Source organism: Hakea prostrata, chromosome 9 (assembly GCF_041222555.1).
Source record: "Hakea prostrata isolate BN-2017 chromosome 9, UWA_Hpros_2, whole genome shotgun sequence".
In the NCBI taxonomy this organism is placed as follows: Eukaryota; Viridiplantae; Streptophyta; class Magnoliopsida; order Proteales; family Proteaceae; genus Hakea; species Hakea prostrata.
Genome location: NC_142608.1, coordinates 38,916,772 through 38,988,860, shown reverse-complemented (window position 1 = coordinate 38,988,860; position 72,089 = coordinate 38,916,772). Strand labels below are relative to the sequence as shown.

Sequence of the window (72,089 nt, the reverse complement as noted above, 5' to 3'; positions counted from 1 at the left end):
TATGAATTCTTCAAGAACCATGATTGATCTAATTATGGTAAGTTTTTGTTTCCTAATTTGTAACTTGAAGACTTGATATGATTAGAGTTTTGAAGTCCTCTATATACTAGCATACTATCCTCGCATATTACCTCTTGTTTGGTACCCTTTTGAACCACCAAATTCGGTTTTGTATTAAAAAATCTCTGATTTTGTAGGCCACTGTCTCTGTTGGTCAACTGAGGCAGTAGACCAATCAATTGACCAATGAGGACAGCAACCTCATATTTGGTCTGTTTTGGATGATTTGATTTCTTTCCTTTTAGGTATCTTTCCTAATATGTTATATACACTTGTTTAGGACTTTCTTTCCAAGTTTAGACATGGTCTTACTTGATTCGCCAAGATCCTTTGCGAGTTAGATAAGGTAAGGATGGTTATTTCCTTAATTACATAGATTGCATGTTCTAGTTTCTTTATTTGAATCTCTTTGATTTATTTCCTTAATTAGATTCTTATACTGATATACTACTGATGCAACTACCTTGATTACAGTAGCATTACTTGTTTATGCTAATTAATTCATGTATGATTTACTTACCAATTATATACAAGTTGGATGTTGTTATTGATTTCTTTCCATATAAGAAGTTACCATATATGTGAAATGATGGATTTATGTTTGTGAATGATTAAGTATGGTTTGGAAAGGGGAGGTGTCCTTTTGACACTTTTGTCCTTGGACAACTACGGGAATATTATGGGATGTTTTTGGAGATGCCCTTTGGACACCTTCCTAAACTGTTGGATGACATATTTAGGGTTGTCTAGTAGTGTATGGCTAGGATGTCCCATTATGTTAGACCCTAATTGGAAGGGTATTGAGACCGAACGACCCGTGGTAGCAATGGGGACTCATGGGGGCTCAAGACCGGTAACTAATCCATGAGAGGACATGGATCACATTGTGGATACTCCAAAGAGGCCATTCATTGGTAGGGTAGCATATGGATAAACTTGGGCTCACGGGCACTCAAGACCGGTAACCAACCCGTGAGGGGACGTGAGAGGTTCCCGTTTACCATATGTGGATAACCAATAGGGTTGATGAGTCCGTAGTCAGGGACTATGAGGACTCTAGTGTGAAGGATACCGGAAAGGATCGCTAGGGGCGAGGAATGGATGTATCTGGATCCGACTTGATGTAACTAAGTAGGAGACTCGCATTTGGCTAGGCTTTAACCCCGACACGTGCCAAAGATACTTAGACCAATGGTGATGTGAGAGAGCGGTGACTTTACCCCCAGCCATGGAATGTCCCGAGGGATGCCGGACCCACTACCAAAAGGCATTGTGTGATGAGACCTTCCTAAAGAAGTATGGTGCTATGACTTAATGCATGTCTGCCAATAGAGACCAGCATACATAGAGTTAGAATCATAATGCATCATGTGTTTCATAGCATATAGCATCTTACGTTGCTTTGAATTCCTGCTATTTATGTTGTTATGGATTAACTACCTTACTGAGTGTCATTGAAACTCACTCCTTTTGTACAATATCTTTTGTTAGATTACTCTACAGGTATTGATGACTATGAAGGTCATATGAGGAAGCGCAAACTGAAGAGGCGTACTTCACGCAAGGTGTTGGCAACCATGAAGATTAATTGAGGATTCCTCGAGTGGTCTTACTTGTTACCAGGATTAGCCCTACTGTGGAGTGGGAGCGTCTGAGCGTCATTGATGATGTCACGCCCTCTCAGCCGGTACCCTATCCGCATACCCGAGAGTGTGATCCACAACCCAAGATCAGGTATCGAGTGATCAACCTCCCACATAAACAATAACATAATCATGAACAACCATAACAAGAGTGCGGAAGATAAATCATAGATCCAATAATGAAAGAATGAATCATAAACAAAACGGAATAATAGATATAATCAGAGTGTCAAACAGATAAGTAAAGTGAAGCAAAAATCCCACTTTACATCCAGCGGAAAAGTAGCTCTAAAGAATAAACTAGATAAAAGCTAATCCCAGTAGCAAGTACATTGGGTAACTAAATTATTCTCCACTTTGTAGACGACATCCTTGTAGGTGTAGATCTCATAGATAGCACAAGGACGCTTCCACTCAATGGTCGGACTAAGCATCGTACGGAGCATAACCACCCGTGGGATCTTCGGAGTAATTGTGGTAACCGCAATCACCTTCCCGGAGATATGTCTCTTCGCCTTGCGCTTCCTCATAGGGACCGTCATAGTATTCCGCACCTGCAGGATAGTCTAACAACATTGTACAATAAAGGAATGAGTTTCAAAGAAACTCGGTAAGAAGGCGCTTAAAATCCATAATAACATAAATGGCGGGATTCCGGAACAATCATAAATGCAATATGATATGAGACAAACAATGAATGAATGAATCTAACTCTAAGTATGCTGGTCTCTATTGGCGGACATGCTTTAAGTCATAGCACCGTACTTCTTTAGGAAAGTCCACTCACATCCTCAACCATTTAAGATATCTTGGATTCTCTCACGGATCATTTCACCGGTCTTGAGCAGCCGATTGGTAATGGGTCCTTCATCCCTCAGACAAACCTTGGCAGGGGGTTAAGTCAACACACTCTCTCACAACCATTTGGTATAAGTACTGGCGCATGTCGGGGTAATACCTAGCCAAATGCAAGTCTTCTACTTGGTTACATCAAGTCGATCCGAGATACTTCCATTCCTCGTCCCCGACGATCCTTTCCGGTATCCTTCACACTAGAGTCGGCGTATCCTATGGCACCGACCAACTCGGACTACGGACTCATCAACCCTATTGGTTATCCACATATGGTAAACGGGAAGCTCTCACGTCCTCTCACGGGTTGGTTACCGGTCTTAAGCGCCCGTGAGCCCAAGTCTAACCATATGCAACCCTACCAACAAATGGCCCCCACAATGTGATTCCTGTCCTCTCACGGGTTGGTTACCGGTCTTGAGCGCCCATGAATCCCCATTGCTACCACGGGTCGTTCGGTCTCAATACCCCTCCGATTAGGGTCCGCACATAACAGGACATCCTAGCCAAACACTACTAGACAATCCTATATATGTCATCCAACAGTTTAGGAAGGTGTCCAGAGGGCATCTCCGGAAATATCCCATAATATTCCCGTAGTAGTCCAAGGACAGAAGTGTCAAAAGGACACCTCTCCTTTCCAAACCATACTTAAGCATACACATGCATCAATTCATATCATCACATATATGGTAACTCCATATATGGAAAGAAATCAAAATACAATCACTTGTATAACATTGGTAAGTAAATCATACATGAATCAATTCAATATGAATAAGTAATGCTACCGTAATCAAAGTTATGCAACAAGAGAATATCATTGTAAGAATCTAATTTAGGAAACATATTAATGATATTCAAATATAGAAACTAGATTCATGCTATCTATGTAATTAAGGAAATAACCATCCTTACCTTTTATAACTCGCAAAGAATCCAAAGAAATCAAGTAAGATCTTGGCAAACTTGAGAAGAAGGTCCTAAACAAGTATATACAACATATTAGGAAAGATCCCTAACAGAAAAGATACCAAAACATCCGAAACGACCAATTCGGAGTTGTTGTACTCATTGGTCGAGTGGATTGGTCGAGTGGTCCAACGACCAATCGAGTCGACCAATGCAGACATAGAGCTTAGAAAATCAGAGTTTTGAGATATGAAACCCGAATTTGGTGGTTCAAAAGGGTACTAATCAAGGGGTAGACTACATCAGTAGTATTCTAACATATAGGGGACCTCAAAACACTAAACAAATCAAGGTATCAAGATCCAAATTAGGAAACAAAAAGTTACCATAAATAAATCAAACATGGATCTTGATGAATTTTGAAATAGAAAACAAAGACAAGAACTATAGGAGGATGGATCATTGCTTTTGGTAATGAAAACATGAAAACATGCATAGGTCTTCATGGAATAAGGCTTAGAAGCATAAATCTAAATAAGGAAATAAAACCTACCATATATGTACTATCATGCATCATGAAGAACACATAGTAAGGTAGAAGAGAACAACTAGAATTCTATGGATTATGGATCATAGAAAGAAAACACAACCATTAACCACTAACATGATCAATGAAAGAAGATCCAAAGAGATCGGAATTCAGATTAGGAAATTAACAGAGATTAAATCATGGTTTGATCATGAATCCTTCAAAAGCTTGCAATGATCATGGTTAAGATCATTGTTCTAGCCTTAAATCCTTAGGATGATCATGAGAACATGTTCAGAGATGTTTGCAACAGAGGATGCAGCATCTCTTCTACTGTCTCAACTCAAAAAGGAAAGAAAAACAAAGATGTAGGAGAAGAAGAGAGAGTAGACATACCTTTTGATGCAAAAAGAAGAGTTCCGACGAAGATCCGCCAAGAAAACTCCAAGGATGCAAGAGAGATGACTTGCAGAGGTCTTTGGTTCTGCTCCGGAGGGTTTGGAGGCAGCAAATACGAAGTGGACTCGAGGTTAGACTTAAATAGAGCAAGAATCAACCTAATTGCCAAAGACAGCACCCATTGGTCGAGTGGATTGGTCGACTGGCCCATCGACCAATCAGCGACCAATGCAGAGCAAAGAAGGCCAAAACAGGGAATTGAAGGCCCAGATCAAATCCAAACCTAAAGGGGTTTTGTACACAAGTCAAGTGACTTACCTAGTAGGTAGAAATGCCTTCAAACCAAGATAGAGAGCACTCCAAGTCCATCAACTAATTAGATCTTCATCAGGATTCTGTTTCCATAAATAGAACCTCATCATCAACCTTCATGGATTCAAAGCCGTACACCAAGTCCTCTATCGGGATGGCCCAAAGCTGACTTCTTACTTTACTTCGGGTCATCGGACCTACGAATAACAAGGTTTCCGGGTCAAGGTTAGGGCTGGGTTTCACATTCTCCCCCCTTAAAGAAATTTCGTCCCCGAAATTGAAAGCGTACTCGTGCTTCCAAAGAGGTAAGGAAACTTCTCCTTCATGTCTTCTTCCTTCTCCCAAGAAGCTTCTTCAGGGGTATGGTTCTTCCACCGAATCTTCACCAAAGGAATGGCGCGATTCCGCAGCTTGCTTGTCCTTCCTATCCAGGATTTCGGCCGGTTCTTCATCATAGGTCAAATCAGCACTAAGTCCTTCAGTGCTTGCTGCAAAATGTGTTCCGGATTCTCTATGTATTTTCGGAGCATCGAAATATGGAACACATTGTGCACACCAGCAAGAGACGGAGGTAATGCTAATCGATACGCAACAGTCCAACCTTTTCCAAAATCTCGAAAGGTCCAATGTAACGAGGGCTAAGCTTACCCTTAACATTGAATCTCATCACACCCTTCATTGGTGAGACCTTCGTAAAGACTTTCCCTCCAACTTGAAATTCCAAATCGGTCCTTCCCTTATCAAGATAAGATTTCTGTCTCGATCGGGGACTTAATCCTTTCTCTTATCATGTCTACCATAGCACTTGTAGCTTCAATCATCTCAGGACCTAAGACTTTTCTTTCACCTGTCTCAGCCAAAGACAAAGGTGTCCTACAAGTACTACCATACAAAGCCTTGAATGGAGCCATGCCTATTGTTGCTTGATAACCGTTGTTATAGGCAAACTCAACCAAAGCTAGGTGTTCATCCCAATTTCCACCCATATCCACCACACAAGATCTGAGCATGTCTTCCAATGTCCGAATTGTCCGCTCGCATTGTCCATCGATCGTGGATGATGAGCTGTACTCAAGTTCAATTGGGTTCCCAAGGCCTTCCGCAAACTATTCCAAAACCTTGAGGTGAACCTAGGATCACGATCCGAGACAATACTCAATGGCACACCATGCAGACGAACCACATTATCCACATAAAGCCTGGCTAGCTTATCCAAAGTATGAGTGATCTTCATAGGAATGAAATGGGCTGATTTGGTCAACCTATCAACAATCACCCACACAAGTGTCATTGCCTTTACTTGTCCGAGGCAAGCTAGTCACAAAATCCATGGAGATATCTTCCCACTTCCAACTAGGAATAGGAAGGGGTTGAAGTAATCCAGATGGAGGTTGTCGAACGGCTTTCACACGTTGGCAAGTCTCACACTTGGCAACAAAATCATCAACATCCGCCTTTAGACCAATCCACCAAAAATGTTCCTTCAAGTCCTTGTACATCTTGGTGCTTCCCGGTGTACAAAGAAAGACCGACTGGTGTGCTTCCTTCAATATTTCATTCTTAACTTCATCGTTTGCAGGCACACACAGTCTTCCTCTAAACAACAAAGCACCATCCATGGATATACCAAAGTCGGGGTCCGACTCAGGATTCGAAGAAATCTTCTCAACTTTGGTCAAAAACTCCTGATCAGAACTCTGCAGAGCAACAATCTTATCTCTAAGACCAGATCTTGCCGTCATGGCAGAAAGAATACAATCAGAATTCTCAGGGACGATTTCCAAACCAAAACTCTCAATAGAAGACCACAATGATAAGCTCAAAGCATTTAAATTCAAAGTCTTCTTCTGGTTCTTCCTACTAAGAGCATCAGCAACAACATTTGCTTTCCCAGGATGATACTGAATATCACAATCATCATCGGAGACTAGTTCCAACCATCTCCTTTGTCTCATGTTCAACTCCTTTTGGGTAAAGAAGTATTTCAAACTCTTATGATCCGTGAAAATGGCAATCTTCTCACCGTAAAGATAATGTCTCCAAATCTTCAAAGCAAAGACAACGGCGGCAAGTTCTAGATCGTGGGTGGGGTAATTCCGCTCATAATCCTTCAGTTGCCGAGAAGCATAGGCTACGACCTTGCCATGTTGCATCAGTACACAACCCAAACCAATCTTTGACGCATCGGTATAAACTGTCATACCACCGGAACTATCGGTATAGTCAAAACCGGGGCACTCGGTCAATCTATCTTTCAACTCTTGAAAATTCTTCTCACAAGCGTCAGACCAAACAAACTTCTCTTCTTTCCTGGTCAACTTAGTCATAGGAGCAGCCAACCGAGAAAAGTTCTCAATAAACCTTCGGTAGTACCCCGCCAATCCAAGAAAACTTCTTATTTCCGTTACTGACTTCGGTCTCTCCCAATCAGCCACAACCTTGGACTTTTTCAGGATCGACACGAATACCTTCGGCTGAAACTACATGACCAAGGAAAACCACTCTCTTAAGCCAGAAATCACACTTGCTAAACTTAGCAAACAACTTCTTTTCTCGCAACCTTTGCAAAGTGAAACTTAGATGACTCGCATGCTCTTCTTCGCTCTTCGAATAGATCAAGATGTCATCAATGAACACAATCACAAACTTATCAAGCACATCATGAAATACTCGGTTCATGAGGTCCATGAACACCGCAGGAGCATTGGTCAATCCGAAAGGCATGACTCTAAACTCGTAGTGACCATACCGCGTTCGGAAAGCTGTCTTGAAGATATCACTAGACTTCACTTTCAATTGGTGATATCCAGACCTTAAGTCAATCTTCGAGAACACAACTGCACCCTTCAACTGATCGAAGAGATCATCGATTCTGGGCAGCGGATATCTATTCTTGATAGTCAACTTATTCAACTCACGGTAGTCGATGCACAAGCGCATACTACCGTCTTTCTTCTTGACGAACAAGACCGGAGCTCCCCAAGGTGACACACTAGGCTGTACGAAACCTCTATCAATGAGCTCATTCAACTGATTTTGCAACTCTTTCAACTCAGTAGGAGCCATCCTATATGGAGCTTTAGATACCGGAGCGGCACCAGGGACGAGATCAATAGAGAATTCGACATCTCTCGTCCGGAGGCACTCCCGATAGGTCATCGTGGAAGACATCAACAAAGTCGCAGACAACTCGACTTCATCGACTCTTTTCTCCACTATACCCTTGCCTTCGGATGAAGCATCATCCACTAGGGCATAGACTTGCATCAAGCAGACAGCACCTTCTTACAAACCCTTCTCTTTTCACCTTGAAATTCAAAGACCGGACTTCCACAAATATGGAACTGAATCTTCTTTGAGGAACAAAGGAACACAGCTTTGTGGGCTGTCAACCAATCAATTCCCAAACTAACATCGAAGTCCTTCATGTCAAGAATCACAAAATTGGCTTCCAAGTTCTTCTCACCAACCAACACAGACATTTAGATAACCCCTTATCTAGTTTCACAACAGACCAGTAGGTGTACTAATCAATAAACAACTAGACAACTTCTCGGGATTAGGTTAGTCTTCTTGATGAATGCAGATGACATGAACGAATGAGATGCACCCGTATCAAATAAGACAAATGCAGAAATAGAAGCGACTAACAATGTACCCGTAATCACATCATGGCTTGGATCCTGCTCAGCATCGGAAATACTGAAAACTCTACCGAGGGAGGAGCAGGAGCACTCTTCACCATCGGGCAAAGGCTCAAGCGAGGCCGCTTCGGACAGCACGAGCAAAATGACCAGCTTGCTTGCAGTAGAAGCAAACAGGATTGCTGGATCCAACAGGGGTGGCTGCAACAGAGGGCTTCCGAACAAAAGGCCTTGCACTCACACTTGCACTTGCACTTGCATTTGCTGGTGATCGGTTTCCGCCGTCATCGTTTAAACCGGCCGGGCTGCTGAAAACCCGTGTTCCGACCTACACTCTTAGCCCGATAGGTAGGAGTGGGGTAGGGTGTAGGTCTCACATAACGACGGTCATTGCGATCCACCAAACCAGAATTCCTTGATCGCCAAGGCTTTTGCACACGAGCACTTTCCTTCTCTCGTTTCTTCCAACTTCTTCGAGTTCTCGCACCACTTGAGCATAGCTCACTATAGGCTGGACCGTGAGATAAGCTTTAATGGCAGGTGGCGCAGTCCTTTGAAGAACTTCTTTGCTTTCGCGAGGTCTTCCTTCAAAGAATCTGGAGCAAAGAAATGAAGCTCCTCGAACTTCTGTTGGTACTCCAACACAGACAAAGTTCCTTGAGTCGAATCATAAACTCAGCTTCTTTTGCATCCTTCACCGCCTCGGGAAAGTAGTTCATACAAAAAGCCTCTTTGAATAACTCCCAAGTTACAACTCCCGCATGCAAACCTTCCAAAACAGGACGAGTGGAAATCCACCATGCATCAGCTTCTTGTTGCAACTTCGCTCAAGAAACAAGATCTTCCGAGCTTCCGAGCATTGCAGATGCCGGAAAGCCTTCTCCAACTCACGAAGCCACTTGTTAGGAAACAAGGGGTCCTTGGTAACTCCAAGAAAAGTGGGTACTTGCATCTTCGTAAAACTCTCCATCAAAGTAGTATGAGGAGTTCCAACTAAACCTCCCGCATTCAGGATCGCGGCATGAGGATTCACATTAGCACCAGCCCGGGTCTCATTATGCAGAGTCATGAAACCCACCAACATCTAGTTGAACCGAGCTGCTTGTCGCTGCATCATATTGCCCATGATATTGGCAATATCTCTCAAACTTCCAACATTCGGGGCACCAGGGATCTCATGAGTACCCCGATCAGCATTTGGTATCTCACCACCTCCATGAGGTACTTCACCACCTCCCCGAGGTACTTCACCACCTCCATGACCACTGGATTCACCACGCCCACTTCTCGAGTAACCATTCCGCAAAACCGAGAACATCAAAATGCCGAATTTCGAAGATTCAACATAAACCACAAGTCCAAATGATTTGAAAACTTAAATCATGCTCAAATATATCCATATAGTCATCAAACAATATTCCATAAGGCAAAAATCACATTTTCCAAAAAATTCAACAGCAAATGAGGTCACCGTGACCATTGGTCGAGTGGTTGGTCGAGTGACCCAACGACCAATCAGTCGACCAATGAAGACAGAATGCGAAAATTCGCATTATAAGCCTCATTTCCACATTCCAACCTCATTCTAACTTCTTCCAAAGGTGAGAGAGCTCTAGGGAAAATATCCAAGAGTTCCCACAAGTGTTCTTGAGGTGATTTAGTGCTTCAACAACAACACCACAACACACCATCTTCACAAACAAGGTAAATCTCTCATTCTTTCTTCCATTTTCATCTTCTCATGCTTGCATTTCAATAAAACCATGCTTTACTTGTATCCAATGCTAGAAATCATGCTTAGGAATGCTTAGAAACAGATTCCCTAGGTTTTAAACACAATGACATGCATAGACAACAAGTTTTAACACATTTGGTGCTCATCTCGCAAAGTTTTATATCGAAATCGATATCTTTAGAAAAATTTCGTTTTCTCTCAAACCGCTTGAAATTTTCGCACGAGATCAAATGCTACATGCTCAAGATGACATTGTAGATAGGTCCATACAATTTGATTTAACCAATTTCAACTTTTCAAAAATCCAATTTTGACCTAAATTGCAAAATCCCCAAATTTCTTCTTGCTGAATTTTTCGCTTTAATCCAAGTTTTCGATCGATTTTCATCAAAACAACTTCATAGACATGAAATTCCAAGTATTGTGCACATGCTAGTATGTTCAAATCAAATTTCCCCCAAATTTGAAATTTTCCGAAAAATTACGAAAATACCCTTTTGGCTCAAATCTTGAAATAGCACTAATTGGAATTGTCTCTTGTCTCTTCCACAGATACATCATGCAGAGGGGAGGACGAGGAGGAGGTAGAGGTCGAGGTCGCATCGTAGGTGCTCTTAGGGGCAGAGGTCGGTTCCTTTCGAGCCCGGAGAGAGGAGGTTAGGAGACCGGACCTATTTGACACACCTCAGGCCGAGTTTCTATACGAGGCCTACTTCAGCTATTGTAACATCGAGATGGGGCGTCTACTTCACTTACGCCAGCTCGTAGCCTTTCAGGATCCGGCAGAGGTTCGACACTTTACAAGGGACTCACCTCTTCACCGAGGATTTGCCGGTATACCCGGAGCTAGTGAGGTTGTTCTTCAAAGCAACCTTACTTACACAGAGGAGGCTCGGGGCCGGGGACATCCACTCGGACTTGTCCTCGGGAGCAGTGGTCCTTCGGACTCGGATTCGCTTCTCCACCCGGACACCGGCCGAGATCTTGCAGGTCCCTTACTATCCACAAGCAGTGTGTGTGGATACCTGCAGGAGCAGACTGGGACAGCCATCTCGATGCCGTACGAGCTTCGCGAGAAATGCTCTACGCTATGGGATAGCCGCCGATGCTTCACACCGTGGACTAGCGGACGGATGACGGGTTCTGCACGTATTATCGGTCGCATAGTCGGCCGAAACATCATGCCGAAAGCCGGACATCACCATCGGGTCACGGTGATGGAGGCCTTGGTCATTTACCGCATCTACATGGGCTTCGAGATCGATCTTTCCTACATCATTCAGCAGATCATGCTGGACTTAGTTCTGCGGCCTAGCATGCGGAACCTTTGCTATGGGAGGCTTCGACTTTGATCTTCGGGCATTTCGGGGTGAGTTTCGAGGATACTCCGATGGACACTAGATCACGGGGATACCCCATTGGGACTCGGACCATTCGACGGATGAGACTACATCGGTTAGAGAGATCTCCGGTCCAGGAGGGTGAGGATGATGATGAATCGAGAGGATGAGGATCAGGGATCGAGGATGGAGGAGAGGATATCGGTCCCGATAGTGATGATCAGGCCGGAGATGATACTGAGATATGCGCGAGGCTGAGCTCGTGCATCACGAGTTTCCTTCATCACACTTCGAGGCAGGCGGCCCTTCACATGCGGTTCCGGAGACTTCAGATCTTGGTGCACAGATGAGATCGATGACTTCCATGCTAGAGAGGATGGAGGTCAGACAGGAGCAGATGTACGAGAGGATGGAGTCTCGACAGGACAGGATAGAGCGTCAGGTGACTCAGCTAGCAGAGGAGTTCAGAGCATATAGAGATCAGAGTAGATCACCTAGATAGACTGTACTTTAGGATTTTCCATTTATGCTTTTCAGATGTAATCATTGTAAAAACTTTTGAAATTAATGAAGTTCATTTTGTTTCTCTTTAATTATTGTATATTATGCACTTTTATTTTCCTTGCATTAGTGACATTTGTTCAAGTATAATTATGGTATGTTATTCAGAAATGTTCTGTTATGCCTCAAAGTTCAAGTTTCTAATTCAGTGTTCTATTATTCACTTCTAAGAGTAGAAGAGTCATTTCAGATCAATGACTCAGGAATGTTCAGTTGTTGTCTTTTGTGGTTAGGATCTCCTCGAACCTTGGGCTCTCGATACCAATCATCACGCCCTCCCAGCCGGTACCCTATCCGGCATACCCGAGAGTGTGATCCACAGCCCGAAGATCGTATCGAGTGATCAACCTCCCACATAAACAATAACATAATCATGAACAACCATAACAAGAGTGCGGAAGATAAATCATAGATCCAATAATGAAAGAATGAATCATAAACGAAACGGAATAATAGATATAATCAGAGTGTCAAACAGATAAGTAAAGTGAAGCAAAAATCCCACTTTACATCCAGCGGAAAAGTAGCTCTAAAGAATAAACTAGATAAAAGCTAATCCCAGTAGCAAGTACATTGGGTAACTAAATTATTCTCCACTTTGTAGACGACATCCTTGTAGGTGTAGATCTCATAGATAGCACAAGGACGCTTCCACTCAATGGTCGGACTAAGCATCGTACGGAGCATAACCACCCGTGGGATCTTCAGAGTAATTGTGGTAACCGCAATCACCTTCCTGGAGATATGTCTCTTCGCCTTGCGCTTCCTCATAGGGACCGTCATAGTATTCCGTACACTGCAGGATAGTCTAACAACATTGTACAATAAAGGAATGAGTTTCAAAGAAACTCAAGAAGGCGATTAAAATCCATAATAACATAAATGGCGGGATTCCGGAACAATCATAAATGCAATATGATATGAGACAAACAATGAATGAATGAATCTAACTCTAAGTATGCTTTGGTCTCTATTGGCGGACATGCTTTAAGTCATAGCACCGTACTTCTTTAGGAAAGTCCACTCACATCCTCAACCATTTAAGATATCTTGGATTCTCTCACGGATCATTTCACCGGTCTTGAGCAGCCGATTGGTAATGGGTCCTTCATCCCTCGGGACAAACCTTGGCAGGGGGTTAAGTCAACACACTCTCTCACAACCATTTGGTATAAGTACTTGGCGCATGTCGTGGTAATACCTAGCCAAATGCAAGTCTTCTACTTGGTTACATCAAGTCGATCCAGATACTTCCATTCCTCGTCCCCGACGATCCTTTCCGGTATCCTTCACACTAGAGTCGGCGTATCCTATGGCACCGACCAACTCGGACTACGGACTCATCAACCCTATTGGTTATCCACATATGGTAAACGGGAAGCTCTCACGTCCTCTCACGGGTTGGTTACCGGTCTTAAGCGCCCGTGAGCCCAAGTCTAACCATATGCAACCCTACCAACAAATGGCCCCCACAATGTGATTCCTGTCCTCTCACGGGTTGGTTACCGGTCTTGAGCGCCCATGAATCCCCATTGCTACCACGGGTCGTTCGGTCTCAATACCCCTCCGATTAGGGTCTGACATAACAGGACATCCTAGCCAAACACTACTAGACAATCCTATATATGTCATCCAACAGTTTAGGAAGGTGTCCAGAGGGCATCTCCGGAAATATCCCATAATATTCCCGTAGTAGTCCAAGGACAGAAGTGTCAAAAGGACACCTCTCCTTTCCAAACCATACTTAAGCATACACATGCATCAATTCATATCATCACATATATGGTAACTCCATATATGGAAAGAAATCAGTAAATACAATCACTTGTATAACATTGGTAAGTAAATCATACATGAATCAATTCAATATGAATAAGTAATGCTACTGTAATCAAAGTTATGCAACAGTAGAATATCATTGTAAGAATCTAATTTAGGAAACATATTAATGATATTCAAATATAGAAACTAGATTCATGCTATCTATGTAATTAAGGAAATAACCATCCTTACCTTTTATAACTCGCAAAGAATCCAAAGAAATCAAGTAAGATCTTGGCAAACTTGAGAAGAAGGTCCTAAACAAGTATATACAACATATTAGGAAAGATCCCTAACAGAAAAGATACCAAAACATCCGAAACAGACCAATTCTGGAGTTGCTGTACTCATTGGTCGAGTGGATTGGTCGAGTGGTCCAACGACCAATCAATCGACCAATGCGAGACGATAGCTTAGAAAATCAGAGTTTTGAGATATGAAACCCGAATTTGGTGGTTCAAAAGGGTACTAATCAAGGGGTAGACTACATCAGTAGTATTCTAACATATAGGGGACCTCAAAACACTAAACAAATCAAGGTATCAAGATCCAAATTAGGAAACAAAAAGTTACCATAAATAAATCAAACATGGATCTTGATGAATTTTGAAATAGAAAACAAAGACAAGAACTATAGGAGGATGGATCATTGCTTTTGGTAATGAAAACATGAAAACATGCATAGGTCTTCATGGAATAAGGCTTAGAAGCATAAATCTAAATAAGGAAATAAAACCTACCATATATGTACTATCATGCATCATGAAGAACACATAGTAAGGTAGAAGAGAACAACTAGAATTCTATGGATTATGGATCATAGAAAGAAAACACAACCATTAACCACTAACATGATCAATGAAAGAAGATCCAAAGAGATCAGAATTCAGATTAGGAAATTAACAGAGATTAAATCATGGTTTGATCATGAATCCTTCAAAAGCTTGCAATGATCATGGTTAAGATCATTGTTCTAGCCTTAAATCCTTAGGATGATCATGAGAACATGTTCGAGATGTTTGCAACAGAGGATGCAGCATCTCTTCTACTGTCTCAACTCAAAAAGGAAAGAAAAACAAAGATGTAGGAGAAGAAGAGAGAGTAGACATACCTTTTGATGCAAAAAGAAGAGTTCCGACGAAGATCCGCCAAGAAAACTCCAAGGATGCAAGAGAGATGACTTGCAGAGGTCTTTGGTTCGTTCCAGAGGGTTTGGAGGCAGCAAATACGAAGTGGACTCGAGGTTAGACTTAAATAGAGCAAGAATCAACCTAATTGCCAAAGACAGCACCCATTGGTCGAGTGGATTGGTCGACTGGCCCATCGACCAATCGGTCGACCAATGCAGACAAAGAAGGCCAAAACAGGGAATTGAAGGCCCAGATCAAATCCAAACCTAAAGGGGTTTTGTACACAAGTCAAGTGACTTACCTAGTAGGTAGAAATGCCTTCAAACCAAGATAGAGAGCACTCCAAGTCCATCAACTAATTAGATCTTCATCAGGATTCTGTTTCCATAAATAGAACCTCATCATCAACCTTCATGGATTCAAAGCCAGACACCAAGTCCTCTACTGGGATGGCCCAAAGCTGACTTCTTACTTTACTTCGGGTCATCGGACCTACGAATAACAAGGTTTCCGGGTCAAGGTTAGGGCTGGGTTTCACAGATGAAGTCTATGTTTATGAAGACATTCTTTATAAAGTAGAATAGACTCTAGCTTAGTTTGATTATATCTTTCTTTCTTGTCTTTAGAACCAGTTATAATCTTCTTTTGACTTTCGAACTACTTTTCCGCTGTTTGTAGAGTGAGATTCCACCTCACTTTACTTTATGATTTAGATTCATTGATTGTCTTTCGTACTCTGATGATATATGATTTATTCCTTCCTTATTTGGATCTCTCATTTATACTTTGCACATTGATTATTTATGTTCATGATTATGTTATTGTTTATGTGGGAGGTTGATTACCTCGATACTTGATCTTCGGGGCTGTGGATCACACACTCGGGTATGTCAGGTAGGGTACCGGCTGGGTGGATGTGACAATTTGTGGATGACCAATAGGGTTAAGAGTCTACATAGCCGGGAAGGAGATGGTGATTCTAGGGGGAAGGATACTGGAAAGGATTGCGGGAAGCAAGGAATGGACGTATCTAACCCTAAGTAGATGTGACTCAGTAGATGACTTGCATTGGGCTAAGATTTACCTTGAACATGAGCCAATACTCAAGACCAATGGTGATGTGAGAGAGTGGTGACCTAAACCCCAGCCATGGAATGTTTGGGAAGGATGCAAGACCCAATTACCAACGAAGAACCCAAAAGACCGGGAAGGTTGAGGGAAGAGTGATTTGAGACCTACCTAGAGGAGTATGGTGCTATGACTTAAAGCATGTCTGCCAGTAGAGACCAGCATATGTAGAGTTTGAAGCATACTTACATTCATTGTCTCATATCATTGCATTTATGTTTGCTATGGATTGTGTGACGACGTTTATTGTGGTTGAACTACTTGCTAAGTTCTTTTGAGCTTACCCTTTGGGAGACATGTTTTTAGATGCTTTTGTAGGAACGGAAGAGAACCCGTGCTTCGGTATGGAGACCCTTCCCTATATGGTTCAACTATGGAAATCAATAGGGAATGCCAATTGGGCATTTCTGTTATTGGACACCAGTGGAGATGGTATGAGACGCATTCCTATGGTGCCCCTTGGCGCTTTCCACAACTACTGGATGTCACACCTAGGACTTGTCTAGATGAGTTTGGCTAGAAAACCCTGTCATATCTAACCCCATTGGAAAGGGTATTGAAGCCGAGTGACCCGTGGCAGCAATGGGGATTGTGGGTGCTTAAGACCAGTAACCAACCCGTGAGGGGACGCAATCACATTGTGGGGGCCATTCATTGGTAGGGTCGCATATAATGAGTCTAGGCTCATGGGCGCTCAAGATTAGTAGCCAACCTGTGAGAGGACATGAGAGCTTCTTGTTTATTATATGTCGATGACCAATAGGGTTAAGAGTCTGTAGTCCAAGTTGATTGGAGCCATAAGATACTATGACTCTAGGGAGGAAGATACCGGAACAAACTGCCTAGGCACGGAAGGGAGGCTATCATACTGGATGGAACGGACTGTCTAGTGAGGGAGGTATTTGACTTCGTAGAGGACTATGCATTGGGCTAGGTATAACCCTAACACCCACCAATACTCATATCAATGGGGGAGTGAGAGAGTGGTGACCTAAACCCCAGCCATGGAATGTCTGAAATGGATGCCCTGACCAAATTACTGTGGAGAACCCGATATACTGAGATGGTGAGGAAAGAGTGACTCAGACTACCCAGAGGAGTATGATGTTCTATTTAATGTGTGTCTGCCACTAGAGACCAACATGTATAGAGTTAAAAGCATACTTGCATCATTGTCTCGTATCATTTGCATCATGCTTGTTCTAAACTGTTTGTAGTTGTTTATTGTGATTGAACTACTTGCTGAGTTATGTTGAACTCACCCTTTGGGGAATATGTTTTTCTTTAGATTGTGTTACAAGAACAGATGATTGAGAGAGCTAGGACTATGAGGCCACGACGAGTGACTTGTTTCATGCAAGATATTGGTTGTTATGAACATAACGGTGAAGATTTCCAATTTGACAATGGTGCGTACCAAGATTAGTCCTGTTTTGGAGCTAGAGCGCCCGTTTCAGATACAGAAGTCTTCGAGTTTAGAGATACTTTATTTGAGTTTACAAAGATGTATGATTAGACTTAGATTGATTCTTAGATATCTTTATCTCTTTTATTTTTAATCGGTTGTAATTCTCTAAAGTTTTGATCTACCTTCCACATTGATTTATAGAGTTATTTTCTGCTAGACTCTAGAGTTATTTCTTTGATTGGTATTATTTTATTTCGCACTCTGATATACCTTGAGATTTATGCTGAAATCTTTCTTTGATTGTTTCTTAATATAATTATATAGTGATTATCTTTACTTTTGATTATATTATTGTGCAATATGGGTATATGATCGCCTTGAACTTGTCTTTGGGACTGTGGATCACAACTCCAGGTATCGCAGTTAGGGTACTGGCTGGGGGAATGTGACAGCACCTAACTAAACTTCGCTGGACTTCCTAGTCATGGCATACAATAATCGTGAAAAGCGCCAAGGGGCATCATAGGATTATGTCCCATACCACCTCCACTGATGTCCCAGACTAAGGCAGCCAAATGGTATTCTCCAATTCATAATCACAACTTACATTCACATTACATGATGGATTCAATCACATTCTCAATTCACAAGTCATTTTAAGTCCGTATAGTCACAATGATCCATGTATCATAAGCATTATTAATCACACATGTACTGAAATTTCAGAGTCATAACAATCATTCCTAAACCCTAAAACAACAATATGTAATCATACAAGCAAGTTTCATAGCAATCAATAATGTAACAATGATTATGTGCAAGTGAACATCCTGACCTTGCTATCAATTTGTAACCTTGTAAAAATAGGTCAAAGAGTATGTTCATGCTTCCCAAAAAGTCCTATTAACATGTTGGTAAAGTTAGAAACAACCCTAGAGGTATGGTGTTGAAAAGAGGAAAAAAAAAAAACCAACTTGGCAGTGGGTGGGTTGTTGGGTGCAACAAGGGCAATCAACCCAGCCTTGAATCTGCCAAAGCTTGGGTGGGTCACCTGGGGCAACCAGGGCAATCAACCAGCCTTCTGTGTATGGACAGATTTGGCTCATATCGCCAGAAAACTTCCCATTTGGGTTCTAAACTACTTTGAAATTAATTAGAAAATTCATCATACTAGAACATGATTTAACATAGTTTAGAGATCAAACAAAGCAAAAAGAATGAAAACCTAATGAATTATATGTTAGGTCTTCTCTGAAATCTAACCGCAAGATTCACGGATGAGCTAAAGTGATTGGGTATTCACTCTAGAATAAAGAGGATAGAAGAATTATGTTATTACAACAAGTAGAGACCTTCATCTAGATCTTCGCAATAGGAGGAATCAATCAAAAGAATAGAACTAAAACGAAGAAGATGATGAATAATAACCTTTTAGAAAGTAAAACAACGTTCAAAAACCTAGATGGATGCTCTCCACACGTTTCTTCACCTTGAGGAGGGCTCTCTTGAGAAGCTCTGACGTTCTCTAACGGCTTTTGAACATAATGATATGTTTTAGAATGAAAAATCATTAAATAGGCTTCAAAGTCACTTTTCCAAAAATACCCTTATTTCCCCGAAGCTGGGTTGGTCGCTTGGGGCGACCAGGGCAGGCAACCCACCCTGGTACTTTTGTTCTAGGAGTGAAATTGAGGCTTTGAATGCCCTAGCTTAGTCTTAGGTCTTATTCTATGCTATAGAAGAGTCCTACTTGATTTTTTGGGACTTTTTACACGTGTCATCACCATATTCTTGATCAATCTACCAAGTCCGTTAACATCAGAGTTAGATCTTCTTACAAATTCTAACAAAACCCCTAACTCAACATCATCTCTATCTACTTCCATCGGTTAGAAAACCAAACCAATGGACTCAACTTGGATGGCCCACAGTTGCCTTCTACCCGCACTTCGGGTTTTCAAACCTACAATATGGATTTTTGGATTAGGGTTTTGGGAGATTTCACATTTGGTGCGAACCAAGTAAACCCTGTGCGTTCTTTCTTGTTTGTGACTGTCTAGGGTTTTACTGTGTAAATAGGTATAATTTTCTTAACACTTAGTGAAGATATTATGATTTGATTCTCCATATTGGTATATATAATAATCCCTCAACCCCAATTTATATAAAACCGTCAGTTCCTAAAAAATATAAGAGAAGAAAATTTGGTGTAAGGGGTAATCTGGGTATTTCATGTATTGAGCTGGTTTGCTATTGAACCGGTTGGTTCACTTGTTTGTATAACATGTTTTTGGGCTGGTACACTCTCATTCGTATGCAAACATGAATTTGGGGGTTTTCTGGTGATTTGGGGTTTTGAGCTCGGCGATTCTGGCTATGGCGATTGTAAAATCCAGCCCAAACCTAGCCCGGGATACCCTATTTTTTTTGGGATAAAGAAAGACTTGTTTAATGTTATACCTTGAAGTTGGACCTTGATTTCAATGTTGTTATCCTTGAAAGCCTTAGGAGGCCATGTCCGGCCTTATCCTTACACTGACCCGGCCCGGAATTTGTATTGTCTGTAGATCCAATGACCCAAAGTGGTGGGAAAAGTCCTTGTGGACTCTTTTGGTTGATGATTTGGTGTCGGAGCCCAAACCCATGGACACTGACGATGATGCCCCTCACTTGAGAGCATTGTCAGTGTTAGTTTTGAATCTGCGCACCAAAGAGGGGTGAATTAGTTGAAATACCTAATGAACTCCTATGCACAATCAGAAGGTATTCACCGAAACTAGACTTCTTGATTGAGTTGTAGGAGAAAGCCTCACTCAATTTGACACCATATAGCCCTCCAAATCCCTATCCGAAGTTGCTGAACTATGTCTGGCAAATACTGCTTGCGCATTGAAGAAGGTGAGCTTAGTTGATGGACCTAATGAACTCCCATGCTTGATCCAAAGGTATTTTTGGAAACTAGACTTCTTTATTGACTTATAGGAGAAAACCTAACTCAATTTGACCTTGTATAGCCTTCTGAATCCCTGTTCGAAGTTGCTGAAGTATTCCTGAAAATTCTGTTGAAACTCTGTAGGTCGATACCATCAACCAAGAGCATCGAGCAAAACAAACCCAGAATCGTGAAAAAGGTGCTTTTTGGATATTCCTTTATCCTTTTAAGTGAAACCTCGAACCTAAATCATTATTTCACTCTTTTCAACATCTGAGAACATGGGAAAGCTCCTCTAAGCCTCCTCCTTGGCTTGGGTGTTGATCTTCTTCAAGAATCATTATCTCTTTTCTCTAATCTATTCTCCAAGGTATGTAATCTCTCACTCTCTCTCTAATCTACTTCTACCTCATCTTGTTCTTGCTACTGAGTTCGTGAAGAAGGTGCTGCAACCTTGCAACCACCTCTTCTACAAGCTCTCTTGGGTTGATTAAACATCTCTTCATTCTTTCCATGCTATGTTTCTTATACTTGATGTTCTTGCTTTCTTATTTTGATTTCCTCTTCATGGAAACATGAGTTCATCTTCTTAATCTGATTTTCTTTAGCAAATAGGTCTGATTATATGTTAGTAATTGTCTATATTCTGTTGTTCATCATCCTATTGCTCAAATTCCTAAGTTCTCTTGCAATTGTAATTGATTTCATTGAAGAACATGATTCTTGCATGTTTGAACCTAGGACCTCAAATTGGGGGTTTTCAATTCGACGCTTGGATCATGATAATTCTTGCTACGTAGTCTCCTGCTACTGCATCCCTCCAAGTTTCGTATCGATCTGAGACCCGGAAGACCAATTTTGAGCCAAAACCCAAAAAGCCAGCTTGCTGTCCGAGATTCTTTTGGTCGATGCTTGTTGGTCGATACTATCGACCCAATGTATCGACCAACAAGGTTGCTGTCAGCAACTTTTGCCCAGTTTTGATCCATTCGGTCTTCGATTGTTTTGATTTCTTCTCTAATCCTTCATGTATGTTTGTTTAGGGCTTTAAGACTATAATTGGACCATTCTCTTGTGACTTCGGATCATCTTCGAACCATTCTCTTGAGGTAAGGACGGTTATTGCCATACAACATAGACTGTATGACTTTTACACTATTGTTGGTAACTTAGTAGACTTAACTTATTAATTGATTTTAGACATCATATGACTACTGTAGTTACCTTATGACAGTAGCACCATGCTTAATTACTTGGTTTATCATGTTTACTTATTCTTGTCATTTATTTATACACTGTATTATGAGATGTTATGACATGTTTTCAATATGATAATGTATTGTTGATATGAAATGGATGGAAATAAGCATGTGATTGCTTAGGTATGATTTGGGATTGGGGAGTGCCCTATTGGTACTTCTGTCCTTGGACATCGGAGGGAATAGTATGGGATGTTCTCCGAAGATGCCCGTTGACGCTTTCCTGGATCATTGGATGACATACATAGGACTTGTCTAGATGTATGGCTAGGATGTCCCTGTCATATCAGACCCGAATCGGAAGGGCATTGAGACCGAACGACCCGTGGTAGTAGTGTGGATTTGTGGGCGCTCAAGACCGGTAACCACTCCGTGAAAGGACATAAATTGCATTGCGGATACCCGAAAGGGGCCATTTATTGGTAGGGTTGCAAATGGCTAGACTTGGGCTCACGGGCGCTCAAGACCGGTGAAATGATCCATGAGGGGACGTGAGAGCTTCCCGTCTACTATTTGTGGATGACCAATAGGGTTGATGAGTCTGGTGAGTAATATCCGTGACTCTAGTGTGAAGGATACCAGAAAGGATCCCGAAAGGGGAGGAATGGACGTATCTGGAACTAACATGATATGACTAAGTAGATGACTTGCATTGGGCTAGGCTTTACCTTGACATGCACCAATACTTAGACCAAATGGTGATGTGAGAGAGTGGTGACCGAAACCCCCAACCATGGATTTGTCCGAGAGGGATGCAGGACCCAATTCCCCCGGTGATGAGTGACTGAGACTACCTAAAGAAGTATGGTGCTATGACTTAAAGCATGTCTACCATAGAGACCAGCATACTTAGAGTTAGATTCATGTTTACATCATATGTCTCATATCATAATGCATCATGCTATGCTGTGCATCATATGATTTATGTTATCATGGAATAACTTTCCTTGCTGAGTTCTTTTGAACTCACTCCTTTTTGCAACATATTTTGTTAGACTTTTCTGCAGGTACTATTACTGTTGACTGTGACGGTCAACACTTTGAGGACTAAGTTGGTGACTCATACCACTTTGGCTACGGTGACTACATCTGTGAAGGCTATCAGTTCAAGACTCATTTTTGTCAAGAGTAGATCTGGTCTGGCTTAGTTTCTTATGATTATGTTATTGAGGAGACATTGTATAAGTTAGAAGAAACTATAACTTAGTTGCTTACTTTTTTATTTCCCTTCTTTGGAGATCTGGTTGTAATCTTTACCTTATTTCGATCTACCTTCCGCACACGTTTGTAGAGTATATTTCCCCTATACTCTATAGTTGTCTTTTGATTTGGTACTTGTTATTCCACACTCTAATGTTCTTTGTGATCCTTTTGTGATCATTTCTTAACTTTTATTATTAGATTACTTGAATACCGTAATTCGTCCTTGCTTTTGATTATATTATTGTGATAAGTGAATATGATCGTTCCTAAACTGGATCTGTTGGGCTGTGGATCACTCCCGAGTAACCTAGATAGGGTACCCCCTGGGTGGATTTAGGGCGGGATGTGACAGCGATGTTCTTCCTTGTTCTTCATCTTTGATCCTCGTTCTTGGATGATCCTTGTAGCACTCTGAAGGTAAGGTGCTCAGCGAAGGAAGGGGAACACTCGATGGCTTTCTTGAGGGTGATTCAGTGAAGACTGATTCGTTACTGGTTGTATGAATCTCCTTCTGTAGTCTGTTCTTTGATGAGATTCTAGAGGGCTTTCATTCATCACGTGAAGAGGGAAACTCATTCGTGATTTGAGCTCATATGGTTGCCATATACGGTGACTTCTGTACTTTCCATTTTTCCCCTATTATCTGTAATTCTACAATTATAGTGGATCGGATTCTATCTAGAGTCCCGGAGACGTAGGTTCGAAAGAACTGAATCCGTAATCAAACTCTCGTGTCTTCTTCATGCTTAAATTAGGGTAAAATGCATAGTCTAACCACGTTTGGCGATCACAGATTGACATTAGAGCCTTGTGAGAGGTGTTAGATGAGATCAAATTAGGTTTATGTATGTTCTGTACATATAATTTGATTGTTTTATCTCATATGGTATATAGGTTATTGCAATTTAATTTTCAGACCATGTATATATACTTCTGCTGCCCTATACTATGTCCATATGCATTCGGCTCTTATGAAATGATCTGATTTTAATATTGCAAGTAGAATAACCTATGTATGAGAAGCAGTTTTGATATGGTTAATGTCTAATTAATCACTGTTTATATATATATATATATATATATATTGCTAGAAATTCATATATAAATTGCATTATTATATTCGATTGTTAATATTGGCACTTTATTTGGTTTGTATTGGCCTATTGTGTTAACAATTGCTTGAATAAATGCTATTGAATTTTGTATGTTATTAGCAAACAAAGTGTGATTGATTAATTCTTGATTAGTATAATCTCTCTTCTTCTTTTTTTTTTTTTTGAATTGGATATCAGTATTGTGAATTGATTTTCTGGTATATACTGATTGATGTATTTTACCAGCTCCAAAGTGGAGTTAAGCAAAGGATATAGTCTACCAGGGGAGGGTTCACCTCCCAGTGTGGTCACCAATGGCTCTAGTAGAGCTGTAGGTCTAGGGGAGAATCCTAGGTACCTAAGTTTGGACACTCCTATGGGGGGGGGGTTTCAGGGTAGACATAGAGAAGTTTGATGGGACTGGGGACTTTGGGATATGGAAAAGAAAAGTCAGGGCTCTCATGGCATAGCAGAAACTCCTTAGGTCTATAGATGATCCAGACACTTTCTTTGAAAGCATTAATCCTATGTTGAGAACTGAAGTGATGGAGAATGCAATAGGTTGCATGCTTTGGAACATCACTGATGGTGTAATCAAGTGTTTAGATGAAGAGGACAATACCCCTGTCAAGGTGTGGAATAAGTTTGAACAAATTTACCAGAAAAAGAATCTAGGTCATAGAATCTATTTAAAAGAAAGATTGTATTGGTTTAAAATGGACCCTACAATCAGTCTTGATAAGAACCTAGATGTGTTTAAGAAATTGGTTCAAGACATAGCCAGTACTGGGGAGAAGAGCAAATTGGATGACCAAGACCTATCTATTATCTTGTTAAATTCCCTTCATAATGATTATCTTGTTGTTAGGAATTCAATTAAGTATGCTTGTCAAAACATTACCCTGGAGCAATGTATTGATGCTCTAAAGAATAGGGAGTCAGAGTTGTTGGCTTCTGGAAAGACTAAAGGGAGTGAGAAAATTTTGTTTGTTAAGGGCAAGGGCACTTACAAACAAGGGAAGCCCAAGGGAAAGGGTAAAGTGTATGACAATCATGAAAATAACAACAAGAACAATAATGGGAATAACAAGTCTGATGCAAGCACCAAGAGATGCTTTTACTGTAAGAAAGTGGGTCTTCTCTGAAAAATTGTTTTGCATATAAAAGAAAAATGAAAGAAATTGAGACATCTCATTATGATATGCCTAGATCTAGAAATGGTCAAGCTAGTGTCTATGAAGACATCTGTGAAGTGCTAACCATATCTGATAGTGATAGGCAAGATGGATGGATTTAGATTTAGGATGTACTTACCATATGTGTCCTCACTTGCATTGGTTTACACACCTATTTGAGATAGAAAATGCCAAGGTAATGATGGGAAATAATGATTTATGTGATGTGATTGGTATTGGTACTGTTAAATTGCTTACTCACAATAAATCTATTTTCACTTTGCATGATGTTAGATATATACCTGACTTGAAGAGAAACTTAATTTCAATAAGTAGCCTTGATAGTGCTGGGTTTGAAACTAGTATTTCTGGTGGTATTCTTTCTGTTTCTAAAAGGTTCTCATGCATGTTTGAAAGGCAATTCTCAGTCTGGTTTGTATGTGTTTGATGGTAGTACATACTTAGATAGTGTCTCTAATATATGTTGTTTGTCCAGTGAGTCAACCAGTACAAGTGTGTGGCATGCTAGGTTGGGACACATTAGTAATAAAGGTATGCAAGCTCTAAAGAAACAAGGCTTGTTTGGCAAGGATATAATTGAAAATTTAGAGTTTTGTGAGTCTTGCATCCTAGGTAAGCAACACAGGTTGAGCTTTGGGGTTGGGTCCCACTTATCTGGAGCTATATTAGAATATGAACATGCTGATTTGTAGGGACCAACATCTGTCTTGTCTTATGGTAGAAACTCCTATTTTCTATCTCTTGTTGATGACTACTTTAGGAGAACTTGGGTCTTCTTGTTGAAGTCCAAGGATGAAATTTTTGATAAGTTTAAGGATTGGGTTGCTTTGGTAGAGAATTTGAGTGGAAAGAAAGTTAAGACTTTAAGAACTGACAATGGATTAGAATTTGAAAATGAAATGTTCAATGGATTTTGTAAAAACAAAAGTATTCAAAGGCATAGAACAGTTAAGTATACCCCTCAGCAAAATGGCATTGTTGAAAGGATGAATACAACCATATTGAATAAAACTAGATGTATACTCATCAGTTCAGGGGTACCAAAGGGTTTCTAGGGTGAGGCTGTGACTACAACTGTAAAACCCAGCCCTAACCTTGACCCGGAAACCTTGTTATTTGTAGGTCCAGTGACTCGAAGTAAAGTAAGAAGTCAGCTTTGGGCCATCCCAGTGGAGGACTTGGTGTCTGGCTTTGAATCCATGAGAGTTGATGATGAGGTTCTATTTATGGAAACTGAATCTTGATGAAGATCGGATTAGTTGATGGACTTGGAGTGCTCTCTATCATGGTTTGAAGGCATTTCTACCTATTAGGTAAGTCACTTGATATGTGTGCAAAACCCCTTTAGGATTGGATTTGATCTGGGTCTTCAATTCCCTGTTTAGGAGTTGCTGAACTGATTGGTCGACTGATTGGTCGACTGGACCAGTCAACCAATCCACTCGACCAATGGGTGCTGTCTTTGGCAATTAGGTCTTGCTTGCTCTATTTAAGTCCAATCTCGACTCTACTTCGTATTTTCTGCCTCCAAACTCTTTGGAACAAACCAAAGACCTCTGCAAGTCATCTCCCTTGCATCCTTGGTGTTTTTCTTGACGGATCTTCGTCAAAACTCTTCCTTTTGCATCAAAGGTATGTCTACACTCTCTTCTTCTCCTCCATCTCTGTTTTTCTTTCCTTTTTGAGTTGAGACAGTAGAGGAGATGCTGCATTCTCTGTTGCAAACATCTCTGGACTTGTCTCTCATGATCTTCCTAAGGATTAATGGCTAATGCAATGATCTTAACCATGATCATTGCAAGCTTTTGAAGGAATCATGATCAAATCATGATCTTGTCTTTGTTTATCTTTTGATTTGAATTCTGATCTCCTTAGATCTACTATATTGATCATGTTAGTAGTCAATTGCTGTGTTTTTTTTTCATGATCCATGATCTATCAATCTCTAGTTGATTCTCTTCTACCATACCATGTTTTCTTCATGAATCATGATAGTTACATATATGGTAGGTTTTGTTTCCTTGTTTAGATTTATGCTCTTAGGTCTATTTTCTTGAAGATCAAAGTATGCCTTTCATGATACCTTTATCTGAATCAATGATTCATTCTCCTATTGTTCTTGTCTTTGATTCCTATCTTGAATTCTTCAAGAACCATGATTGATCTAATTATGGTAACTTTTTGTTTCCTAATTTGTATCTTGATGACTTGATTTGATTAGTGTTTTGAGATCCCCTAAATGTTAGGATACTACTAATGTAGTTTACCCCTTGATTAGTACCCTTTTGAACCACCAAATTCGGATTTTATATCTTAAAACTCCGATTTTATAGGCTATCTTGTCCGCATTGGTCGACTGATTGGTCGACTGGGGCAGTAGACCAATCCAATCGACCAATGAGTACAGCAACTCCAGAATTGGTCTGTTTTGGATGTTTTGGTATCTTTTCTGTTAGGGATCTTTCCTAATATGTTGTATACACTTGTTTAGGACCTTCTTCTCAAGTTTGTCAAGATCTTACTTGATTTCTTAGGATTCCTTTGCAAGTTATAAAAGGTAAGGATGGTTACTTCTTTAACAACATAAATTGCATATCTTAGTTTCTATATATGAATCTTGTTAATTTATTTCTTTAAATAGATTCTTATAATGTTATACTACTGTGGTACTGTCTTGATATCAGTAGCATTACTTATTTATATTGAATTGACTCATGTATGATTTACTTACCAGTTATATACAAGTTAATTGTACTTATTGATTTCTTTCCATATATTAAGTTACCATATATGTGATGTTATGAATTGATGCTTGTGATTGATTAAGTATGGTTTAGGAAGGAGAGGTGTCCTTTTGACACTTCTGTCCTTGGACATTGAAGGGAATAGTATGGGATGTTCTCCGAAGATGCCCATTGACACCTTCCTGAATTATTGGTTTTCATACCTAGGGCTGTCTAGTAGTGTTTGGCTAGGATGTCCCGTTATGTCAGACCCTAATCGGAGGGGTATTGAGACCGAACGACCCGTGGTAGCAATGGGGATTCATGGGCACTCAAGACCGGTAACCAACCCGTGAGAGGACAGGAATCACATTGTGGGGGCCATTTATTGATAGGGTTGCATATGGATAGACTTGGGCTCACGGGCGCTCAAGACCGGTAACCAACCCGTGAGGGGACGTGAGAGCTTCCCGTTTTCCATATGTGGATGACCAATAGGGTTGATGAGTCCGTAGTCAGGGACTATGAGGACTCTAGTGTGAAGGATACCGGAAAGGATCGTCAGGGACGAGGAATAGACGTATCTGGATATGACTTGATATAACTAATTAGAAGACTTGCATTTGGCTAGGCTTTACCCTGACATGCGCCGGTACTTAGACCAATGGTGATGTGAGAGAGTGGTGACCTATACCCCCAGCCATGGAATGTCCCGAGGGATGCCGGACCCATTACCAACTGATGATGAGTGATTGAGACCTTCCTAAAGAAGTACGGTGCTATGACTTAAAGCATGTCTGCCAATAGAGACCAGCATATGTAGAGTTAGATTCATACATTCATTGTTTGTTTCATACCATATTGCATTTATGTTTGTTCTGAAATCCTGCCATTTATGTTATTATGGATTTAACTGCCTTACTGAGTTTCTTTGAAACTCATTCCTTTATTGTACAATGTTTGTTAGACTATTCTACGGAGTTCCGAATATCATGACGGCCCGTATGAAGAAGTGCAAGGAGAAGAGGCATATCTCCAGGAAGGTGATTGCGGTTACGACAATTACACTGAAGATCCAGTGAGTGGTTATGCTCCGTACGATGCTTAGTCCGACCATAGAGTGGAAGCGCCCTTGTGCCGTTTATGAGATTTATACTTATAGGGATATTGTCTATAAGATTGAGAACAATTTAGTTACCTATTGTACCTGCTATTGGGATTAGATTCTATCTTGCTTATTCTCTTTTAGAACTACTTTTCCGCTGGTTGTAGAGTGGGATTTCGCCTCACTTTACATATCTGATTTAGACACTCTGATTATATCTAGTACTCTGATTTATATATGATTCATCCTTTTCTTATTTGGATCTATGGTTTATCTTTCGCACTTTTATTATTATTGTTCATGATTATGTTATTGTTTATGTGGGAGGTTGATTACTCGATACCTGATCTTCGGGCTGTGGATCACACTCTCGGGTATGCCAGATAGGGTACCGGCTGGGAGGATGTGACAGATTGGTATCAGAGCCCAAGGTTCGAGGAAATCCTAACCACAAAAGACAATAACTGAACATTCATGAGTCATTGATCTGAAAGGACTCCTCTACTCTTAGAAGTGAATAATAGAACACTTGGATTAGAAACTTAACCTATGAAGCATAACAAAACATTTCCGAATAACATACCATAATTATACTTAAACAAATGTCACTAATGCAAATAAAAGAAAGGTGCATAATATACAATAATTAAGTGAAACAAAATGAACTTCATTAATTTCAAAAGCTTTTACAACGATTACATCTGAAATGCATAAATGAAAATCCTAGGGTACAGTCTATCTAGGTGATCTTCTCGATCTCTTTATGCTCCGAACTCCTCCGCTAGCCGAGTCACCCGATGCTCTATCCTATCCCGTCGTGACTCCATCCTCTCATACATCTGCTCTGTCCGACCTCCATCCTCTCTAGCATGGAAGTCATCGATCTCATCTCGTGCCCCAAGATCTGAAGTCTCTGGAACTGCATGAGAAGGGCCACCTGCCTCGAAGTGTGATGAAGGAAACTCGTGATGCACTGGCTCAGCCTCGTGCATCTCTATATCGTCTCCGGCCTGATCATCACTATCAGGACCGATATCCTCTCCTTCATCCTCTGACTCCTGATCCTCATCCTCTGACTCCTCATCATCCTCACCCTCCGGACCAGGAGATCTCTCGATCGCTGCAATCTCATCGACGAATGGTCCGAGTCCCGATGACATATCCCCGTGAACCGGTGTCCACCGGTGTATCCTCGAAACTCACCCCGAAATGCCCGAAGATCAAGGTCGGTAGCCTCCCATAGCAAAGGTTCCGCATGCTAGGCCGCAGAACCAAGTCCAGCATGACCTGCTGAATGATGTAGGAGAGATCGATCTCGAAGCCCATGTAGATGCGGTAGATGACTAAGGCCTCCATCACTGTGACCCGATGGTGATGTCCGGCCTTCGGCATAATGTTTCGGCCGACTATGCGACCGATAATCCGTGTAGAATCCGTCATCCGTCCGCTGGTCCACTGAGTGAAGCATCGACGACTATCCCATAGTGTAGAGCATATCTCGCGTAGCTCGTACGGCATCAGATAGCTGTCCAAATATGCTCCTGCAGGTATCCACACACACTGCTGTGGATAGTAAGGAACCCGCAAGATCTCAGCCGGTGCTCGGGTGGAAAAGCGAATCCGAGTCTGGAAGACCCTGCTCCTTAGGACAAGTCTAAGTGGATGTCCTCGACCTCGAGCCTCCTCTGTGTAGGTAAGGTTGCTGAAGAACAACCTCACTAGCTCCGGGTATACTGGCAGATCCTCAGTGAAGAGATGAGTCCACTGCAACGTGTCGAATCTCTGCCGAATCCTAAAGACCCTGAGCTGGCGTAGGTGAAGTAGACGTCCCAACTCAATGTTACAGTAACTGAAGTAGGCCTACAAAAACTTGGCCTGAGGTGTGTCGAACATGTCCGGTCTCCGAACCTCCTGTCTAGGCTCTGAAGGAACCTGACCTCTGCCCCTAAGTGCCCCTACAATGCGACCACGACCTCTACCTCGTCCTCGCCCTCCCCTCTGCATAGTGTGTATCTGTGAAAGAGACAAGAGACATTTCCAGTTAGTGCTACTTTAAGATTTGAGCCAAAAGGGTATTTTCGTAAGTTTTCGGAAATTTTCAAATTTGGGGAAAATTTGATTTGAACATACTAGCATGTGCGCAATACTTGGAATTTCATGTCTATGAAGTTTAATTGAAGAAAATCGATCGAAAACTTGAATTAAAGCGAAAAATTCAGCAAGAAGGAAAATTTGGGGATTTTGCAATTTAGGTCAAAATTGGATTTTTGAAAAGTTGAAATTGGTTAAATCAAATTTTATGGACCTATCTACAATATCATCTTGAGCATGTAGCATTTGATTTCGTGCGGAAATTTCAAGCGGTTTGTGAGAAAACGAAAATTTTCTAAAGATAACAATTTCGGTATGAAAACGTTGCGAGATGAACACCAATATGTTAGAACTTGTTGTCTATGCATGGCATTGTGTTCAAAACCTAAGGAATATGTTTCTAAGCATTCCTAAGCATGATTTCTAGCATTGGATACAAGCAAAGTAGGGTTTTGATGGAAATGCAAGCATGAGAAGATGAAAATGGAGGAAAGAATGAAAGATTTACCTTGTTTGTGTTGGTTGTGTGTTGAAGTGTTGTTGTTGAAGCACCAAAACACCTCAAGAACACTTGTAAGAACCTTTGGAGACTTTCCCTAGAGCTCTCTCACCTTTGAAAGAGGATAAAATGAAGTTGGAATGTGGAAATGAGGCTTATAATGCGAATTTTCGCATTCTGTCTTGATTGGTCGACTCATTGGTCGACTGGGTCAGTCGACCAATCACTCGACCAATGGTCACAAAGACCTCTTTTGCTGTTGAATTTTTGGAAAATGTGATTTTTGCCTTATGGATTATTGTTTGATGACTATATGGATATATTTAAGCATGATTTAAGTTTTCAAATCATTTGGACTTGTGGTTTATGTTGAAACTTCGAAATTCGGTATTTTGATGTTCTCAGTTTTGCAGAATGGTTACTCTGAGAAGTGGGCGTGGTGAATCCAGTGGTCAAGGAGGTGATGAAATACCTCAGGGAGGTGGTGAAATACCTCATGGAGGTGGTGAGATACCTAACGTTGATCAGGGTACCCATGAGATACCCGGTGCCCCGAATGTTGGAAGCTTCCGTGATATTGCCAATATTATGGGCAATATGATGCAGCAGCAAGCAGCTCAGTTCAACCAGATGTTGGTGGGTTTCATGACTCTGCACAATGAGACCCGAACTGGTGCTAATGTGAATCCTCATGCCGCAGTCCTGAATGCGGGAGGTTTAGCTGGAACTCCTCATACTCGCCTGATGGAGAGTTTTCTGAAGATGCAAGTACCCACTTTCACTGGAGTTACCAAGGACCCCTTGTTTCCTAACAAGTGGCTTCGTGAGTTGGAGAAGGCTTTCCGACATCTACAATGCTCGGAAGCTCAGAAGATTCTGTTTGCTGAACAGAAGTTGCAACAAGAAGCTGATGCATGGTGGACCTCCACTCGGCCTGTTTTGGAAGGTTTGCATGCAGGAGTTGTAACTTGGGAGTTGTTCAAGGAGGCTTTTTGCTTGAATTATTTCCCCGAGGCGGTGAAAGATGCAAAGGAAGCTGAGTTTATGGTTCTCACACAAGGATCTTTGTCTGTGTTGGAGTACCAACAGAAGTTTGAGGAGCTTCATTTCATTGCTCCAGATTCTCTGAAGGTCGATCTCACCAAAGCGAAGAAGTTCTTCAAAGGACTGCGACCTGCCATTAAAGCTTACCTCACAGTCCAGCCTATAGTGAGCTATGCTCAAGTGGTGCAGAACTCGAAGAAGTTGGAAGAAACAGAGAAGGAAAGTGCACGTGTGTAAAGGCCCTGGCAGCCAAGGAACCCTGGGTTGGTGGATCGTAATGATCGGCGTTTTGTGAGACCTACACCCTACCCCACTCCTACTTTTCAGCCTAGGAGTGTAGGTCAGAACTCGGGTTTTCAGCAGCCCGGCCAGTTTAGACAGTATGGCGGAAACCGACCACCAGTGAGTGCAAGTGCTAGGCCTGTGAATGCGAATCCTAGGCCTTTTGTTCAGAAGCCCTCTGTTGCAGCTACCCCAGTTGGACCCAGCAATCCTGTTTGCTTTTACTGCAAGCAAGCTGGTCATTTCGCTCGTGCCTGTCCGAAGCGGCCTGTCCAGCAGCTTGCTCCAGTGGTGAAGAGTGCTCCTACTCCTCCCTCTAGTAGAGTGTTCAGTATTTCCAGTGCTGAGTAGGATCCAAGCCATGAAGTGATTACAGGTACATTGTTAGTTGCTTCTATTTCTGCATTTGTCTTATTTGATACGGGTGCATCTCATTCGTTCATGTCATCTCGCATTCATCAAGAAGACCGACCTAATCCCTGAGAAGTTGTCTAGTTGTTTATTGATTAGTACACCTACTGGTCCTATTGTGAAACTAGATAAGGGGTTATCTAAATGTCCTGTGTTGATTGGTGAGAAGAACTTGGAAGCCAATTTTGTACTTCTTGATATGAAGGACTTCGATGTTATTTTGGGAATTGATTGGTTAACAGCCCACAAAGCTGTGTTTCTTTGTTCCTCAAAGAAGATTCAGTTCCATATTTGTGGAAGTCCGGTCTTAGAATTTCATGGTGAGAAGAGAAGGGTTTGTAAGAAGGTGCTGTCTGCACTAATGCAAGTCTATGCCCTAGTGGATGATGCTTCATCTGAAGGCAAGGGTAAAGTGGAGAAAAGAGTCGATGAAGTCAGGGTTGTCTGTGACTTTGTTGATGTCTTCCCTGATGATCTATCGGGAGTGCCTCCAGACAGGGATGTCGAGTTTTCTATTGATCTCGTCCCTGGTGCCGCTCCGGTATCTAAAGCTCCGTATAGGATGGCTCCTATTGAGTTGAAAGAGTTGCAAAACCAGTTGAATGAACTCATTGATAGAGGTTTCGTACAACCTAGTGTATCACCTTGGGGAGCTCCGGTCTTGTTTGTCAAGAAGAAAGACGGTAGTATGCGCCTGTGCATCGACTACCGTGAATTAAATAAGCTGACTATCAAGAATAGATACCCGCTGCCCAGAATAGATGATCTCTTTGATCAGTTAAAAGGTGCAGTTGTGTTCTCAAAGATTGACTTAAGATCCGGATATCACCAATTGAAAGTGAAGTCTAGTGATATCTTCAAGATAGCTTTCCGAACACGGTATGGCCACTACGAGTTTAGGGTCATGCCCTTCGGATTGACCAATGCTCCTGCGGTGTTCATGGACCTCATGAACCGAGTATTTCACGATGTGCTTGATAAGTTTGTGATTGTTTTCATCGACGACATCTTGATCTATTCGAAGAGCGAAGAAGAGCATGCAAGCCATCTAAGTTTCACTTTGCAAAGGTTGCGAGAAAAGAAGTTGTACGCCAAGTTTAGCAAGTGTGATTTCTGGCTTAAGAGAGTAGTATTCCTTGGCCATGTGGTTTCAGCCGAAGGTATTCGTGTCGATCCTGAAAAAGTTCAAGCTGTGGCTGATAGGGAAAGACCGAAGTCGGTAACGAAAATAAGAAGTTTTCTTGGATTGGCGGGTTACTACAGAAGGTTTATTGAGAACTTTTCTCGGTTGGCTGCTCCTATGACTAAGTTGACCAGGAAAGAAAGAAGAAAAGTTTGTTTGGTCCGACGCTTTGTGAGAAGAATTTCCAAGAGTTGAAAGATAGATTGACAAGTGCCCCGGTTTTGACTATACCTGATAGTTCCGGTGGTATAACAGTTTATACCGATGCGTCAAAGATTGGATTGGGTTGCGTACTGATGCAACATGTCAAGGTCGTAGCCTATGCTTCTCGGCAATTGAAAGATTATGAGCGGAATTACCCCACTCACGATCTAGAACTTGCCGCTGTTGTCTTTGCTTTGAAGATTTGGAGACATTACCTCTACGGTGAGAAGATTGCCATTTTCACGGATCATAAGAGTTTGAAATACTTCTTTACCCAAAAGGAGTTGAACATGAGACAAAGGAGATGGTTGGAACTAGTCTCTGATTATGATTGTGATATTCAGTATCACCCTGGGAAGGCAAACGTTGTTGCTGATGCTCTTAGTAGGAAGAACCAGAAGAAGACTTTGGATTTGAATGCTTTGAGTCTACCATTGTGGTCTTCTATTGAGAGTTTTGATTTGGAAATTGTCCCTTAGAATTCTGATTTTATTCTTTCTGCCATGATGGCAAGATCTGGCCTTAGAGATAAAATTGTTGCTCTGCAGAGTTCTGACCAAGAACTTTTGATCAAAGTTGAGAAGATTTCTTCGAATCCTGAGTCGGACCCCGACTTTGGTATATCCATAGATGGTGCTTTATTGTTTAGAGGAAGACTGTGCGTGCACAAAACGAAGAAATTAAGAAGGAAATATTGAAGGAAGCACACCAGTCAGTCTTTACTATACACCCGGGAAGCACCAAGATGTACAAGGACTTGAAGGAACATTTTTGGTGGATTGGTTTGAAGGCTGATGTTGATGATTTTGTTGCCAAGTGTGAGACTTGCCAACGTGTGAAAGCCGTTCGACAACCCCCATCTAGATTACTTCAACCTCTTCCTATTCCTAGTTGGAAGTGGGAGGATATCTCTATGGACTTTGTGACTAGCTTGCCTCGGACAAGTAAAGGCAATGACACTGTGTGGGTGATTGTTGATAGGTTGACCAAATCAGCCCACTTCATTCCTATGAAGATCACTCATACTCTGGATAAGCTAGCAAGGCTTTACGTGGATAATGTGGTTCGCCTGCATGGTGTGCCATTGAGTATAGTTTCTGATCGTGATCCTAGGTTCACCTCAAGGTTTTGGAATAGTTTGCGAAGGCCTTGGGAACCCAATTGAACTTGAGTACAACTCATCATCCACAGTCTGATGGACAATCTGAGCGGACAATTCAGACATTGGAAGACATGCTCAAATCTTGTGTGGTGGATATGGGTGGTAATTGGGATGAACACCTAGCTTTGGTTGAGTTTGCCTATAACAACGCTTATCAAGCAACAATAGGCATGGCTCCATTCAAGGCTTTGTATGGCAGTACTTGTAGGACACCTTTGTACTGGACTGAGACAGGTGAAAGAAAAGTCTTAGGTCCTGAGATGATTGAAGCTACGAGTGCTACGATAGATATGATAAGAGAAAGGATTAAGTCTGCCTAGTCAAGACAGAAATCTTATGCTGATAAGAGAAGGACCGATTTGGAATTTCAAGTTGGAGAGAAAGTTTTTCTGAAGGTTTCACCAATGAAGGGTGTGATGAGATTTAATGTTAAGGGAAAGCTTAGCCCTCGTTTCATTGGACCTTTCGAGATTTTGGAAAAGGTTGGACCTGTTGCATATCGATTAGCATTACCTCCGCCTCTTGCTGGTGTTCGCAATGTGTTTCATATTTCGATGCTCCGGAAATACATAGAGAATCCGGAACACATTTTGCAGCAAGCACCTGAAGGACTTAGTGCTGATTTGACCTACGATGAAGAGCCGGCCGAAATCTTGGATAAGAAGGACAAGCAGCTGCGGAATCGCACCATTCCTTTGGTGAAGATTCGGTGGAAGAACCATACCCCTGAAGAAGCTTCTTGGGAGAAGGAAGAAGATATGAAGGAGAAGTTTCCTTACCTCTTTGGAAGCACAGGTACGCTTTCAATTTCGAGAACGAAATTTCTTTAAGGGGGGAGAATGTAAAACCCAGCCCTAACCTTGACCCGGAAACCTTGTTATTTGTAGGTCCAGTGACCCGAAGTAAAGTAAGAAGTCAGCTTTGGGCCATCCCAGTGGAGGACTTGGTGTCTGGCTTTGAATCCATGAGAGTTGATGATGAGGTTCTATTTATGGAAACTGAATCTTGATGAAGATCGGATTAGTTGATGGACTTGGAGTGCTCTATATCATGGTTTGAAGGCATTTCTACCTATTAGGTAAGTCACTTGATATGTGTGCAAAACCCCTTTAGGATTGGATTTGATCTGGGTCTTCAATTCCCTGTTTAGGAGTTGCTGAACTGATTGGTCGAATGATTGGTCGACTGGACCAGTCGACCAATCCACTCGACCAATGGGTGCTGTCTTTGGCAATTAGGTTTGCTTGCTCTATTTAAGTCCAATCTCGAGTTTACTTCGTATTTTCTGCCTCCAAACTCTTTGGAATGAACCAAAGACCTCTGCAAGTCATCTCCCTTGCATCCTTGGTGTTTTTCTTGACAGATCTTCGTCAAAACTCTTCCTTTTGCATCAAAGGTATGTCAACACTCTCTTCTTCTCCTCCATCTCTGTTTTTCTTTCCTTTTTGAGTTGAGACAGTAGAGGAGATGCTGCATTCTCTGTTGCAAACATCTCTGGACTTGTCTCTCATGATCTTCCTAAGGATTAATGGCTAATGCAATGATCTTAACCATGATCATTGCAAGCTTTTGAAGGAATCATGATCAAATCATGATCTTGTCTTTGTTTATCTTTTGATTTGAATTCTGATCTCCTTAGATCTACTATATTGATCATGTTAGTAGTCAATTGCTGTGTTTTCTTTTCATGATCCATGATCTATCAATCTCTAGTTGATTCTCTTCTACCATACCATGTTTTCTTCATGAATCATGATAGTTACATATATGGTAGGTTTTGTTTCCTTGTTTAGATTTATGCTCTTAGGTCTATTTTCTTGAAGATCTAAGTATGCCTTTCATGATACCTTTATCTGAATCAATGATTCATTCTCCTATTGTTCTTGTCTTTGATTTCTATCTTGAATTCTTCAAGAACCATGATTGATCTAATTATGGTAACTTTTTGTTTGCTAATTTGTATCTTGATGACTTGATTTGATTAGTGTTTTGAGATCCCCTATATGTTAGGATACTACTAATGTAGTTTACCCATTGATTAGTACCCTTTTGAACCACCAAATTCGGATTTTATATCTTAAAACTCTGATTTTATAGGCTACTGTCTGCATTGGTCGATCGATTGGTCGATCAGGGCGATAGACCAATCCAATCGACCAATGAGTACAGCAACTCCAGAATTGGTCTGTTTTGGATGTTTTGGTATCTTTTCTATTAGGGATCTTTCCTAATATGTTGTATACACTTGTTTAGGACCTTCTTCTCAAGTTTGTCAAGATCTTACTTGATTTCTTAGGATTCCTTGCAAGTTATAAAAGGTAAGGATGGTTACTTCTTTAACAACATAAATTGCATATCTTAGTTTCTATATATGAATCTTGTTAATTTATTTCTTTAAATAGATTCTTATAATGTTATACTAATGTGGTACTGTCTTGATATCAGTAGCATTACTTATTTATATTGAATTGACTCATGTATGATTTACTTACCAGTTATATACAAGTTAATTGTAATTATTGATTTCTTTCCATATATGAAGTTACCATATATGTGATGTTATGAATTGATGCTTGTGATTGATTAAGTATGGTTTGGGAAGGAGAGGTGTCCTTTTGACACTTCTGTCCTTGGACATTGAAGGGTATAGTATGGGATGTTTTTCGAAGATGCCCATTGACACCTTCCTGAATTATTGGTTTTCATACCTAGGGCTGTCTAGTAGTGTTTGGCTAGGATGTCCCGTTATGTCAGACCCTAATCGGAGGGGTATTGAGACCGAACAACCCGTGGTAGCAATGGGGATTCATGGGCACTCAAGAACGGTAACCATCCCGTGAGAGGACATGAATCACATTGTGGGGGCCATTTATTGGTAGGGTTGCATATGGATAGACTTGGGCTCACGGGCGCTCAAGACCGGTAACCAACCCGTGAGGGGACGTGAGAGCTTCCCGTTTACCATATGTGGATGACCAATAGGGTTGATGAGTCCGTAGTCAGGGACTATGAGGACTCTAGTGTGAAGGATACCTGAAAGGGTCGTCAGGGACGAGGAATGGACGTATCTGGATCTGACTTGATATAACTAAGTAGAAGACTTGCATTTGGCTAGGCTTTACCCTGACATGCGCCGGTACTTAGACCAATGGTGATGTGAGAGAGTGGTGACCTATACCCCTAGCCATGGAATGTCCCAAGGGATGCCGGACCCATTACCAACTAATGATGAGTGGTTGAGACCTTCCTACAGAAGTACGGTGCTATGACTTAAATCATGTCTGCCAATAGAGACCAGCATATGTAGAGTTAGATTCATACATTCATTGTTTGTTTCATACCATTTTGCATTTATGTTTGTTCTGAAATCCTGCCATTTATGTTATTATGGATTTAACTGCCTTACTGAGTTTCTTTGAAACTCATTCCTTTATTGTACAATGTTTGTTAGACTATTCTACAGGTTCTGAATATCATGACGGCCCGTATGAAGTGTAAAACCCAGCCCTAACCTTGACCCGGAAACCTTGTTATTTGTAGGTCCGATGACCCGAAGTAAAGTAAGAAGTCAGCTTTGGGCCATCCTAATGGAGGACTTGGTGTCTGGCTTTGAATCCATGAAAGTTGATGATGAAGTTCTATTTATGGAAACTGAATCTTGATGAAGATCGGATTAGTTGATGGACTTGGAGTGCTCTCTATCTTGGTTTGAAGGCATTTCTACCTATTAGGTAAGTCACTTGACATGTGTGCAAAACCCCTTTAGGATTGGATTTGATCTGGGTCTTCAATTCCCTGTTTTGGAATTCTGTCAGCATTGGTCGACTGATTGGTCGACTGGACCAGTCGACCAATCCACTCGACCAATGAGTGTTGTCTTTGGCAATTAGGTTTTCTTGATCTATTTAAGTCCAATCTCGAGTCTACTTCGTATTTGCTGCCTCCAAACTCTTTGGAACGAACCAAAGACCTCTGCAAGTCATCTCCCTTGCATTCTTGGTGATTTTCTTGACGGATCTTCGTCAAAACTCTTCCTTTTCATCAAAAGGTATGTCTACACTCTCTTCTTCTCCTCTATCTCTTATTTTCTTTCCTTTTTGAGTTGAGACAGTAGAGGAGATACTGCATTCTCTGTTGCAAACATCTCTGGACTTGTCTCTCATGATCATCCTAAGAATTAAAGGCTAGAACAATGATCTTAACCATGATCATTGCAAGCTTTTGAAGGAATCATGATCAAACCATGATCTAATCTTTGTTAAACTTCTGATTTGAATTCTGATCTCCTTGGATCTTCTATATTGATCATGTTAGTAGTTAATTGCTGTGTTTTCTTTTCATGATCCATGATCTATCAATCTCTAGTTGTTCTCTTCTACCATACTATGTGTTCTTCATGAATCATGATAGTTACATATATGGTAGGTTTTGTTCCTTATTTAGATTTATGCTTTTAAGCCTATTTCCTTGAAGATCTAAGTATGCTTTTCATGATACCTTTACCTGAAGCAATGATCCCTTCTCCTATTGTTCTTGTCTTTGATTTCTATTTTGAATTCATCAAGATCCATGGTTGATCTAATTATGGTAACTTTTTGTTTCCTAATTTGGATCTTGATGGCTTGATTTGATTAGTGTTTTGAGGTCCCCTATATGTTAGAATACTACTGATGTAGTTTACCCCTTGATTAGTACCCTTTTGAACCACCAAATTCGGATTTCATATCTTAAAACTCTGTTTTTTTAGGCTCTTCGTCTCGCATTGGTCGATTGATTGGTCGATGGACCGAGTCGACCAATCCACTCGACCAATGAGTACAGCAACTCCAGAATTGGTCTGTGTTGGATGTTTTGGTATCTTTTCTGTTAGGGATCTTTCCTAATATGTTTTATACACTTGTTTAGGACCTTCTTCTCAAGTTTGCCAAGATCTTACTTGATTTCTTAGGATTTATTTGCGAGTTATAAAAGGTAAGGATGGTTATTTCCTTAATTACATAGATAGCATGAATCTAGTTTCTATATTTGAATATCATTGATATGTTTCCTTAATTAGATTCTTACAACGATATACTACTGTTGCATAACCTTGATTACAGTAGCATTGCTTAAATTGATTCATGTATGATTTACTTACCAATTATATACAAAGTGATTGTAATTATTGATTTCTTTCCATATATGAAGTTACCATATATGTGATGATCTGAATTGATGCATGTGTATGCTTAAGTATGGTTTGGAAAGGAGAGGTGTCCTTTTGACACTTCTGTCCTTGGACTACTACGGGAATATTATGGGATGTTTCCGAAGATGCCCTATGGACACCTTCCTAAACTGTTGGATGACATATCTAGGATTGTCTAGTAGTGTTTGGCTAGGATGTCCTGTTATGTCAGACCCTAAATGAAGGGGTATTGAGACCGAACGACCCGTGGTAGCAATGGGGATTCATGGGCGCTCAAGACCGGTAACCAACCCGTGAGAGGACAGGAATCACATTGTGGGGGCCATTTATTGGTAGGGTTGCATATGGTTAGACTTGGGCTCACGGGCGCTTAAGACCGGTAACCAACCCTTGAGAGGACGTGAGAGCTTCCCGTTTACCATATGTGGATAATCAATAGGGTTGATGAGTCCGTAGTCAGGGACTATGAGGACTCTAGTGTGAAGGATACCGGAAAGGATCGTCAGGGACGAGGAATGGACGTATCTGGATCTGACTTGATGTAACTAAGTAGAAGACTTGCATTTGGCTAGGTTTTACCCTGACATGCGCCGGTACTTAGACCAATGGTGATGTGAGTGAGTGGTGACTTAACCCCCAGCCATGGAATGTCCCGAGGGATGCCGGACCCATTACCAACTGATGATGAGTGATTGAGAACTTCCTAAAGAAGTACGGTGCTATGACTTAAAGCATGTCTGCCAATAGAGACCAGCATACATAGAGTTAGATTCATTCATTCATTGCTTGTCTCATATCATATTGCATTTATGTTTGTTACGAAATCCACGCCATTTATGTTATTATGGATTTAATCGCCTTCTTGAGTTTCTTTGAAACTCATTCCTTTATTGTACAATGTTTGTTAGACTATTCTGCATGTACTGAATATTATGACGGTCCCTATGAAGAAGCGCAAGGCGAAGAAGCATATCTCCAGGAAGGTGATTGCGGTTACCACAATTACACTGAAGATCCAGCGAGTGGTTATGCTCCGTACGATGCTTAGTCCGACCATTGAGTGGAAGCGTCCTTGTGCCATTTATGAGATTTACACTTATAAGGATGTTGTCTATAAAGTGGAGAACAATTTAGTTACCCATTGTACTTGCTACTGGGATTAGATTTTGTCTAGTTTATTCTCTTTTGGAGCTACTTTTCCGCTGGTTGTAGAGTGGGATTTTTGTCTCACTTTACTTATCTGTTTTGACACTCTGATTATATCTAGTATTCTGATTTATTTATGATTCATTCTTTCCTTATTGGATCTATGGTTTATCTTCCGCACTTTTATTATGATTGTTCATGATTACGTTATTGTTTATGTGGGAGGTTGATTACTCGATACCTGATCTTCGGGCTGTGGATCACACTCTCGGGTATGCCAGATAGGGTACCGGCTGGGAGGATGTGACATGAAGAAGCGCAAGGAGAAGAGGCATATCTCCAGGAAGGTGATTGTGGTTACGACAATTACACTGAAGATCCCGCGAGTGGTTATGCTCCGTACGATGCTTAGTCCGACCATAGAGTGGAAGCGCCCTTGTGCCGTTTATGAGATTTATACTTATAGGGATATTGTCTATAAGATTGAGAACAATTTAGTTACCTATTGTACCTGCTATTGGGATTAGATTCTATCTTGCTTATTCTCTTTTAGAACTACTTTTCCGCTGGTTGTAGAGTGGGATTTCGCCTCACTTTACTTATCTGATTTAGACACTCTGATTATATCTAGTACTCTGATTTATATATGATTCATCCTTTTCTTATTTGGATCTATGGTTTATCTTTCCACTTTTATTATTATTGTTCATGATTATGTTATTGTTTATGTGGGAGGTTGATTACTCGATACCTGATCTTCGGGCTGTGGATCACACTCTCGGGTTTGCCAGATAGGGTACCGGCTGGGAGGATGTGACAACAACTATTCATCTGATCAATAGGAGTCCTTCTGTAACCCTAGTGTCTAAAACCCCTAAGGAAATGTGGTGGGGGAAGCCCCCCAAGCTAGGTTGCCTTAGGGTATTTGGATGTGAAGCCTTTTCTCACCAAAGCATTGGTAAACTAGAGCCTAGGAGTAAGAAGAGCATCTTTCTGGGGTATCCTGAGGGAGTGAAAGGCTACAAACTGTGGGATAGATCTATACCTGGTGTTAAGACCTTTGTGAGTAGGGATGTTCTCTTTAGAGAGAGTGTGTTCCCTTGTCTTTCCATTGACAATACTAATCTTAATCCACTTGATCAAAGAATGATTGATTTCACTCAATTTGACTTAGAGCAGGTTGATGTTTCCTTTAATCCTGTTAAGACTATTGATTGTAGTATACCTAAAGAACCCTTGACTTCCCCTCAACCCTGCTCTAGTGATAATGAGCCTATGGATGTAGTTCTTGATATTGATAGTGGGCCAATGCCCTCTTTTATGGCTTCCACTGAAGAGGTGGGAGAGGCTCCTGATTTGGGTGGTTATCAACTGGCAAGAGATAAAGTGAGGAGAGAGGTTAGGCCACCTAAAAGGTATTTACCCAACTTTTCCCTTGAGACTGATGTTTCAGTTTCTGAGTTTGAGTCTGATGAACCTAGTTCCTATGAGGAAGCTTTGGATTCCAAAGATAAAGACTTATGGGTTCAAGCCATAAATGATGATTTGGAATCATTAAATAAGAACTAGGTTTGGGAACTAGTTGTAAGCCCAAGGACCAAAGGCTATTGCTGTGCAAGTGGATATTTAAAATCAAGGATGATGGTGTGGACAACTCCAAAAGATATAAGGCTAGACTAGTTGCAAAAGGTTTTGTCCAGAGAGAAGGGGTGGATTATGATGAAATTTTTTCTCCTGTTGCCAAGTATAAGACTATAAGGTTGTTGTTGTCCCTAGTTGCTCAGGCAAAAATGACAATAGAGCAAATGGATGTCAAAACTGCCTTTCTTCATGGTAATTTATAAGAAATGATATATATGCAACTTCCTTTAGGCATCTCGGCAGCTGGAGATGGATCTCAAGCTTGCTTGTTGAAGAAATCCCTCTATGGTCTCAAACAAGCCCCTAGGCAATGGAACAAACAGTTTGACTCATTTGTGTTGAGTGTAGGTTTTAGGAAAAATGTTTATGACAGTTGCCTATATTTTCTCATTTCAGACTCTATTGTTTTGTATCTAATACTTTATGTTGATGATATATTGATTGTTTGTGTTGATTCTAATCGTATTCAAGAATCAAGATGTTAAAGACAAGTTAAAGTCTGAATTTGAAATGAAAGAACTTGGGACAGCCAAGAAAATTATAGGGATTGAAATTTATAAGAGTAAGGAGAAGGATATCATGTTCATTTGTCAAAGTTTATATTTGTTAAAGGTTATTGAGAAATTTAATATGTTAAATTATAAACCTGTGAATGTTCCTTTAGCTACACATTTTAAACTTTCTAATGATCATTGTCCTAGAAATAACTTTGAAAAGAATGAAATGTCAAAGATCCCTTATTCTAGTCTTTTAGGCTCTCTTATGTATCTCATGATATGTACTAGACCTGATATTGCTTATGCTGTTAGTATATTGAGTAGATTTATGTCCAATCATGGTAAGGAGCACTGACTTGCTCTCAAGTGGCTCTTGAGATATTTGAGAGGTACTATTCATAAAGGTCTTGTGTTCAAGTTCACATCTGGCGATCTAATTCTTGAAGGATATACTGACTCTGATTATGCTAGTAATAAAGATAACAGAAAATCATTATCTTCTTATTTCTTTATGTTATCTGGTAATTGCATCAGTTGGAACCTACAATAACAGCCTGTAGTTGCTTTGTTTACTACAGAGGCTGAGCTTGTTGCTGCATCTGAGTGTGTGAAGGAGTGTATCTGGTTAAATGGCTTGTTATGTGAATTGGATATTTTAAAGATTAAGCCTATTGTATTTGTTGAGAATCAAAGTGCTATTTTTTTGTGTAAAAACCCTGTTTATCATGATATGACCAAACATATTGATATTAAGTACTTCTTCCTTAGAGAAAAAATAACTGATGGTGTACTTTTGATTGAGAAGGTGAGTATGCTGAGCATAATCCTGCAGATTATGGTACTAAGTCATTACCTCTTTCCAAATTCTTACATTGTCTTGATTTGTTGGGAATTGGTGATGTTGTTTCTTAGTTTATTTATTTTCTGTAGTCTTGAGTTGTATATTACTTGTTCTTTTAGGTTTGGTGTGTGTCTTGTGGTATTTGTATGTTTTATCAAATTTGCATGTTGCAGTTTTAGGGGAGATGCTGCCCAATTTTATGACTCTTGTTCTGTTCGTCTCTTTTGTGAGATATATGCCTGGTGTGTGCATGTGTACTCTCCATGTTTATGTGGTTGAGTTGTGAACCATGAGTTGTTGTTTATGGGTTTCTCTACCTGGTGCATTTGTTGCATGGTGTATCTGCAGTGAGTCCTTTAGTGTTGCATGGTTAATGCATGTCTAGGTATTTTGCATATTGTGTTTGCTTTATACATTGTTCTCTTTGCTTTTGTTTGTGCAGGTACACTTGGACGATAACGGTTGAAGCCTGATCTATTATGATGTTGTTTAGATTTACAGATTAAGGGGGAGATTTGTAAGGGGTAATCTGGGTATTTCATGTATTAAGCTAGTTTTCTATTGAACCGGTTGGTTCACTTGTTTGTGGCGTTTGGTTCCGCAATTCTGTTGAATCAGGTTCAAAATCATGTTTCTAGGGAATCATGAGTCTATGGAAGTAGGTTCTGTAGAGTCAAATTCCTAAAAAAATCGTGTTTGGTTACCCTGATTCTGAAAGTGAATCTGTCAAAATTAGCATTTGGTTACCCTGATTCTGAAAGTGAATTTGTCAGAATTAGCATTTGGTTACCTGATTCTGAAAGTGAATCTGTCTGAATTAGCATTTGGTTACCCTGATTCTGAAAGTGAATCTGTTTGTTATTTTATTTGATTAACCAAATACCATAACAATAATTTGTCAAAATTCAATACATCAACCATGAAATTATTGAGCCACATTTATAAAATCCCTCTCTCTTATCTCCATTTGTATCTGAGCATGGTTGACTCCATTGAATGCAATTAGTATTTAAAAAATTATCTCAGTCTGAACGAAAACTACAATAAACTGGAAAGCCTCAATTACCACCAGTCAAATAAAAAGTTGTGAATGGTGAGGTCATTTACATTGAATTGTTCATCAATACATTTAGTACTTATCATCCCTTCCCATTGAATTCTTGGTATATGAAAATTTAACGACCAAAAGGGTGAAACAGAGGGCACTGTTGGAGTTTCTTGCAAGTGTGGTAGATATTTATTGTCCTTGTGGGATATGAATCTCATATAATACCAGCATAGAAAAATTGTTCTTGTGTGAGTCCAAAATTGACTTTAAATTTTTTTCTTAAGCCTGGCACAACACAGAGGCCACTCAATTGCAAGATGGGTTTGGATCTGAAAGCATTTGTATATATTATTCATTAAAAAGATACAAATGAAGTAGAAAGATACCTAATTCCTACATTGGGAAAATATGAGTCCCTCTAATATGAAAGGCCACAAAGTGACAACATAAGATGAAAAAAATAACAATAATAATAAACTAAAAATTAACAATAAGAGAAAAGAATATATCTTAAGCTTATTTCATCCCAAAAGAGGAGAAATAATCTAAAGCTTAAGCTTCAATTTACAGTCACTAGTTTTAATGCTAATCAAATTATTCTGACTCAAGCTATCCACCACCAAATTGCACCTGACATTGGGCTTCACCTTTATAAGTTTAAGTCTTCCAAGCTTCAAACTCACTGGTACTTTAGCATTAAGAATCAATGGAATATTTCCTGTCTGTTGTTGTTGAGATAATGCTTGAAGAACAACATTTCCATTGGGAATCTGACCTGTTAATTGAACATCAAGAACAGTTGTGTTCTGGTGACCCTGATAGAATTGTGGTAAAGACCCTTCACATAACTTAGTGTTTGTGTACCAAGCACTAATGTTGCTTCCATCTTCATAGTAAATTCCTATTTTCTTGTTTGGGTTTGTTGCTGTAAGCCTGACTACAAATGCAGCAGAAAGGGTCATGTATGTGTTGATCATGAACTGATTGATTCTCAGACGATCTATGGAGTATGAAGGGACCTTTGGTTGAAAGACAAGATAAAGAACACCAACTATAGCTTCAATGATAAGCACTAGAAGTAAGAGAAGGCCAAATGTACAGCACAAGCATCTGCAACAACTGCAACTTCTCTTTCTTGGTGGGTTCGAGTGCACCACCAGAAATGTCCGCCGGAGCAATGGTGGAGTAGGAGGAGGACGAGGAGGGGGAGGAGGGTGTTGCTCTACTGGGTCACCTTTCTCTGATCTTGTTGAACCCTCTGGAACTAATGGCACAGTGGGTGGTGGCACTTCTGGATCCACTGGGTGTATTTTCTGATGTTCAGCCATTGCTAGGTTGAGATCTCTTCTGAAACAAACAGTGACGGCTTCTGAATCCACTGGGTTTTGTGTTCTCTTGAGAAGATTGTATGGTTTCTTGTTACTTCTATTAAGGGTTTTGTGTTTTCTTGTTTGACTTGGTGTCTCTTCAGGAAGTGATGCAGTGTTGGGAGTAGGTATAACCTTCCACACCTACTCTAAAGCTGAAGTGTATGGGTGGTTTACCATAATCAGGAAGAGGATCAGTTAAATCTGAGTCAAGATCATCGCCCCATATGAGCTCCCTCACAGTTGCAAAACCCCGCACATCACTTTCAATCACACTAGTTTCAACATTCTTCTTAAGCAATCTCAATCTATCTGGAAGATCGGTAAGAATAACTTCAGCACCAAGAAGAGCTGCAATACAGCTGAAAACAGAGAAGAACCATTAGTCTTTAAAACTAGACAAGAAGACATCGGTTAAGCAGATAGAAAGAGAAATTAGAAAACTAATATCCTTCTTGAACAGAGGAATACTCTGATACAGATTGCTCATTATTATTAGACATTAAAAGTTGAAGAAATTAGATTATAATACCCTACTAGTCCACAGCCGGCACCCAATTCAATAACCTTCTTGCCTTGAAGAACAAGCTTCACTGAGTCCACAGCTTGCTCCAAGAACTTCCCTACAACAATGCCACTGTCCCACATCACTGCTCCAGTTACCCCTGGTGTGCTCTACAAGTTCATAACCATTAAAAAGAAGAGAAACTTAAGAAATTTCAAATTTTGTAAATAGATTCAATGAAGACTTTATTACATCAATCACATACAGGTAAAATATCCCAAAAAATACCAACAACAGCAACACTAGAGACGCACAGAACTACCCATTAAAAGACTATTATCATCTTCATCAGAGTTAAGCTAATTATCTGAATTTGGCCCATTGAATCCATCTGGTATTATTGGGTTTTTACAATGGTTCACGGGTATATAACCTCCTTCAATAGTAATCATTTTCAGGTTCCTAAACTCAGAAAGCTGTCAGGGTTACATCACAAGAAAGTAGTAGAGCCGGAAAAAAAAAGGACTAAAGTGTTCGATTTCAAAGCATACCATGGACGAAGGCGACTGAGAAATAGTGAGACAATGCCCACAAGCCTCCAATTCAAGCTTAAGAGAAGATTGGATACAAAGGCATTTTGCTTAGATAGGGTTGGTTGTTGAATCGCCCACAACACAAAGATCTCCTCTGACGAGTCCTGAACGAGTCGAACTGGGTCTCCATAGGAACCTATCTTGACCAGAGTCTCAATTTCTTCTTCTCCATCGGAGACCACCATCACTGAATCCATATGCTGCGAACTTCTCAGTCCAGGGTCTCAACCAGGTGCCGTGACACCGATTTGGCTTCGGTAAGAACAAATTACGCAGAACCAAACGGATGAAAAACCTTCACGGAACTGCAAGGAAGAGAGGAACTAGAACCAGATGGAAGAGATGAGCGAGTTCAGTAGCTGTGATGGAAGAGATGAGCGACTTCAGTAGCTGCGATGGAAGAGAGGAACCCTAGCTGCGACGGAACAGACTTTGCGAACGAGAACGAGAAAATGATTCACGATGGTTTCAAACCCCTATTTATATGTGGGTTCCAAAAGGTGAGTCTATTTGGAAACCACCTCCTGAGGTGGTTTCCAAGTGATCCTAAATTTGTGTGTTAAAAGTGGATCCTAGCTAAAGCTAGGTTCCGACTCAACTTTCAACCAAACACAATTTTTTTCCAAATTTCATGATTCCATGGAATTAGATTCCAGGGAAATGCAGAACCAAACGTCACCTTAAGTGTTGCATGGTTAGTGCATGTCTAGGTATTTTGCATATTGTGTTTGCTTTATACATTGTTCTCTTTGCTTTTGTTTGTGCAGGTACACTTGGACGATGACGGTTGAAGCCTGATCTATTATGATGTTGTTTAGATTTACAGATTAAGAGGGAGATTTGTAAGGGGTAATCTGGGTATTTCATGTATTGAGCTAGTTTTCTATTGAACCGGTTGGTTCACTTGTTTGTATAACATGTTTTTGGGCTGGTTCACTCTCATTCGTATGCAAACACGAATTTGGGGGTTTTATGCGATTTGGGGTTTCTGAGCTCTGGCAATTCTAGCTATGGCGATGTTCTTCCTTGTTCTTCATCTTTGATCTTCGTTCTTGGATGATCCTTGTAGCACTCTGAAGGTAAGGTGCTCAGCGAAGGAAGGAGAACACTCGATGGTTTTCTTGAGGGTGATTCGGTGAAGACTGGTTCGTTACTGGTTGTATGAATCTCCTTCTGTAGTCTGTTCTTTGATGAGATTCTAGAGGGCTTTCATTCATCATGTGAAGAGGGAAACTCGGTGGTGATTTGAGTTCATATGGTTGCCATATACGGTGACTTCTGTACCTTTCATTTTTCCCTTGTTATCTGTAATTTCTACAATTATAGTTGATCGGATTCTATCTAGAGTCCTGGAGATATAAGTTCGAAAGAACCGAACTCCGTAATCAAACTCTCGTGTTTTCTTCATGCTTAAATTAGGGTAAAATGCATAGTCTAACCTTGTTTGGCAATCACATTTGGTCTATGGGTTTTTCAGTCATAATGACTGGCACCTCTTAGTGAAGAGGTCATGTTCAGTTCAATGCTCACTATATACCCGTCTCCTAATGTAGAGCTACCAATTCCTAACACTAAAAGAAGAAAAAAGGGTCTACGGGTGTTATTTTCGAACAATATAGGAGGCCGGTGTTATTATGGAAAACTTGAGGGGCTTGAAAGTTGAAACACAATTATCCTTTTCCAGTTCCCGCTAGAACTGGGTGGGTATAAGAAGGAAGTACGACTTTCAAATTCTAGCTTCAACACAATCTCCACCAACCGTAAACGGAGAGGCTGGTTATCACCAATGGCGCTGTTATCCGCTTTCCAGGAGAGGCTTCAGAAGATGGAGGAAACCAGAAACCAAAGGCTAGCTCTTCTTCAGGTTTGGAATTTTTTTTTGCCAAACCTCAACTTGTTCTCCTTTGAAGACATAAAGAACCCTAAAATTTATGACCAAATTCAGGAGGAGAAGGAGCTTCAAAGAAATAAATCACTGCTGTTGGAATCAAAGCTTGTGAATATCAGATCCATGGAACAGCGATGCCTTATACTTGAGCAGAAGAATGCGGCAATTAATTTCAAGATATTAGGTCACAGGTCGGAGATCTCGCTTCTGGAAACCAAGTACCAGTCGACGTTACAACAGTTGAGGGATCTGAAGAGTGACGTGGTGGATCTCGAGGATTTTGAGAAGGAAAGGGACAGGTTTTATGCCATGAAGAGATGTGAAATGGAAGATTTCAAGGGACAAGTGAAGAGATTCGTTATGGAATCACGCCAACAAGTGCATGATCTTAGGCTTAGACTTGGTGAGGTGAGCGTACGACTGACTTGCCTAGTTCTGATATAATTAGGATGAGTTTGATGACTGGAAATATAAAGTATGTACTTGCTGTTATAATCTCTTTTTCTATAATTCAAGAGGTTTGTCTAATGGCCGACAATCACTGATCGACTAGGTAGTGTGTTCAATTTCTCCCAGCTTACGTTACTGCTCTAGGCATTGATTGTGTTAATATCATAGAGAAATAAAAATGGAAAGTTGGATGAACTTTAATAGACCAATGCTAGCTCCAGCTGTGTTATTGGGAGAAGAAACCTACCGCATGCGTTTCAAAAATCCAGAATTGAAAACGTGGTGGGAGATTTTATTTACTGAAGAATGAACTAAGTGTTTGTCTGTTTTTAGCTGCAATCTCCAAATCCAGTTTCCTCCCCCTAAAGGTCTTTCTACTGCCCCAGACCTAGGTTTCTGTAGCAATTTTTGCTGATATTCACGTTGGCTTACTTCTCAATGCTCCTGGTATGTAGCCAGATGAATAAATATTTAGGATTCTCCTTAGGATATGATCCCTGAAATTAATTTCATTTTGAAAGTTAGCTGCTGCGTGTGAATGGGATAGATACATGTGCATTAGATGATAGAGTGCTGGCAATTTTTGTTAATAGAAGTGGACAATATATTCTTTATGGAGAATGAGGACTAGTATCTGCTTTTCTAAGACCTATGGAGAGATATCTGAAAGAATCCTAGAAATACAAATTTGGCATTTGCTGCAGAAGGTGTTGAGATTGCAGAGGACAAGTTCTTTTTACTGTATTTACTACCTTACAGCAACATCTTTGACATATAGATATTAGGAAATTGTCAACTGATATTATTCAGCCTTGACTTGTCTCCAATATATGGAGTGAGGTTCCGGATACTTGAGTTATAGAATGGTAGATTTTCATGCTGCTCCTTGTTGTCCTTCTGTCGTGTTGTTTGAATTGAAAAAGGTAAAAGATGTTCTCTTTCTATGGTTTTAAATGCACAGAGAATAGAAAGGTGAGAGTGAGAGAGCTCAGTCTTTACTTGCTTTCTATATATTAGAATGCAGAAGCTTGGGGGTTAAGTTATTACCCTTTGCTGGAACTTTTGGTTTTTGGAAAGTAAGTTCTATATAATGTCATGGACCCTTTGTCCTCCCCCCATGAATTAATGGAGACAATAAGTGATTGCTTTGTTCAGTGTATTGTCATATAAGTGCCTGAATTGAGAGACCCAGTAGGGAGAGAGTCCCTAGGTAAGAAAGACACCTGAACCCCATGTTTTCTTCTCCACTCACTCTTGCATCTTTCCATTTTCTCTGTTTTTTCTTTTCTAGTTATCACTGCTGCACCTTCAAGGATCTATCACTCAGCAATTACTTAGTCAAATTGGCTGATATCTATAGCATTAAATCAACACCTTGAGAGCTCCACTCAACTCTGTTTTACTCTGTATGCTGCCTGGGTTCATTTTTCTTCACTAAGTTTCTAATTTCAGCCCTCAGTTTCTCATTGCCATGCAATTTCTCTGCATCTAGCTTGCACATTGACTTGAGATTTCAGGGCTTTTCTTCAAACCTTCGAGGTCCAACTTGATGGGTGTTTGAGCCCCATCAGATGGTTCAGTTTTAATGCCATTCTCTTGAATATTACGCTTCTGGTTATGTTACTATTATGCTGGAATTGTTACTTATTTGTAAGTAAGTAATAATGAAGTTGTAAGGCACTGATACTTGTATGGTTTCATTGCTTTTAAGTTAATTCTACATTGTGATATCAGTTCTGGAATCAGTACCAATATTGGTTTATGACTGTGATCCTACTTGGAGTTAGTGTGGTGATACTTAGGGCTTAATATAAACAAAAGCAGATGCTGTGCTTGTTCTAGCATTATTCTTGGTATTTCCTGGGATTCAAGTGCAGAAGAAATTTCAGTTGCATACATAACATACTGAGTGTTAAGTGAATGCATAATCTCATAAATCTTGTATTTATAGAATGTAAATAACCGTTACAATATGAGAAAATATTACATGATATACTATGCTCTAATACCCTCCCGCAAAGTTAAGGGTCCTTCAAGAACCTTGAGTTTGGAGCGGAGTACACCAAAACGAGTAGAGGATAGAACTTTCATGAGGACATCAGCAAGCTGGTCAGTAGTAGAGACATAGCGAACGCAAAGATCTTGCTTTGCAACTTTGTCACGAACAAAGTGAAAATCAACCTCAATATGCTTTGTACGAGCATGAAAGACGGGTTTGCTTGACAAATAGGTTGCACCAATATTATCACACCATAAAATTGGAGGAGAAACTTGAGAAATCCCCAATTCCCCAAGAAGAGACTGTATCCAAGTAAGCTCAGTTGTAGCAAGAGCCAAAGCTCGGTATTCACTTTCAGTACTAGAATGAGCAACAGTAGTCTGCTTCTTAGATTGCTAGGAAACCAGATTGGAGCCCAAGAAAATAAGACAACCACTTTGCGATTTTCGGTCAACAGGGCAACCAGCCCAATCAGCATCGGAATAAGCCGCTAAAGTGGTAGAAGAAGATGGCGTGAGATGAAGACCAAACAAAATAGTACCCTTCAAGTAACGGAACAATCTTTTAAGAGCAACCCAATGAACCTCTTGAGGAGATGCCAAAAATTGACATAGCTTATTCACCGCATATGATAAATCAGGATGAGTAATGGTGACATATTGAAGGCCACCAACTAAACTCCGATATAGTGTGGGATCAGCCAGTGGTTTGTCCGAGACACCAGATAAGTGAAGAGAGGAGGACATCAGGGTAGAAATAGGCTTCACATCCAATAAGCCAGCTCGATCTAGAAGAGTAGTGATATATTTTTGTTGGGACAAAAGAATCCCAGTTTTGAGAGGAATGAGTTCAACTCCCAAAAAATACCGAGCGGGGCCTAAGTCTTTGAGAGCAAACTCAGAAGACAAAGTGGAGAATAAAGCATCAATAGCATGCAAAGAAGGCCCAGTGATGAGTATATCATCAACATAAACAAGGACATACAAGGGTGTTATAGGATGATGCCGAATAAACAATGAGGAATCAGTTTTAGAACCGTCAAATCCATGTTGGAGAAGAAAAGTACTAAGGCGCTGAAACCATGCCCGGGGCGCCTGTTTGAGGCCATAAAGAGATTTCTGTAGTTTGCAAACATAGGTAGGATATCGGGAGTCCACATACCCTAGCGGTTGTTGCATATAGACTTCTTCATTTAGTGTACCATGTAGAAAAGCATTGTTGACATCAAGCTGTCGAAGAGGCCATTTGGAAGAGAGAGCCAAGGCAAGAACAATGCGAATGGTAGTGGGCTTGACGACAGGACTGAAAGTTTCATCATTGTCCAACCCATATTCCTGTGTATATCCCTTAGCCACTAGACGAGCCTTATGAAGTTCTATGGTTCCATCAGCCTTACGTTTGACACGATAAAGCCACTTACACCCGATCAAGCGACGATCTAATGGTGGAGGGGTAAGAACCCAAGTGTGATTGGATAAAAGAGCATTAAACTCAGCATCCATGGCATTGTGCCAGACAAGGGATTTGGAGGCTTGACCATAACAAGTGGGTTCTTCCTCAGAAGAGATATGAGTAATAAGAGCTATGGGTATAGGGTACCGAGAAGCATAGTAACTCTTAGGGACTTTGAGACGGCGGGTCCCATCCATAGAATGAGTCACCATAGGGTGAGTGGAAGTCACATTAGTATGAGAACTAATAGGCCTAGACAAAGAACTTGTAGCTAATCCATTTGAAGGAAAAGCATCATTAATAGAAACAGTCCTTGTTGAATATTCAGTTACAGTCCCTGTATTATTTACATCTTGAGGACCAAAAGGAGAAGGCCCATTAACAAAATCAATAAGAGTTGTATCAAGCCCATCAGAAAATGCATCAGTAAGAGGTCCAGTTGTGTTCTCTGCAGGACACGGGAGTGGCTGATGAACCAGCCCAGCTGAAGCATTTGAAGGAGCCAAAAGAGAATCACAAACTGCATTTACAGCTTCATATTTTTCTGATATAGGACCCAAAACAGCTTCATATTTTTCTGATATAGGACCCAAAACAGCTTTATAATTTTCTGATATAGGACCCAAAACAGCCTCATAATTCTCTGATATAGGACCCGAAGCAGCCTCAAAATTCTCTGATATAGGACCCGAAGCAGCCTCAAAAGGTGCAGGAACAGCAACAGCTGAATGTGAGAAGTCCTCTTGGTGTAAACTAGAATCAGGAACTGCAGAATGTGCAGGAGCTGCAGAATTTTCAGGGACAGCACTCTTTGAAACGTTGCTCAGAAAATGTGATTCAAGAACAGGAGCTACTGAATGGTCTTGCATTACACTGGGTGCAGGTGCTGGTGCTTCAGACAGCTCTCTCAGTATATGTGATGCAGTAACAGTAGTATGTGTATTCTCAGGTGAAGATTGAACAGCAGATGAAGCAGTATGAGAAGCTGATTTGAAAAATGTATGTGCAGATAATGAAGGACAAGAAACATATAAAGGATATCACTTTCTGCTCGAGCTCCATCATGTCCTATTTACAACCCAACAAGGTAGGGGGGACAGAGAGGGGACTCTCTCATACCTGCTAACCCCTAGGATGAGAAGTAGGTCCAAATGCCTCGAGCCAATGTCCGAGTACCAGGCGCTACGGCGCTGAAGTAACCCATGCCATACTCCCTGGGATAAGGAAGAAGGGGAAACAGTAGAAGGCTTTGAATGAAATGGAAAAGAAGATTCATCAAATATAACATGATGAGAAATGACAACCTTTCCCGTAGCTAAAGACAAACATTTATACCCATGATGTTTAGGGCTGTAGCCAATAAAAATAGAGGCAGAAGACCTAAAATCTAGTTTGTGTTTTTGAAAAGGTCTTAAGAATGGAAAACAACTACAGCCAAACACTTTAAGAAATGTATAGTCAGGATGGCGATTAAAAAGCTTATGAAAAGGAGTGCTAGAAGCTAAAACAGTAGTAGGCAACTGATTAATAAGGAAGACAGCAGTAGAGAAGGCCTCAGACCAAAACTTTAATGGTAAACTAGAATGTGCAAGTAAAGAAAGGCCCATTTCCACAATATGACGATGTTTACGTTCGACCCGGCCATTTTGTTTAGAGGTGTGAGGACATGAAAGGCGATGAAGTATACCACAAGATTGCAAAAAGGTAGTAAAACTGCGAAATTCCCCTCCCCAGTCAGATTGAAAACTCTTAAGAGAACAAGAAAATTGATTTTTAGCTAGAGCTTTAAAAATTTGAAAAACCTGAAGAGCATCATACTTTTTAGTAATGGTGTATAAGCCATGTAAAACGGGTAAAATCATCCACAAATGAAACATAATAATGATGGCCTTCAGTGGAAAGAACAGTGGAAGGCCCCCCCAAGTCAGAATAGACCAATTGAAGAGGGGCTGTAGTAGTAGTAGAACAAGATGTAAAAGGTAACCTATGAGATTTACCAAGTTGACAGGAAGAGAAAATAGAAGAAGAAAAAGAACCAGAAGAAGGAAGATGAAAGGTATGTATCATACGGTTGACAACAGGAAAACTAGCATGACCTAGCCTAAAATGCCAAACATCAGGAGTAACACATGTACTAGAGAAAGCTTTAACAGAAGTATTATGCAACATCACAGGAAGTGTGTAAACACCATTATCAGCAGGACCTCTGAGAAGGACCTGGCCTAAGCACCGATCCTTAATAACAAAACCACAAGCATCAAATTGAAGCACAACATCATTATCACAAGCAAAACGATGCACCTATAATAAATTGTGAGCAGCAGTAGGCACATGTAGAACATTAGCAAGATGAAAATTATTGCCATTCACAGAGAAGGAAGAAGAACCAGTATGAGATATGTGCAGACCTGAACCATCGCCAAGACGAACAAAATCAGCACCAAGATACTCGATAGGTGAACTAAGAGCACCCAAATCAGAGGTTATGTGATGAGAGGCTTCAGAATCGGGTATCCAATGCATTATTCCACGATTTGCAGTAGTAACATTAGCCCTTGGAGAGAAGGGAGCAGAACCAGAGGCATATCGTTGAAGATGAAAACAACTTTTCTCAGTATGACCTGATCGATCACAGATCTGGCAAAACAAAGAAGCACTGTGGCGTCCTCCATGACAACCACCAGACAAAGCAAATCGGCCACCAAAATGGTCTCCAGAAAAACGAGGATTATTGCCATGAGAAAATGAACCACCACGATTGAAGCCCCCACGAGATGTAGTAGCCACTTGAGTAGTAATATTGGTGAGATCTTGTAAAGCAGAGTATAACCGCAGTTCTTCACAAGAAAGAAGACCATAAAGATCTGAAATCTTGATTGGAGAGTCTCGAGTTGTTACAGATGTCACGAAGGCTTGATATTCAGAGCTTAATCCTCCAAGAATATACAACACCATATCCGAATCAGGTATTGGTTGGGATGCAAGAGCTAGGGCATCAGCAAGCTTTTTGATTTTGGGTAAGTAATCGGCCATAGAGTCAGAACCCTTCTTCACTTGATGGAGTTGCAAACGTAACTGCATAATCCGTGCTTGAGAAGATGAAGCAAAAGCAGAGGACAGCGCAGCCCAAACCTCAGCAGAGGTGTGAAGACCGACAACTTGGGAATGAACCGACTCCGTGAGACTGGAGAGAATCTAGCTTAGAAGAGTTTGATCTTGATACTGCCAGGCAAGAAATTCGGGATTTGCAGTAGGGGAAGCCGACTCAGGATGTAAGAATGGAGGAGGCATGAGTTTGGTACCATTGATGAGCCCCATCAATCAAGAACTTCGAAGCAGAGGAAGGAACTGACTTTGCCAAACAAGATTTTCAGAGGTTAAGTGAATCGTGAGAAAGTGATGAATGTTCGAGAATCCCAGTGAAGAAGAACAGCGAGCAGAAGGAGATTCCATGGATGCAGCAAAAGTAACTGAATCGGAAGCCATTGATAGAGCAGAAACTCAAGAACCGTAGAAAATATCAAGAAAGGAGGAGAGAAAAAAGCGCAGGGGAGAAAAAGAAAAGGAATTAAAATCTCAGGAGCGAACCTTCGGGAATGATACCATGTTAAGTGAATGCATAATCTCATTATGAGATTATAAATCTTGTATTTATAGAATGTAAATAACCGTTACAATATGAGAAAATATTACTTGATATACTATACTCTAATACTGAGGATGCCTGCAACCCACAGAAAGTATTGGAATTATATGGTCCGGGATTTATTGACAGTGCTATAACATTATCAACAACTGGGAAACTAAGGAAAGTATTGAAATACCACCTGGACTTTAGTTAGAATATTCTAGCATGAAATTTTTCAATAAGAAGATAATCCACATAGAGGGAATTGGGGGTAGGAATGGTTCTGGAGAGGAAGAGATTTTGGGAGTGACATGGAGAAGAGAGATAACTTGTCAATCTCTCTTCTAGAAATGAAGGTAGGTAAAAGGAAGAAAGAAAGTTGCCAGAAAATAGAGGAAATAGAATTAAGAAAAGTATTTCTCCAATGGTAGAGCTGTGGAGTAGATGGAGGGGCATAAAAGCTGGTTGACACTCCAGGCATTGGAGCACCAGATTCAGGGAAGTGGGTGAGAGGTGGATTCTCACTGTCAGCATTTGCAATTGCACTGCATATACGAAGCCCACTAAGATTTCACTCCTCTTCTTCCATTGTGGGATTGCTTGCTTTATTCACGCAGTCACATTCATCCTTTTTAATGGGTTCAATAAGATAGTGTATTATTTTTTTAAAAGAAATTTATTCAGAGACCCAATAGATTCTAGTAAACAAGTGTTATTGCAAATGCTATTGCAATCCAAGTAATGACGATGCAAGCGGAATTCTCATCATCATTTTAAGGGAAAAAAGGAAGCATCAATCAATGGACTGAAGGGATGAGAGTATAGAGAAATGTAAATAAGACTAAAGAGACGTGAGTCTTTGGATGAGAAATTGTTCTTGTCATTTGATGCTGGGAGTGAAGAAAGAGGGAGAGAAAGGTGAAAATGAGAAGAAATAGGAAACTAGTTCAGATCATCTTGTCAAGGAAACAAGAAGAAGAATCAAGCAGTGGACAGCAGGGGAAATGACTCACAATAACATTTGAATCAATGTTACTAAATGTTTTGGTATAGGTCTTTACATTGAATTCTATCATGGGTTTTCATCATGCATTATAATATGTTTGTAATGGTTTCTCTTATATGCAGTTTTTGGAAATGAATAGTTTGGATGGTTCACATCTCTTTGATAATGTCATAATTATAAGGCCTACCCAAAGCAGAGGCTGGGTATCCTAGTGCATGTGGCGCATCATTTATGCCATAGCGAGATCTATAGGTTTTTATGTAATATGGTTAATTTTATTGTTTGTTTTGGTGCAACATGATATAATTATGCTAGTGGTGAATATGAGCAAACCAACATATACAAAATATAGGATATAGCACTTGCAGATTCATATAAAAAGCAAAAACAAAGCAACAAAATGAGAACATAATATCACATAATAGAGAAATAGAAAAGTAATCAGTTTAACACAACATAAGCCAATAGATGCAATAAAAATGAATCACGGATATAACCAGGAAAAGAATGAGCCTGACAAACAATGAAATCATCTCAAATCACAAGGGACAGGTCAAGGCATCCAAGGTAACACTTAGGCAACTACGTCGTTTGCTTTTTGTGCATCAATGGACTTGACAACATGCCTAGGGCACTGGAGAGATCCTTGTTGCTTAGGCGACAACTTGAAAGCTATGTACATAATACTCTAAAATTTTAAAAACTCAATCGCTGGGGGTTGATTCTTCTTTCAGCTCAAATCAAGCCTTCAAGAACTTCAAAGCAACAACGGGTTGCTGGATAATTCAGAGATTGCTGCAACAGAGAAAAAGAATGCTGAACTTTTAGTTATTAAAGAGAACTTGCAGAGAAGCATTGAATCAAAGTATCAACTGAAAGCACAATTGGAGAAGCAGCTTCAGAACATTTTACTTTCTCAACAGCAAGACAGAAAGAAACTGAAGCTGAATGGTGAGAAAGAGAAGTCCAAGACAGATGGCATACAAAAAGAAGGACAAATTAGGGAGCGCGGTGTGGAGTAGGGAAATGAATTTTTTTTCTGGGAGATACTCCACAACATCTGTTAGACCCAATCTGGGATGTTGCTTCATTCAGCCTTTCATGGTAGCACACTTTTGTAGATGGATTATGGATAAGGCATTTGAACATTTCTCACTACAACTTCTCTTCCCCACCCAAAAAAAAAACAAAAAAAACAAAAAAAAAAACAAAAAAACCCCACCCATTTAGAACCCCAATCCCTCTTTTCCTGCCCCCAAAGGAGAAAACAGACCAATTGATGTTCATAGCTGCCCATTGGCTTCTTGCCTTCCCCATGTCAATGTTTTTCTCCAAATTACATGGAGAAAAGAAATGTTGTTTGCATCAACGTGGTGAAGTTGCAGCCAGATTTGACAGAAAATGCTAAAACTAGGATTCTTCAAAATCCAATTACCAGAAGGTTCTTGTATTGTTTAGTTGTTTCAGGTACTGGCACAACTTTGTGTACACGGTGGATAAAGCGGTTGCTTCTAGAAACTCCTTTTGGTATCTGTTTGAAGCTTATGTTCAATTCCAGCAACCGGCAGGGTGATGGGTTCCTGCTGCTGCAAATTGAATCTTTGTTGGACTAATGCTTATATACCCATGCTGTACCTATTACCTCTAAATTAAATTTTAATCCTCGTTTCTCACCTTTTAATCAATTCTGTCGGGATCTATTTCTCTTTTCCGATTCATTCTGTCCAAAAAAACTCTCGTACATCCTTCAGTAAACATAAGCTTTAGATCCTCAAAAAGGGCTTGCAGAACTTTAGTTCCTGATTCATGCTGTTAATTTTCCAGAGAGAAACTATGAAAGATAAACTTCTGATGGTGGGGTTACTCTGGATACCAAACAATATGGGGGTCGGTCCTTACAGTTCTTTCATGAAACGATGGCAAAGACTTCAAAGGAATGGACCAAGGGCAACTCATAATTAGAAAATTTATTTTGGTCTGAACTCATAATTAGAAATTCAGGTTATGTAGAGAGTGGTCTCTTGCCTTTTTCTTCTGTCCCTGCCCTTTTGTAGGTCTTTTATTTTTACAGTATGTTATGCGGAAAGCAGGGAACTGGGGGTGTAGAGAATATAATCTGAATGGTCAACTGGGCTTGGGCCCGTAATTTAGCCCCACTATTGTTTAACTTTCTTTTGGGCTTGCGGATTCTATATCTCTTGACTCCAAGATTATTGGTATCTGTTCTAAAGCTTAATTTCTTCTCTCTCGTTTTTTTTCTCCTCCCCACTTTCTTTCAGATAAATCCAAAGTCATTTGTTTTTATTTATTTTTTACTCTAAAGTGAAAAAGGGGTAGGTGCAGAAATCATATTCCCAAAGCCCCTCCCAAAAAAAAAAAAAAAAGTTTGTTATTTCTTTCACATCTGGTGCTGTTTTTATTTTTTCTAATAATAGACTGAGGGTTTTTTTTTTTTTTTTGTTGAATTAAAATCCATATAAATGCAAAGAATGTTAGTTACATTCTATCATATAGGGTTGCACAGTTATAAAACCAACACCTCTTAGTGAAAAGGTCGTGGACATTCGATTTTGCGAGATGGTATATTATATGATTTTCCCATCCCTAATATTAATATAAAAAAAATAAAAATAAATCATCTATGCCGAAAAAGAAAATTTAATTGCATATGATCGTTTATGGAGTGTTTCACACCTCAACCCCACCCTTTTCTTTTATGCTCGACTAAAGAGGCTGCATTTGTTGGCCAAGAGAAGTGTGGGAAGGGGAGTAAAACTAGCAAATGAAAGAAAATAATAGAAACAAAATGAAATGAAAAAGTAAACTGTGATGGTGTTGGGCCGTAAATGGTAAACAAAAGAAAATAAATCTATTTGTATGCAAAAAATTTACTTGGCCTTGTGGGTGGTGACTTGTGACTGATCTCGAAGAAACGAACACATAGATAAGTATTTGAATCTCAGTAAGAAGCTTGAGTGGTGGTTTCGATTATGCCTGTGCAACCAAGATTGATGTGACTGTTCTTGAAGAAGTCGACGTTTCAAAGGTTTATTGTGACTGTTCTTGAAGAAGCTAATGTTTCAAAGGGTTATAGAGTACAATGTTTTTACATTAAGACAACTTTATTGCCCCATCTGGAGGAAGAAAATGTTAAAACCAAGAGATTTAACTTAAAGATCTCCTGGTGATCAGGTGGTATTAATCTACACTATAGATTATCCCCAACCACACTAGAGGACCGTTGGTAGGTTGGAAGTACAAAAGTTTAGATTAAACTAAGTTCTTAAATCCAACAAAGATTTAGGTTTAAACAAGATTAAGAAGGATTTATGTAGTTTAACCTATATTTTTCATGATCTGCGTTCGCCTAAGAAGCATTATAATCTTCAATCTATGGCCTGATAAAGTATCGACAGAGAGAATAAATGAGTCTTATAGAGAAGGGAATCAAAATATTAGAAGCCTTGCGAGTACTTTGGAGGAAAAATTCATTCACTCACAAGTATTGGTTGATTTAAGAAGCACTGTCAAAAGTTTCTCTCTCTTAGTGCTTATAAGATCAGAAAGCATCATAGAAGAATTTAAAGTCTCTTTTTTCTGTTTTGTTCCTACGTGATTAGGCAGCATTTCGAGCCACTTATGTTCATTTTCAGTGAAGATTCTAATGAGTTAAAAACGAACATCACAAATAGCCTTACTAGGTCACACTATTGGTTATATTTAAAATAACTTATCTCATTCCAGTGATGCTGGATTTAGTTATTTACCGATGCATTAAGCTTCTATTATACTAATGCATGTAATCAAGTGTAATGGGTACTTTACTGCACGTAGACATGCTAAAGGCTTAAAATTAGAAGTGGATTTATATTTTTATGGGTGTTTATCAGTGTAGTTTTAATGGATAAATTTGTTTATAGGAGGAATTAAAGCTCTACCGTTGTCTGGGCAGTTGGGTCTACAATTAACAGCACTTAACCTTCTCATCAACTTTCAACAGAAAAGCTCTCTGGTCCTTGTCTTTGTCACTGCCTGCAATAGAAGAAAGAAAATAGTCAACATATCAAGTGCCACCGGCTACCCAATACTCCTTGGGGGGACCATTTCAATCTAAGCAGTCCTTGGAAAGATTTTAAAGCTCAAAATCAGGTATATAGATCACTCTATTGTCAGGATAGGGTAGTGTGCGTGGAGACATCAATTGGGTTGAAATTTCGGCTTTTCATGTAATACAAGATGTTGTGCTCAAATTCGACCCCTTTGAATGAACCACGGCTGAATCTAGTCTCCTTACTTGAGTCTTGTTTATCAAAGAGAAGACTGAGTGTGGGTAAAATTTGGTGGTCGGGCAATCGCCTCTAAAAATCAAGCCAAATTCAAGAACACCACCACCCTAGAGTGGGTTTTTAACTACCCAAGTTGAAGATCTTAACGAGATTTGTGGGAATAAATGTGGGAATAAATGAGAATTATCATTTAATGTGGTAGTTGGGGGCAAGGTTCGACATGTCGACTCGTGTCGCTGTGTCGGACCCTGTCGACGGGCGACATGTCGCCAAAAGTCAAGGGTTCGATGAAAAATCGAACCCCTGTTTCGAAGTGTATTTTAAGTCATTTTGATCTGAAATTTGACGTGTAACCTAATTTGAGACCAATAAACACATTGAGAGTATTATTTTGACCTAAAACATCACCTAACCTAAAGTTTATAATTGGCACAAGTCCAGCTATATGCGGGCAAAACTAGAAGTTTGGAAAATTCATATAAACTAATGTAAATATGCAAAGAGAACACAAATACACAAGTAGTAAAGAGATGTACTAAAGTTTACAATGCATTATACAATTATGTTGAGTATGACTCATGCTTCACATATTGTTGCCGACGGACACGGGGTCCCGCTCTTAGAGGCCTTATGTTACCTTGGCAAAAAGCGAACGAAAAATCGGCGAAAAACCAACGAAAGGCTGTTATATATGGCGAATTTAACGATATATCGCCGATTTTTTGGCGATATATCGACTTGTCGGTGATATATCGCTAACACGGCGATATTTCGTCAACTTAGTGTATAAGTCGTGTCGCTGGGGGGTATGGTGTCGCCCCCAGCGACACGTCGAAATGTCGCCCCGTGTCGGCGATATATCGTGGACACGTGGAACCATGGTTGGGGGATCTGTGGTGGAACCTCACTCTTTGGGATCCTCAGATCATCTAGGTGTTGCAAATCTTCTCCCTGTGTGACACATCATGAGGCAGAGTTGACCGTTCTGATCTGTCAGAATTTGGCAAGGGGATGGCAGCGATAGTCTGATGTATTTGCTCCCTGGCGTGCAGGGTTGATAATTTGGTGAGTGGCTATGGCTCATTTTTCGGTCAAGGCCCTCGATTTGATAATTTGGTGAGTGGCTATTAGCTCCCTGGCGTGCAGGGGATTGATCCTCTACAGGGACCAAACCTTCATACTTGGTACAAAATGGCACAACATGGGAAAATTATTTAATTCTAGAGTTTTAATTTGTTCTAATTCAAAATGTGGGGGGATCAAGAATCAACATGCATTAATTGGTTTGGGATAGAGTTGTTTCTCTTATTGGATGTAATTGTCGAATCTGATGGTCCAGCATAGAATCTTCTTAAATCATATTGTGGTCCATGAGCTTCCCTAGATCTACAGGATGAGATTTTTAACAACAAATAGGCATGTCTGTAAATTTTATGATGCATGCCCTAATACTAATGGACATGACTTAATAGGGTGATTTGGATCTCATGTTCTTATTATGCTAAAATGTCATTTGTACTAAAGCAAAAAAAAATATAACAGCTGTACAAAACCATATAGATTAGGAACCAAACCACTCAACCTAGAAGTTCCATTGCACCCAGTACACCCAACCAATGACCTCATGATTGGTTCTACTGTCAACAATGATCTAAGAAAACTAGTGAAAGAAAATAGGCTCCACTAGCACCAATTACAACAAACAATGGAAGATTAAAACATGTATCTAGGACATCTATTGGCATCCCACTATAGTTCTCTACTTATCAATATAGGCCACTGTGTATCTACTACTGAAGATGTCAATCTTACTTATGATTTGGCTAGATGGTCAGCATCCACATTTGATTCCCTATAACAATCCGGGATTTTCCATCGTATGCTAACCAAGAAACCTTCAAGATCTCTCCATCACTGAAGGATCCACCACGGAAGATCTTTCTTTGAAAAACAAGTACAACAACTAGCGAATCAATTTATATCTAGAGCCTACTTATTCCCAAACACTAGGACCATTCAAGGCCTTGGATGATTGCTTTAATTTTGGCTTCAAAGTTTGTGCAAACACCCAGGAAAAATCTGTATGATTCAACGACTATAACTTGTTCATTTCTGAAGACACTTGTAACCTCTGCATTCCCTAGGTTCCCAAGAGAGTTACTGTTAGTGTTGAGTTTCAGCCAACCCTTACTAGGTGGAGACCAAAAGATTTCAGATTTTTTTTTAGGGGGGGGAGGGGTGTGGAAGTTAAAATTTTTAGATCAAGCCAAGTGCCTTTGCTTGAACAAAAAGTGCTGCTGTTCAATTTCCTTCCATCCACTTTAAACTCATACACACCAATGTCAAAAAGTACTTGTCGACCCACGTAGCTAGGAGATTGAATCTGTCCTTCATAATTCTTGTTACAGACAACCACTCAACCAAGCCATGCAAAGAGGAAGTGCTTTGGCTTGTCTTTTCCACTCCATTACAAACTCAAGCAAGGAGTCTTTCATCGACCAAACTAGGCCAAATCTCGAAGCTAAACTCTCACCAATAGCAGCGTAAAAGGACACTGTAAGATGCAATGGAGGAGACTCGTTGAAGAATCAAAACAAATATCACAACAAGAAGCAAGTGAAATCCCTTTATGTTGTATCACCTCATCTGCAAGGATTTTTTTTAATGCATCAATCACCAGCAGAAGATTTGCTGACGAGGCAATAAGCATGATAAACTAATCCCATAAATCCCTTTATGTTGGTTCTCATATTCACATGATAAATAATTATGAAAAAGAACACCATGCACCTAGTTCCAAAACTAGGTTGCCTTGCAATTTAACACTAGAGTACGTGAAATGATACACCTATTTGATCATTTCTAGAGTTTCAAAGGGTTGTCATTTCATCATGTGTATTTGTATATGTATTAGTGTTGCATTCAAGGGTATGTGAATAGTACACAGTACTCATTGAATTATTTCTGTTCGCTCATATCTCTTTTGTTTTCTAGAAGAAGGTCCGCTCATATCTCACCTTAAGTCTCCTCCTCATCACCTCACCATTCTCTCATCATCCTCACCATCCTCACCATCCAATTTTCATCACTTACGGAAAAGAAATTGCAAGGCCATTGGTACAGGACTGGCGGTTGTCAGGGACTTGCCTAACCAAAATACAAATCTCTGCTTAGAGTGCACTCCAAGGTCAAGCAATACCACCCTCAAGAATCCACTATCTTGGCCTAGTATCCCCGCCATTCTAGGAGCATAGAGCCTCAAGCACCCCCACCATCTTGGCTTGACATTAATGGTACACTAGTGTACTCAATGTCCCCTCACGGTCTTCCTACCGCCTTTTGGGCACTGATTAGTACAAACTACTCCACACCATGGATTGCCAACTTAACTTTAGGGTTTGATCCTAACCCAATGCAACTACATGATTATGTGTATATGCAAATGATGCATCATCATATGAGATGCATGAGCAGTTGGAGGCAATAGCTTGTAGCCATCACCCCCTATATATCATGTAGAATGCAAATAAACTGCTAGAGAGCTCAAGAAAATTTAGTGTCCATTTCTCTCAGGGCACAAGCGGATCCTATATGACCTGGTGCATTCTTCTTCCCATCAAAATTGTATAGCTATACTGCTAGAAAGCTCAAGAAAATTCCATTGTATTGGTTTCATAGGTTATGTTTATGAAAATACAAACTTTATGGACAAGTTTAGATCATATCCTTGTACACTCCAGGAATCAATCGCATATAATCTATCATGAGATCCACGGAAGTAGATCTCATTTCCGATACAACAGGTTTCATATGACTAACCCTTCAGTGTCTTACATATTCTGTAGTTCCTCTTAAAACCAAGATCTTCCCTACCAATACAGACTGAGAAAGGCAAGCCACACGAACACATACACAAGCATGTGATATTGGTGGGTTTGAGTGGGACAGAACTGATGTGTCCCTTGTTGGATTCTTCTCTTTCCACTCCTTTTTTTTTTTCTCTCCTACTTTTTTGTTTTGGACGGTCGGAGATTAGGCATATTTACATGTAGATTCTGAGTCCTCACCCCGCATGAATGGGACCCCAACAAAATTGTGGTCACCATGTGCTCCACCTCCATGCTTTCTTTAATTGATGTTGAAATGGCTGGTCCCTTTTTCTCTTCGTCAGCATGAAGAGAGAATTTTTATTATTTTTCCCCTTTTAAGGGTTTTAAGAGTCTGAGAAAGAGAAATTTGAGGCAAGCAAGCTTGGATTTCCTTGCATCTTTATGGAAAGAAAAGGTTTCTTCGAAAGGGATCAAACTGGCCAATGCTAACAGTTATGCTCATCAAGGAATAAAGCTATTGCAAGGACCCTCTCTCCCCTCTCCACACCTTCCCTCCTCGTCTGGTTTATTAACAATTTTCAGTAGAATGTAAAATAATAACCATTCAATCCCCTTTCCTCTTAGATTCTATTTTTATTTTCTTAATATCCTTTAAAATATAGAAAAGGGATAGACAAAGATTTACTGAAAACATGGAAACACTTCATGTATAAGAATTTAGAACTGTTATGGATTCCTTTTTCTTGGTAAATGAACTGTTATGGAATTCCACGTACAAAAGTAGATCACTTTCCTCCCATCCAATCAGGAATTCTCTCCGTATAAACTTATTTCAGAAAACCTTTTTCTCATTAATTAGCTAAGCCTCTAAACCCTGAGAAAATTACAATTACAATGGAACAAAATTGCCTTCACTCCCTTCTCATATCTCTCATCACTTAAATTTTAAGTTCATGCATGCAGCGTTTCATGCAGAAACTGTATTCAAATTGGCCCCTTTGCAAGGATTAAACGCAATACATGGTCAATAAGCAGGTTTAGTTGTGAAAAGAAGGTACAGATTTTATTTATTAGAAGTACACGAATTCAACTCAGAGGGCAAAAAAGTCCTACAAGAAGAATGTCTATTTACACCCAACTCCATGTTATCTCACTTAGAATATTGGTCTTCTCATTAAGATTTGGAATGTCAACATGAACACAACAATCCAATATCCATAGCTTTTGCATCCACATCTTCCCTGTGTTCAACAATAATAAAAAGAACAGAAAAAAGAAAGAAAAAAAATCAGTAAATTTAATGACCATACTCTATACAAATACATTTTTGCTTTTAAAGTTCTTTTCTTCTCTACTTTTCTCTCATGAAATTTGTATACTAATCGACGTGAAAACTTTAATGTGAAAATGTAAGAAAAATGAAGAACTACGGTTTTACCTGAGTTGCAGAGGAAGTAAGAGAAATGGAAGCTGGAGTTGGAGTAGACAAGGTAGAGATGCCCAAACTATAAGCTACAGTTCCATCAGGTTGATAGAGTCCATAATTCCTCTCAGAAGTTGGCCCTGGCTTCATGTCTTCATTAAACAAAGCAAATACATAAGCCTCAAGGCTCTGATGAGGTCTTAAAGGTGTTCCCTCATTCTTCATTTGCCTTTTCAGCAGATTCCTATTATAGATTGCTGCATTTTCAATAGTTGCAGCTAGCTCACCTGGGTCTCCTTTAGAAGGCCAACCAGTCTCTGAAACTCTAACTTCCATTCCTCCAAAACCCATTCTTGAAATTGCAAAGATCACTGCATCAATTTGTGCGTATAACATGTTGTCATAGTGATACTTGGTGTAAGGATCATCCATTCCTTGGTTAGGGTTGAAGAGGACATAATCTAAAGAAATCTTAGATGGGGCATCCTTGTAAGCAAAATAGGGGTATGCATTGATCCAAAAGGGTGCCTTAGTGTTCCACAAGAACTGCAAGAACTGTGTCATGACACTGGTGAGATCGCTCCGGAAGCTTCCGGCGGATGGTGGGAAGGAGTTGGCAAGAACTGCAAGGGAATTTGCTGAAGAGACATGTATGTTTGAGTCTAAGCCTAGCTGAACCAATGCTCCATGTATGCTAATCATGGCAGGAACTAAGTTAGCTATTAAGGCAGGGTCATCAGTCGTGAAGATCTCATTGCCAACATCTATGCCAGTGATCTTGGTTGCAGGGTAGTAAGGTTTAATGTGGGTAGTCACCCATTGAAGGGCTTGTTGAGGGTCCATCACCACCTGGAGCATCTCATTTTCAACAGTGACGATGAGTTCGATACCGGAGTTTGCAAATGCTGTGAGGACTTGTGGATTTGTGTCGTATATTCTTGCTTTCGTGATCGTAAGAGAATTTAAGAGGGAAATCACTTTCTCTGGTGGGAGTAGATTGTTGCCAACTTGCCCATAGTTGATACCTACTGCTTCAACTCCATTAATTAGTCCAAAATCTGTAAAACAAAACAAAATCCATTAACTGTAAGAATTGATTCTCCATTGCATACTCGAAATCCATCAAGAGAGAGACAAAGAGAGAGAAAGTATACCTGAGAAGTACAGTAAGTAGAGAAGGAAAATGTGAATTATGGTTGTTCTTGAGAAGATACTCATTGGTGGGAGCACAGACAGAGAACTTAAATGGGCGAGAGAGAGAGAGAGAGAGAGAGAGAGAGCTGAGACTGGGAGGAGTAAAACCTGAATAGGTCCGATGGAGGTATATAAATAGAGAGAAAAGAAGGCCGGGTGGGGGAGGGAAACCTTTATTTCCTGTCTCTCTCTCCAAGAGGTTTTGGAGGACTATGGGTTTGGCCTTCCGCTGAGCTGGTCTAAATGATTTGGTTTTGCTCATCACCTTTATCATTATTTTCCTTTTCTAGTCAATTTTGGGTCTTTTAACTTTTCAATGACGCACAACCAACCCACCACGCGGAGAGAATTTTATTTAATGCCATAAAAGCCCTCTACCTAGGGCTTCCTTCGAACCAAAGAAAGACAAAAGTACTCAAAAATGGGTTTTCAGTGTTGATGTCATAATTGGAATCTCATATATTTAAAAGACTTCTTAAATCGAAACCTAAAGGCAAAATTAATAATATTTAAGAAGACAAGGATAAGGGAATAGGTTATAGTTTATTATTGCACATGGTAGATAAGAAGACTCTTTAAAAGCTTCCACGTGTTTGCCACATCATTCTCCTTGCCACTTGTCGTAATTAGCAAATTTTTTATCTGATAGTGATTTTCTGCGTGTGGCCAAAGGAGCACTCTATTTTTTGATAATTTTTAATTTGACTTCAAATTAAGAACTTCAGCACTGGTGAAGAATCATCTAGCATTTAAGGGTTCAAAGTTAAGGGGTCTGGAACTTTTTTGGAGGGGTTTTCCCAAATCTGATGATAATTCAAGAATTAAGATAAATTTAATGAGTATCTTTAGATTAAAATATTATTTATTTGTTGGAAGATTTCCTTCACAAAGAGGAGCCAAACACAAAACCTTGGATATGAAATGACGGAGTACATGGGCGAAATGGTAATTATGATTAAGTATATATCTGATAATTATTTGAAGTCAATTTTTCTAGGTAGTTAGAATAGTCATAGAGTACTTAGTAACACGAAATATTTGCTCTTTGGAGCCACTATTGGCATTTGGTCGTAATACCTAATTGATTTCCTTCACTTACTATAGTGGAACATCTATGTTTCACATTAGTGCAAGATGGTAAAGTGCACATCACCTACTCTCCCCCCTTAATATATACACACACGCACTGTGAAACCCAACCATAACCTTGACCTGGAAACCCTATTGTTTGTAGGTCCGATGACCCGAAGTAAGGGAAGAAGTCAACTATGGGCTATCTCAGTAGAAGACATGGTGTTTGACCCATAATCCATGGAGATTGATGATGGAGTTCCATATTTGGAAGTCTGTGCAGATCTAGAAAGAAAGCTGCATCTGATTGAAGATGAGATTAGTTGAAAGACTTAGAGTATTATCTGACTTGGTTTGAAGGCATTTCTACACCCTAAGTATGTCACTTGATGTGTGTGTAAAAGCTCTTGAGGTTTGGTGTTCATTTGATCCTCCATTTCCCTATTTGGACTTTGCTGACCTGATTGGTCGACTGGGCCAGTCGACCAAGCACTCGACCAACTGTGTGTTAAATCCGAGAAAATTCAATTTTAGGGTTTTTCACTCTCTATTTAAACACACTTCGTATTTCTTAGTGTCCTCTGCCTCCAAAACACCCTGAGAACGTGGGAAGACTCGTTTGAAACTCTCTTTGGTGATTTTGAAGAATTTTCTGCAAGATCTGAAGTCTCTCATCTCCGATCTACCAATTCAAGGTTAGTAATCTCTTCGGTGTCATGATTTATTATTCTTTAATCTTGTTCTTGTTTGAAATTGGGAAGAAGATGCTGCATTCTTGCAACCATCTCTTCCATGATCTCATTCTTTTCTTTAGGGTTTATGATCAGCATAGAGATCTCAACCCTAATCCTTGTAAGATCCTTTTGAAACCTAGTTCTTCTTATGGATCTGATTTCTTAGTCGACTGAATCTAATTTTCATGATATACTTGTATTTGATTTTGATTACCTTTTTCTTGAATGAGATCTAAATCATCCCTTGTCTTTTCTATGATTTTCATAGTATATTTTTCATCTAATTCTAGGGTTTTCACCCAATTGGGGAAACCATGATTTTAAATTAGAAGGTAGTGTTTTTAATCATTGTTAGTGCCCAATCTTTTCTCCCTTAGTGTAGAATACTATCCTAAAGTTTTCCTCCAAGTTTCGTGAAGTTCTGAACCCTGTAGATTTAG

The 72,089-nt window shown here is 40.2% G+C and overlaps 3 protein-coding genes and 1 pseudogene across 4 annotated transcripts; 1 reads left to right on the top strand and 3 right to left on the bottom strand.

Annotated features, from left to right (window-relative positions):
* Positions 1-46,767: 46,767 nt before the first annotated feature.
* On the bottom strand, positions 46,768-47,551 carry LOC149005215 (NDR1/HIN1-like protein 6 pseudogene; annotated as a pseudogene).
* A 139-nt stretch (positions 47,552-47,690) lies between these two features.
* LOC149005214 (uncharacterized) lies at positions 47,691-48,873 on the bottom strand. Its single transcript, XM_089135814.1, has 4 exons — positions 48,647-48,873; positions 48,361-48,397; positions 48,123-48,265; positions 47,691-47,952 (listed from the first exon to the last, which is right to left on the bottom strand). The coding sequence occupies exons 1-4, from the start codon at positions 48,871-48,873 to the stop codon at positions 47,691-47,693; spliced, it is 669 nt and encodes a 222-aa protein (XP_088991940.1).
* Positions 48,874-50,443: 1,570 nt separating this feature from the next.
* Positions 50,444-60,397, top strand: LOC149005213 (cytomegalovirus UL139 protein). Its single transcript, XM_089169497.1, has 3 exons — positions 50,444-50,552; positions 50,634-50,984; positions 59,846-60,397. Exons 1-3 carry the CDS (start codon positions 50,475-50,477, stop codon positions 60,131-60,133), a joined length of 717 nt encoding a protein of 238 aa, XP_089025623.1. The 5' UTR covers positions 50,444-50,474; the 3' UTR covers positions 60,134-60,397.
* A 7,802-nt stretch (positions 60,398-68,199) lies between these two features.
* Positions 68,200-69,954, bottom strand: LOC149005212 (glucan endo-1,3-beta-glucosidase 11-like). 2 transcript variants are annotated; one of them, XM_089168791.1, is made up of 3 exons: positions 69,805-69,954; positions 68,666-69,708; positions 68,200-68,468 (listed from the first exon to the last, which is right to left on the bottom strand). In XM_089168791.1, exons 1-3 carry the CDS (start codon positions 69,866-69,868, stop codon positions 68,382-68,384), a joined length of 1,194 nt encoding a protein of 397 aa, XP_089024917.1. In that variant the 5' UTR covers positions 69,869-69,954; the 3' UTR covers positions 68,200-68,381. The 2 variants fall into 2 exon arrangements, with proteins under 2 accessions (XP_089024917.1, XP_089024918.1); XM_089168792.1 differs by lacking the exon at positions 68,200-68,468 and having other exon boundaries at positions 68,654-69,708.
* Between the last annotated feature and the right edge of the window lie 2,135 nt (positions 69,955-72,089).

Bases quoted from the DNA above. Each gene is read 5' to 3' on its own strand.
- LOC149005214 (XM_089135814.1), bottom strand. From the start codon at position 48,873: ATGGTGGTCTCCGATGGAGAAGAAGAAATTGAGACTCTGGTCAAGATA. The intron at 48,398-48,646 runs GTATGCTTTGAA...GTGCGTCTCTAG, and splicing joins CTCAGTCGCCTTCGTCCATG to TGTTGCTGTTGTTGGTATTT. The intron at 47,953-48,122 runs GTATTATAATCT...CTCTGTTTTCAG, and splicing joins GCCGGCTGTGGACTAGTAGG to CTGTATTGCAGCTCTTCTTG.
- LOC149005213 (XM_089169497.1), top strand. From the start codon at position 50,475: ATGGCGCTGTTATCCGCTTTCCAGGAGAGGCTTCAGAAGATGGAGGAA. The intron at 50,553-50,633 runs GTTTGGAATTTT...GACCAAATTCAG, and splicing joins AAAGGCTAGCTCTTCTTCAG to GAGGAGAAGGAGCTTCAAAG. The intron at 50,985-59,845 runs GTGAGCGTACGA...TTCTTCTTTCAG, and splicing joins TTAGGCTTAGACTTGGTGAG to CTCAAATCAAGCCTTCAAGA.
- LOC149005212 (XM_089168791.1), bottom strand. From the start codon at position 69,868: ATGAGTATCTTCTCAAGAACAACCATAATTCACATTTTCCTTCTCTAC. The intron at 69,709-69,804 runs GTATACTTTCTC...TTTGTTTTACAG, and splicing joins CTACTTACTGTACTTCTCAG to ATTTTGGACTAATTAATGGA. The intron at 68,469-68,665 runs GTAAAACCGTAG...TGTTGAACACAG, and splicing joins TTACTTCCTCTGCAACTCAG to GGAAGATGTGGATGCAAAAG.